This window comes from Salvelinus namaycush, chromosome 5, assembly GCF_016432855.1.
Source record: "Salvelinus namaycush isolate Seneca chromosome 5, SaNama_1.0, whole genome shotgun sequence".
Lineage (NCBI taxonomy): Eukaryota > Metazoa > Chordata > Actinopteri > Salmoniformes > Salmonidae > Salvelinus > Salvelinus namaycush.
Window position 1 is genome coordinate 44,555,352 of NC_052311.1, and position 72,089 is coordinate 44,627,440.

Genomic DNA, 72,089 nt, shown 5'->3' on the forward strand with positions numbered 1-72,089 from the left:
GTACCTGTGGATATATTTCAAGGCCTACCTTCAAACTCAGTGTCTCTTTGCTTGACATCATGGGAAAATCAAAAGAAATCAGCCAAGACCTCAGAAAGAAATTGTAGACCTCCACAAGTCTGGTTCATCCTTGGGAGCAATTTCCAAACGCCTGAAGGTACTACGTTCATCTGTACAAACAATAATCCGCAAGTATAAACACCATGGGACCACGCAGCCATCATACCGCTCAGGAAGGAGACGCGTTCTGTCTCCTAGAGATTAACTTACTTTGGAGGAAAAAGTGGGAGGCTTGCAAGCCAAAGAACACCATCCCAACCGGCCTTCTAGGCAGAGTTCCTCTGTCCAGTGTCAGTGTTCTTTTGCCAATCTTTTCTTTTTATTGGCCAGTCTGAGATATGGCTTTTTCTTTGCAACTCTGCCTAGAAGGCCAGCATTCTGGAGTCGCCTCTTTACTCTTGACTTTGAGACTGGTGTTTGGTGGGTACTATTTAATGAAGCTGCCAGTTGAAGACTTGTGAGACGTTTGTTTCCAGCTACAATAGTCATTTATAACATTAACATTGTCTACACTGTATTTCTGATCAAATATATATATATATATACACCATTTTTTTCCTGTATTATTTTCCTCTAACCCTACCACCGCTCCCCTAATTGGAGTAGACGAATGAAAAACAACACTTAGGTTTCTACTTCCAGCTTATAGATACTATATACATTTTACGGAAACAATCTGTTTTACAATAGTTATATTTTGTTTGTTTTTAGTCCTATTCTTCCTCTACCCTCAACCTCTCCCATCTATTTCTAATGTTTGACATTTGACATATATTTTTAACTATTCTGTTTCACAAATGTTCTGAACCTATATAGGAAGGAATGATTGACAAAGGCATTCAAAAATGGCCCATGTCTTTTGAATGAAATGACAGTCACCAGTGACAACTGTACTGTTTGTGACTTGTGTCTCCTTATCAACACAATGACACATAAAAAAAAAATGGCTTTGTTGTCATTTCCTGGAGGTTAACCAGCTTATCTATGTAGCTCGTGCCCTCTCCTCATCCCTCATTTCCTCTCCACAGAAGAGAAAAACTGTTCTCTTTCTGTCCGTATCAGACCCTTTTTTTATGAAGGCTAATTTTAGTTTAGATTTGACCCTCCTCCAAATCTTATTTCTGGCTCCATGCCTACTGCTGATACCATTTCTCTCCTCCCAAATCCCGCCTTTTTTACAGTAACTGTTTCCCTTTAAAAACCATTGCTCTGGACTAATGAAAAGGCTGTCTATTGTCTCTTTGGTTGATTATGGAGTTTCATGAAGTTGCAAAATTGATGTGTTTAATGGAAATGCCTGTGCTGTAACAGTTATGATTAATGGCCTATCGAATATATTTCATGAAGTACAGTTTTCAGTTGCCTTTGCAGGTACATAAGGATGAAGGATCACTTTCCATAGGCCTTATGTGAAAGAAATTATGAAAATACTTCTGTACCAACAAACCCTATTTATTTACTTTAGTTTATTTCATGTTATACTAGCAGTTTTAGCCCGAGAGGGAATTTGCACTCGATCACGTGTATTCAATGCCATTTTTAAAAATAGTTTTTTCCCATGGCAGTTTCAGAAGCCCACTCTAATGTGTTCCAGATGCTCTCCAGATGTGCTTTCCAGCTCACAGACTTCCCGGGCCATGCCAGAAGCATGTCGCTAGTGCCGAGATGGGGGAAACAGATCTATAGGACTCACTCAAGAGAAGACAAAGGCCTAAAATGGTAACAACAAATACTGATATCTCATCAAATATCCGACAGTAAATCTCTCCTTGTTTTTCTTCCTTCATCCTCTATTTTTGTTCATTGTGATGAGTCAACTTGTTTTCAGTTTCAGTATGCTATAAGTTAATGTTCTGGTGTGACTGACGCAACCACTTTTATCCAGCTGCAAAAGTATAATACCGACATGCTTCACTGGCGGATCACTTAATTTCAGTGTGTTTGTATTTTCATGTCTGTGGTTTCACTTTGTCCTTTATATGACTAATTTAACATTTAGATCACAAGTGTGACCCCCTGGCACCTATTCTAAAAGACACATCCAAAAATGAGAAAAGGGTTAATTTATACAGAATTAACTTATATAGTTTTGTTTTTGTGGACTGAAAGCCAAATACAATGCAGCACTGAATTCACAACAGTAGTACAAAAGTGCCTCCCAATGGATGCATGCAGCATTGCAGAATAGTTGCTGAGTCACTGGAGTATTTTGGACAGGTTCTATTTTATATTTTAAAAAAGAGACACAAAATAGTTGATCTTATATACAATGGCAGTTTACACAAAAGATACAAGTAGTTTGCTCAGTTGACTCATGTTCCGCGAACACTATGCTTCAAAATATTCCCAAACATGCTCATAAAAATAAGAAATATGCTTTTACAGGAAAATAATCACTGAGAAACATGGCCCACATTCAATGTATAAAACCAGTCCTCTGTAATTTCTGGTGGTGTTGTTCTTTCAATGAAATATACAATATCATCAATATAAAATAAAACATATTTTCTATCCAAAGGCCGGGATTCAATGCAAGGCATTGAGTGTGCCGTGTTAAAGCACGGCACACTATAACATACTTTTAAAAGTGATTTAGGCTTGGTCCAACGTGTGCAGTGTTTACCATGTAAATATTGGGGGAAAGTCCTTTTTAAAAGGCACATTGTCAGTTGTATTGTGCACTGCGCTATAACCCACCTTGAATTGAATCCCGGCTACAAAGTATTTTGGTCGATATATACAAAGCATTTTGGCCCCTTGCCAATTTTGGTCCCTTGCCAATCAAGTCCAGAATGCCCTCAAACAAAATGGAAGAGTACAATCTAGGGCTGTATTCAATCGTTATCGCGACAGTATCGCGGAAGGTCCGTGTTAAAATATAAAGGTATACTTCGGGATTTTGGCAATGAAGCCCTTTATCCATTTCCCCAGTCAGATGAACTCAATGTCAGATGAACTCAATGTTAGATGAACTCAATGTTAGAGGTAGTTTTGTGAGCCAATGCTAACTAGGGTTAGGGCAATGGCTGGAAGTCTATGGTATCTACTAGCATGATAGTAGATACTTCCAGTCATTGCACTAACGCTAGTTAGAAATTGAGCTAACGCTAGTTAGCAAACTCTTTCAAACTGCACACAGAGACATAAAAATGGTATCCACGGGTTCATCTGACGCCGGGGAAGTAGATAAAAGACTTCATTGCCAAAATCCCAAAGTATCCCTTTAAAGGTAATTTGCGATGCAGCGTTTACCTTAAATGCAAACGCGGGAACATTGCCTTTACATTTTTGATCGAGCTATAAAGCGGATCTTCCGTGATACTTCAGCGATACGGATTGATTCCAGCCCTTAATGTGGCCTCAGCTGGTTTGTCTGCAAAGGAAGCAGATATGCATCATTTCTATCTGCTCTTGCACTCCAATGCCAGGAACATTTTAATTTCACTTCAAGTTTGTGTTCAAGGGAATGACATTACAGAGCCTTACTTAGATGTACCGCCCGGTCATGGTGTCAGTTAGGATTAATGTTTAGTCCTAAGACCATGTACCTCCTCCTGCATAGGGGAAACATTGTGTTAATATTCAGTTAAATCGAAAGCTTGTGTTTATACTCCAAACACTGTATGTTCAAAACAAGTCATGCTAACCTCTCACTATTACAATAACAGGGGAGGTTAGCATGTCTTGGGGGTATGCTATTTGTGCAATATTTGTGTGATATTTAACAGTCTGCACTTTAACCTCATAGTTATGGTATCATTTCAAATTCAAAGTGCTGGAGTACAGAGCCAAAAGAACAAAAAAGTCACTGTCCCAATACTTTTGGAGCTCACTGTAAATATTCCACATACCTGCAGCGCCACACGTTTGTTTCTCTCGTCTCTCAGTTCCTCTTTCATTTCCTGTATGTCTCGTCTACAAGGAAAGAACAGGAAATATATCAATCGATGCACTAAGAGGTCAAAGAAGAGTTTGAAAATGAAGGAATGGTTTACATTTTTGGCAGGAGAGATGTAGCCTGGTTAACCCATACTGAATTGTTTCAACAATGGTGAGCCCAGCATTCAGTCTTGTTTAACCAGGATAGGTGAGGTCTGACTGGAAGTGTGCAGAGACTTTTTCCTGTCTTTCCAGTTTAGCATTTAGCCTTCAGCACCTTCACTAATTGTTTTTTGGGTGTGCTGTAGATTCTGCCTATTATCAAAATCGTTGAAAATATCTTGGTGGAACAATTGAACAAATGGGTTAATGTCCCAGATTCCTCAAGTTTTTTTCCCCCCTGGTTATCTAGAAGTCTGAAAAAATGGGTAATACTACTTACTCATGTCTGTTTTGCAGCAGCTCCAGAGCCATCTTCAGCTCCCTGACCTCAGCGTGTAAGCTGTCCAGACAAGGCTTCTCCTCCTGGGTTGCCCTGGCCTCCAATACAGCCTTGGGAAGTGCTAGCCTGGATGGTACTGGATTCTTGGTAGGATGCTCAGGCTTGGATGGTGGTGAATGACTTTCTGAAATCTGCAAGGTATCTCTGTTTGATTGTCAAGGATTGACAGGTCCAGAATTCAAGCCCTTTAAATTCTATTCAATCTCAGTAAGCTTATTTAAAGTCAGTTGTTACTTTGTGGCTAATTGATACTTTGAGAGAGATGCATTGCTGTTATGTTAATTTTGTGTTCTATGTACTTGCCAGCAAGGCCTAACATGATGATAGAGTATTCATGTATATGGAATCAAAGTCAATTTTGCAAACCTCCAGCAGTTTAGGCAATTTTTCTGCTTCTGTCTGGTCCCTGCCACTCAGAGCCTAGGGTTAGAACAACAACAATGACCTTAATGACGATTTCATTTTAAGAGTCATTCCTCACATCATGGCCTCACTAACCCTTCATGGCATGCAACTTGTCAAGCCACTTATGAACAGGCCATCTCTCTCTCTGGGCGGGTGAGTTAAGACTTAGTGGGCCAGATGGGCCACGTCATACGAACGAATAGTCTTCAGGGAAACTCTGGAGGAATGTAATCTAACAAGGGCCACTATTCTCCACTGATATGCCCCTATGACTGTGATGACAATGATTCCTCTAGGCAGATATGTACTTGTGGCGTGACATTAGAAAATGACATCAGACTAACCAGAGAATGTATCATCATCTCTATGTTAACCTGGGGTTGTGGGTTCATAATGTCACTACATGATGAGTGTTGGGCCACACTGCCCCCCTGTGGTTTCAGAGGGGATGTGGAGTATAGTGTGCACCTTTGGGCAGATATGGACTGGTAACGTCATGACAATAGACAAATCAGGGATTGTATCATCATCGCTATGATAACCTAAGGGTTGGGGGGGTCTACTGTCATGCGTCATGTGATTAAGCCACATTGTCTCCCTGTGGTTTCAGAGGAAACATAACTGTGTGGTGTCCATGTTAGAACACACATACGACAATGACACTAACTCAAAGTAACTCTGACAGCTTCCATGGATGTGTGACTCTGTTCTAACATGCGATCTGTAGTAAATCAAATCCAATACCATTCTTTTGGTTGCATACACATATTTAGTAAATGTCATTGTGGGTGTAGCGAAATGCTTCTGTTCCTAGTATGTCATATGTACACTGTACAGAGGTGCATTCTGTACCATAATAATATTAATAATAATACAATATGGAATATTGTCGCCATACCTGTGGACTGATGACGAGGGCTGATGGAGGTCGTCTCTGTGGGGGTTTGGCTCTGTTGGCTGTGGGGTGACTCAGTTTCTCAGGGGACACGTCCACTCCGTCAAACTGGTCCGAGTTGCTGTCCTCTGAACTTTTTGGTGAAAGGGGAGGGAGATCGCCATTGGCTCTAATGGGGGAAAATATGTAGGCATTTATTTCAGAGAAATTAAACCTTCATTATTTCAGGCCTACACTGGTTGATTCATAAGGTTAACTAGACCCAAAAATCTGTGATGTAGACAAAGGAAATTGAAAGATATGCTTCATTTTCTACAGTTGAGATTTTCTTTTGATTAAAATTGTTGTGGTTCAGTGTGGAAAAAGTGACATCCTGTTGCATGTTTTTAGAGGCAGGTGGTGATGTACTGCATATTGAAACCTCAGTGAGTTCATGTTTAGCCAAGCATTAAGACTTCCCCTTTCAACATCCACACCCTCACTAGAACAAAAAATACGCAACAGCTTTTAATAAAATATACAAACTTGTTTGACCTTTGCAAGTATAATGATTTAATCCCAAGTGAATTTTACAAATAAGCAAAATGCTTTTAGCCAAGGCCACACTATCATTGCATTGCCTCCAACATGTGACAGTTACTCGGAAAGAACAGTCCGAATGGCTTTTTCTTCGTCAGTTGCCCCTTGGTAAAGACTGCCTTTTTGTTTTCCCAGTCGTGTTTGTGTGCGTGTGTGTTTGTTCAGGAAACAGGAAATGGGCTGCTCTCGTCTGTTTAGGCCCACACTGACTCATCCCAGAGTTTCCAGTGCACCGCTCAAGGTTTGGGAATCTTGGCAATTCAGCATTAAGACATGAAGACTGTGCTATAGTAACCTAGGCACCAACCAAAACTCTCCTTCCTTGCCAGTTTAAAGAGAATCAACAGTTCCTGTCTTGATAGAGATCTTTTGCTTTTCTTATTAGTGGCTTTTGCAATTATATAACTACTAAGGCTTCCATATGAGTGCCCTATTTGTCCATTCCGATCAGTAACAAAATCTGAAAGCAATGCTTCATGAAGCAATCCTTCATTTACAAGTCTCACTATTTACTTTCATACTTGATACTATGGAGTGATATTAGTGTCAACATTGGATTAAGATTGCATTCATGTTGGCAATACTATAGTGTTGGCACTACTCCATACTCTACCTAAATAGTTGGTGTTGACTGAGAAAAAAATGTGGTTTGAGAAACAGACGCCTCACAAGTCCTCAACTGGCAGCTTCATTAAATAGTACCCGCAAAACACCAGTCTCGACGTCAACAGTGAACAGGCGACTCCGGGATGCTGGCCTTCTAGGCAGAGTTCCTCTGTCCAGTGTCTGTGTTCTTTTGTCCATCTTAATCTTTTATTTTTATTGGCCAGTCTGAGATATGGCTTTCTCTTTGCAACTCTGCCTAGAAGGCCAGCCTGTTCACTGATCAATTTGATGTTATTTTAATGGACAAAAAAAAGGTTTTCCTTTCAAAAACAATGACATTTATAAGTGACACAACTTAAAAACAGTAGTGGATATTCTAGAATCACTCACTTGCTACTACCAAACTTCAGAGGCTTGTCCTTCACTGGAGGTGGTTGTGCAGGTCTACTTGGAGCAGGGAGCTTGACTTTGGTTGGGGGGTTGCTTCTCAGGTCTTTACTCTCTGGTTTCTCATCTGTGCGCACATGTGCACACTTAAGCATTGCTAGTAAGCAAACTGTACTCGTACATACTTGTTAACAACACACACACACCTTGGTACAATTGTAAAGCATCATCTCCTCTGTATTTTAAAGTATCATTTAATACAACATCTGGTTAAATGAGACTACAGACACAGTAAAACTGTACTTTAATTGAACGGTATCAACATACTGTATCTTACCTTTTGCTTTTGCAGGGCTGCTCTTCTCCATCGCTGAACCCTCTGCCTTGACTAGAAGACCATAAGAGCACAAAATACACACCATATTATACACGGCCACAGCTATCTAACTTGCTACTGGTGTGTTCTCCTCGCTATGACAACGGTGAGTGTTCAACAGCATCAAGACACAGACCTCCAGGGTTAATAATTCTCAGCAAAAATGTACTTAGCATAATTTCATTAAAATGCAAATGAATATTCATGTAGCGCAGAAACATTGTTCATTTTCTTCCATTTGAGTTTGATTAAATTCCAACCAGTATAGTGGCATGCGAAGCCAAGATTCTGCATGTCATAGGAGCAGGCTAGTTCACAGCCGTGTCCAATAGAATCCTACAGAATCCACCATACTGTAGTTACTGTTCCCAATAATCTCCCTTGAGAAGGCCTTGGCTTGGGGGGTGGAACTAACTTATCACAAAGGAGATCCCTCAAGTGTGAACAGCTAGGTATAATAGACTTATGGGAGTGTCTTTTGACAAAGCACAATATTCTGCCTTTCAATTACCATTAAGAGTTGACCAAGTAATTATAGTGTTTAATAAAAAAAGAAATGATTAACTAGAGTGCAGTTAAGGGAACTGACCACAATACAGTCAAGTCAATAACCACATAAATCTACATTATAGCTTTTAGCACATCTCTCAAGATACAGAGGAAGAACATGATGAGTGTCATGCCAACATGTAAGACAATAAACCACCAAAAGAGACTGGTGATGATGAATTCCACAGACCAAGTACCAATACTAAATGAATGAGAATAGAGCCTACCTTCTCAGTTCAAAGCATATGTAAAACTCCCTGACCAAGCCCTTCCACCAATGTGAAGCACTAGAGTTGTTGCAGAGTTGGCTGCTTGGGCCGCTTGTGAAAAGCCACTGTGACAGACAGCGCTCTCTACGGTCCCCCACCCCCTGGCATCCTCCAAGGCATCTCACCCAGGTCATGTGACCAACTGTGTTACATTCCCCTCTCCATCATGGTGTATGACTTCCTGTGACATAACTGCAACCCCCCAGTGACACTAGACGCCAATGGAGTAGTAGGAGCGATGGGGTGGAGGGATTCAAGTGCAGTTTTGAGTTGGGATGATATTATCTCCAAATGACTGTTAGGCCCTTTAATGTTTGAACTCGAACTCAAAGCAAGATATGACCGTTTGTTATTGTTCAGCAAGAGCCAGTGCCTCTCAACTTCAATCAAAGGGGTCTTGTAGCAATAACAAACTTATTTTGAGTATTTGTGCACAGATTTATTATTAAAATACATTATAAGATTGAAATATTGCACCTTAATGTTGTGTACTCCTTGTATTCAATTAGAAAGGCTTTATTTATTTAAAGCTGGGAAGAAACGTCCAGCCTAACAGCTAACTAACAGTTAACGTCTTACACACAAGTTGTAACGTCAGCAGAAGTGTGTGTTTGGAACAAGATCTGGTGCACTTAGATAAAACCTGCCTGTGAACCACATCCTGCAATGTGTGCTACTGACAGTCTCAAGATTGGACTCCCACATCCTCTTTTACTGTTTAAGGCAAAACATGTGTTACATGCTGTCTATCCCTCCCCACTGGGAACAAACTGGTTGAATCAACTTTGTTTGAATGTAATTTGTCAGCGTATTGTTACATGGAAACGACACTGGATTTGAAAGAAGTAATCCACGTCAACTCTTGGTTTGAGGGTGAAATTACAACCACAGGATTATGTCATCACCAAATTTCAACATCAAATATGTCGCACTTGTTTCTTTAAAACAATGTCAGATCATTAGGCTAGGCAGCACCTCCTACTGGATAACTTATTTATAGCTCCCCTTTGGTCTCCCATCCAGGGTTTAAACCAAGCCCTGCTTACAGTACCAGACAAAAGTTTGAACACTCCTAATCATTCAAAGGTTTTTCTTTAGTTGAACTATTTTCCACATTGTAGAATAATAGTGAAGACATCAAAACTATGAAATAACACATATGGAGTCATGTTTTAGATTCTTCAAAGTAGCCACCCTTTGCCTTGATGACAGCTTTGCACACTCTTGGCATTCTTTCAACCAGCTTCATAAGGAATGATTTCCCAACAGTCTTAAAGGAGTTCCCACATATGTTGGCTGCTTTTCCTTCACTCTGCGGTCCAACTCATCCCAAACCATCTCAATTGGGTTGAGGTCGGATGATTGTGGAGGCCATGTCATCTGATACAGCACTCCATCACTCTCCTTCTTGGTCAAATAGCCCTTACACAGCCTGGAGGTGTGTTTTGGGTCATTGTTCTGTTGAAAAACAAATGATAGTCCCACTAAGCGCAAACCAGATGGGATGGCTTATCGCTGCAGAATGCTATGGTAGCCATGCTGGTTAAGTGTGCCTTGAATTCTAAATAAATCACAGACAGTGTCACCAGCAAAGCACCCCCACAACATCACACCTCCTCCTCCATGCTTCATGGTGGGAACCACACATGCGGAGATCATCCATTCACTTACTCTGCATCTCACAAAGACATGCAAATTTGGAATCAGACTAAAGGACAGTTTTCCACCTGTCTAATGTCCATTGCTCGTGTTTCTTGGCCTAAGCAAGTATCTTCTTCTTATTGGTGTCCTTTAGTAGTGGATTCTTTTCAGCAATTTGACCATGAAGGCCTGATTCACGCATTCTCCTCTGAACAGTTGATGTTGAGATGTGTCTGTTACTTGAACTCTGTGAAGCATTTATTTGGGCTGCAATCTTAGGCTGGTAACTGTAATGAACTTATCCTTTGTAGCAGAGGCAACTCTGGTTCTTCCTTTCCTGTGGCGGTCCTCATGAGAACCAGTTTCATCATTGCGCTTGATGGTAGAAACGTTCAAAGTTCTTGCCACTTTCCGTATTGACTGACCTTCATGTCTTAAAGTAATGAAGGACTGTCATTTATTTTTGCTTATTTGAGCTGTTCTTGCCATAATATGGACTTGGTCTTTTACCGAATAGGGATATCTTCTGTATTTCACCCCTACCTTGTCACAACAAAACTGACTGGCTGAAACGCATTAAGGAAAGAAATTCCACAAATTAACTTTTAACAAGGCACACCTGTTAATTTAAATGCATTCCATGTGACTACTTCATGAAGCTAGTTGAGCCAATGCCAAGAGTGTGCAAAGCTGTCATCATAGCAAAGTGTGGCTTCTTTGAAGAATCTCAAATATATAAAATATATTTTAATTTAACACTTTTTGGGTTACTACATGATTCCATATGTGTTCATAGTTTTGATGTCTTCATTATTATTCTACAATGCAGTGGTGGAAAAAGTACTAAATTGTAATACTTGAGTAGAAGTTAAGGTGAAAGTCACCCAGTAAAATACTAGAGTAAAAGTATTTGGTTTAAAATATACGTAAGTATCAAAAGTAAATTGAATTTCTAAAATATATTTAAGTATCAATAGTAAAAGTATAAATCATTTCAAATTCCTTATACTAAGCAAAGCAAACGGCACAGTTTTCTTTTTTTTTCTTTTTTTTTTTCTCCAACACTCAGACCTAATTTACAAATGAAGCATTTGTGTTTAGTGAGTCCGCCAGATCAGAGGCAGTAAGAATGACCAGGGATGTTCTCTTGATAAGTGTGTGAATTGGACCACTTTCCTGTCAAAATGTAACGAGTACTTTTCGGTGTCAGGGAAAATGTATGGAGTAAAAAGTACATTATTTCTTTAGGAATGTAGTGGTAAAAGTAGCCAACAAACCTCTTAAGTAGTACTTTAAAGTATTTTTACTTACGTACTTTACACTACTGTTACAATGTAGAAAATAGTCAAAATAAAGAAAAACCCTGGAATGAGTTGGTGTGTCCAAAGTTTTGACTGGTACTGTAGCTATGTAATTCATCACTATTACCAATGTGCTATCGTGAGAACGATGGTTGAGTGTGCTCCACTTTGAAAATAAATAGATTCGCTGTTGCTATCAAAGTCATTCCAAAGGGTAGGTTTAACAGAACAAATGAAATGTGACCATACTTTACCACTCATTTAACATCAATGATGCTATTTAGGTCTATAGCATTTGCAAAGTCATCACCAGCTATTGTTGTTTACAATAGGCCTAGGGTTTCAACCTCTGGTTGATTTCAAATGTAATGTAATATTGAATTGTGTTTCGTTGTCAACACAACCAAATATTAACATTTGAAGGAGAGTTTTTGCTTTGCTTCCATCTCTGCGACTGACTCAATATGACTTTAATTCCAGTTTGTCTGATATGTTGGATTCGCGACTCCATCTCAACCAAAAATCTAAGTTAAAGAATAGGATTAAATCAAATCAAACTTCATTTAGTGCATTTTAAAGTTTTATTTCATTTTATTTAGTCCTATTTTTAAATGTAGATGTTTGGTTGAGAAAGAGACGTGAAGATAACATATCAAAATATTAATTTGTAGACAAACTGCAATTAAAGTCAGAAGTCAGTTGCACAGATGGAACTATCCAGGAGTTGACAACCAAACACAATATCATTTTTGAACTATAATAAATGAACTTGTCGACACGTTAACAAATTCTATGTTGGATTCACATCTCCACTTAAAAAATAAAAGTTAAAGAATGCGATTTAAGCCAGTGGCTCAGATGGAACTATCCAAGAGGTAGATGCATCTCTTTTAAATGTTAATGTTTGGTTGCGTTGTCAACCAAGCACAATTCAATATAACTTTTTTAGTACAGTAAAAGTTAAGTCTATCTTACAAACGAATGTAACATTCATCCTGAAAATGATTAACACATCCATGGCCACTGTGAGGTTACTGTAACTATACATTTCTTCTTATGTAATCATATGTTCAAGATAGCATGCATAGGTTGTCGCAGGTCTGTGGAGAGCTTCACAATTGCTATAATCATCTGTTCAGAATCTTGAATGCCATTGATAACTTATTATCCACATTGAAATGATGTGGTGTGCCCAGTGGGTCTATTCCTTCATTGAACAACATACAGTCATCAAAACGTTGAGACTAAATATACCACCTATTAAAATGCTAGCACTTTAGACTTTATCAGGTCAAGAGAGGTCAAATTGAAACATTTGAACAGCTTTGAAACTTCCACAATGAACAATCATTTATGCATAGCTATAGATAATTGAGAGGCAAAAAAAACTAGTATCTGAAATAGGGATGATTGGGAGCTTCCATTTATATCATACAAACCACATTTTAGATTGTCAAAGTATCTAATATAGGTGTGGTTGTGTGAATTTGACGCCAAAATAGCTGAGTATTCTGGGGCTTTCCTGCGTTTATATTGGTCTGGACTGAAGAAATGTGAGTGTGTCTGTGGTCTGGTTTGCTAATAAAAACCTCAGTGTGGTTCGGTTACAGACAGCCGACAGACAAACAGGCAGAGTGGATGTTAGCACAAGGCCATTATGAATCATCATCCAAGATTCAAGTGTTGATGTCACAACTTTTTTGGAGAGAATAATATGATCGTCTCTGTGAAATAGCAAAGATCCTGATGTGGTTTCAGTCTTTGCAGGGTTTTCTGTAGGTCTTTATAGGTGTTAAGGTTCTGGATGTTTTGGTTGAGTAGAGAGGAGGTGAGGTGTCTCCCTGTGTCATTGTCACTCAATTTTAAAAGCTACTGTAATTTGACCGGTAGGGTCACCATACTCCCTCAACCTGAGTATAGTATTAAATGTTTTGTAACATGCCTATGTTAATGTCTGTTTTCCATCTACAAGAACAGTATCTGTAAAATACAAAGACCTTGATTTTGAAATATTCAGGAAGCCATTTGGACCACACAAAAGCATCTCATTTTCAGCTGCTAAAACAACAACCTCACACACCCTAAAAACATGAACACCGTGCCAGACTGAACACCACCGCAGACGAAAACAGTAGCAACCGTAGCCATTTCGTTGTGAGAATTCTCTAATTCAGCGCCCATTTGCATCTCTAAATCATATTGGTGTGTCACAGATTGGTGTCACCATAAAATTAGGAATTAAAATACTAATACTAATTATAATAGTAATTCATTGGGAACTCTATGGTATGTTTTGTTGCACCAGCTATTCTGTTTCACCTCATAAGCTCCATCGTCAGCATCTAAATCACAAGACATTCTGTACTGTCATATTGGTATCATGGACTAACTGATGTACAGTATATCCTGTTGCACTGGTCTCTCTGTTAATACAGGAAGTTGCTATCTTTACCTGAGCGTCTTTCCGTGCCACGGCGTGCAGGTGGTTGGCTGGTGCTCCCAGACTGGAGGAAAAGGGACGGAAATCACAACAGGTTGGCTCAGTCTCTCTCTACTGCCTATTTGCAGAAACACACACCCACTGATTAGAGCACCCAGTGATGCGAGCGGCCATTCGTATTGTCTTGTTTATTTTTATTTTTTAAATGATATAAAATGAATACAATTAAAATTAAACTAACACACTCTTTCCACAGACAGACATTTTTGTCAGTGACTCCTAAACTGCAAACGTTGAAGAGATCTTTGAGTCAGAAACCTTTTATAAGTTAGCTATATAAGAAAGACCTGACTGGAAATTTATTTTTATGTCAGCCAACTGTAGATGAAGGGCTTTGTTTTTATTGACCTGTTGCGGTCTAATAAATAGCTCATGTTCATTACTGATGGGTGTCATGGCTGCTTAGGTCAGTGTAATGTAATGGCTAAACCCCCATGGAATGTGTGGGGGGAAATTCCCATTCACAGGGCTACAGCAGGACTATTGCTGGGAACATTTCCCTCATTCCTTGCTACAACTCACTTGGAGACCGTCTGTCGTCGGTATCACCATGACGAAGTTGTCGGGGAAAAAACCTCTGCGTCCGTTCATCTCTCCCTCCCACCAGCCCTCGTCCTCTGTTTCCTTCAGAAGAAGAGATTGTGTAAAGAGCAACTCAAAAAACTACACATAGTTCAAAAAACGACAATGTCCATGCGGACCATGTTCATTGCCCACAGTGGACACTATTATTTGATCTTCAAAGTTATCATAAACCTCCCTTTTCCACTTATATTTTGGCAGTGTGGGAAAAAGTACTCAATTATCATACTTGAGTAAAAGTAAAGATTCCTTAATAGAAAATTTCTCAAGAAAAAGTCAAGGTCACCCAGGAAAATACTACTTCAGTAAAAGTATCTGGTTTTGAATATACTTAAGTACAGTGGTGGGAAAAGTATTCAATTGTCATATTTGAGTAAAAGTAAAAAGTAAAAGTTCATGCTAGACATCAAAGTCCTTATTTTATGCAAACCAGACGGCACGATTCTCTCTTTGATATATACAGTATAAGTCAAAAGTTTGGACACACCTACTCATTCAAGGGTTTTTCTTTATTTTTACAGTTTTCTATATTGTAGAATAATAGTGAAGACATCAAAACTATGAAATAACACATATGGAATCATTTTGGAACCAAAAAAGTGTAATGACGGACTGTCGTTTCTCTTTGCTTATTTGAGCTGTTCTTGCCATAACATGGAGGCGTTTTTCTGTATACCACCCCTACCTTGACACAACTGATTGGCTCAAACGTATTAAGAAGGAAAGATATTCCACAAATTAACTTTTAACAAGGCAGACCTGTGAATTGAAATTCATTCCAGGTGACTACCTCATGAAGCTGATTGAGAGCATGCCAAGAGTGTGCAGAGCTGTTATCAAGGCAGAGGGTGGCTACAAAATATATTTTAATTTGTTTAACACTTTTTTGGTTACTACATGATTCAATATGTGTTATTTCATAGTTTTGATGTCTTCACTATTATTCTACAATGTAGAACATTGTAAAAATAAAGAAAAACCCTTGAATGAGTAGGTGTGTATATATATTGGAGTAAAGTACAGAAACTACTTAAGTAATACTTTAAAGTATTTTTACTTAATGTAGTTACTTTACACCACTGTAATTTGGAATATAATTTATACCATCAGATTTCTGGATGTTTTCCCTACTTATGTAATTGTGCATGCTTTGTCGTCAAGTGGCACATATTTTCACGGAATTGCTCACAAGTCACTTAACAGGTTTGTCTGGTTGAAGAGGAGAAAAAATATTTATGAAATTGTATAACCAGGTAAATTCTAGTCCAAAACTGGAGCAAAATATTCTTGATTTTGGTCCCTAAAGTCATACAGGTATATTGTATTGGGGAACATGGATGACAGCATTCGTACAAACCTTGGTGATGATTGTAACAATGTCTCCCTTCTTTAGATTTAACTCATCCTCGGTCAAGGCTGGATAGTCGAACATGACTTGACAACATTCTTTCACTGAGTAGACATAAAAGAGAGAAGGGAGTGTTATAAAGAGAACCTAAGCAATGCATGGCTGGAATAGGTTGGTTGTGAGATCATGTTGAACAGACGCTGACAGTAATTTATCACAATACCTCATCATGACCAGTGGTGGAAAAGTACCCAATTGTCATACTTGAGTAAAAGTATCGATACCTTAATCGAAAGTTACTCAAGTTAGTCACCTAGTAAAATATTACTTGAGTAAAAGTCTAAAAGTATTTGGTTCTAAATATACTTAAGTATCAAAAGTACAATTATAAATCATTTCAAATTCCTTATATAAAGCAAACTAGATGGCACCGTTGTCTTGTTTTTAAAATGTAAAGATAGCCAGGGGTACACTCCAAAATACATCATTTACAAACAATGCATTTGTGTTTAGTGAGTGCCAGATCAGAGGCTGTAGGGATGACCACTTGTTCTCTTGATAAGTGCGTGAATTGGACCATTTTCCTGTCCTGCTAAGCACTCAACATGTAATGAGTACTTTTGGGTGTCAGGGAAAATGTATGGAGTAAAAAGTACATTATTTTCTTTAGGAATGTAGTAAAGTAAAAATAGTCAAAAATATAAATAGTAAAGATACCCCCAAAAAACGACTTAAGTAGTACTTTAAAGTATTTTTACTGAAGTGCTTTACACCACTGATCATGACTAGCCAATCGACAAGGAAGAATATCAGTCCATACTTCCATATCTTTTTCTGTGAAGGGTGTGAACTGTGAAGCTTTGAGATTAACCTGTTTGAACCATTGACTTCATTAAACTGTGACATCAAGCCAGGGTTAACGTCAACGTTTCTGTGGGCCCACACCCACATAGCCTATTGGGTAAACTGCGGGAATTACTGACTGTCACATGCCAATGATGTGGCTGTCTATTCTTTGTGGACACCTGCCTAAGTGGTAGTTTGGTCCAAAAATAGAACACTTGTCACAAGCAGAGGTCTCACTGTTGTTGTAGTACATCAGAACATATATTCAGCCGAGACATTGCTTTGCAGTTTCATTCAATGTATCAAAAAGTCTCTCCCACAAGGAGGATGAATTTGATGATGGGTACAAGGATGGACCTTTTATTTTGCAATTTAAAATGTATTTCACTCATTTATACGACATACATAAAGTAGGAATAAGAACTATAGAAACTTACAATTTTTTGTTTTGTTCCTAACACTCGTCCTCTGAGGTAGCTTTGTCTTAACAAAAAAACAAATGTATTAAAATTCATCAATGGCATCTCACACCTACGTGTTCAGGAGAAAAACATCCCATGTGTATTGTATTTTGATTTTATCTTGCGTTCCATACCTCTTTACTAAACATTGTATCTGAGAGTTTGCGTCTTGTTTTGCCCTCGTTATGCTTGACATCTGAAAAAGATTGAGGAGGAAGTTCTATAAGGATATATTGATTCAAGTCCACTCTCAGAACATGTACAGTAACTCTGCAGTCCAAAAGAAAAAAGGCCATTTGAAAATCCAACCTTTTGGAGAGACAAATATCTCTTTGGCGAAGTTTGATGGAAACGCTCCCACTTTACCACTTTTCATTCCCATCCACCACCCATCTTCAATCTGTCCGGTGTTAAAAGAGAGAAGTAAAAAGAAAGAGAAACAGAAATATAAGAAAAGCACCGTATAACAGAGTTTCACCAATCATCCACGTGCATAATTTGATCACCCTGTAGCAGGAGAACTTTCCTGCAATGCAGGAAATGTAAAACTCAGTGTATTTCAGGTTTAAAAAGGTTTCTAAAGTTTAATTTATTGTGAAATATCCATGAATCATAATCCACATCAGTGGAGGCTACATGAGGGGAGGACGGCTCATAATAATGTCTGGAACGGCGAAACCATTACCACGAGCCCGTGCTCCTCAATTAATAAGGTGCCACCAACGTCCTGTGATCCACGTAATAACTATAATTTCCTGTTACTGCTGCAGGATTATTTTCCTGCTGTAGCAAACTGGCTCAAATGAAGAGCCTACATCTGTACACACCTCAAAGTAAAGCTGTAATGTGTGCGAGAAACGTGATTTCTCAGGATAATCTTGGGGAAATATCACAATGAATATGCATTGCTGGAAATGTCTGTGTGACTATTTGTTTTTCTGAGCTTTTGGAGGGGTGACATTTTAGTATCATATCATTTTAGTATCATATATCTACTCAAACAAGATAAATGATTTGTGGTTGATCCCTCATGAATTTGCCATTAGAGATATGATGCAAAGAAAGTAAATATGATATGACACTCCAATAAGGAAGTAAAAACATAAACATATCCTTCTAAATAGAGCAGCCAATGTTCTCTCCAACAACCTACAACACATTTACACTGATACTCTATAGCAGGGGTCTCAAAATCATTTGGGTCTAGGGCCTCGTTAAATTGTCTCGTGGGATATTTGTTTGATTCCTTTTCTAGTATGTTGGCAAGTGTCTTCCCATCTATTGATAATCTAGTGTCAGTAATGATAAAAGCAGCGCTTTACCTCTCTGAGGATCTCAATGGTCTCCCCGACAACCAGCTCCAGCTCGTCCTCATTCAAGGGAGTGTAGGCAAAGGCCACCTCACACTTCCTTGTTTGTTTAATCATCATTGCTGCATGAACAAAGCATTGTACCAGCCACAAAATTTGTCAAAACCTTTCTTATTATTGTAAAAAATAATAGTTCAAACTAATGATGAATAGAAATTCAGTAGAGAAATGTAGAAGTAAACAAATACAGAAGTCTCAATGTGATAACTTATAGACTCCAGACTCAAAGCATGACTAGAAGAATTGAAGCTTCTTCGTGTTGTAACTAATTGAATCCCTCAAAGGGACTGTACCATAACAGTTGACCCTGTGTGGCTTTTATCTGTTCCTTCTTTGTACATTATAATTATGCTGTATATCTACACAGGGCCTTTAATGACTTGTTTCAGCCTGTCTTGCTGACAAAGTGTGTGTATCTCGATGGGCACAAACCAAAACACTTCCATATTTCAGTACAATACAGGGTTCATGTTTGATAGACTGGGGAAACAACATATCTGGATACAGTTTTTGTTACGGATCAAGTTATGGGAAACACAATAAGCAGAGTGTCACGGCGGTGGACGTTTAAAGACATTGGAGAGTGACTTACATTTCCGTAGGCTTCTTGGTTCCCTCTTGCTGTCACCTATCAAAAACACTGGCACCTCCTGTGTGGGAAATAAAAGATATAAACACATACAAGGAAAAAGCTAACGAGTCAAGTAATACAGTATACAATGGGTAGTTCATGAAAATGCACATACAGTAGGCTGATCAGAGTTGTGGTCAAATTGATTTCAAATCAGTCAAGGAAGGAAGTAAACTGAAACAATGGAATTTCAGTTCCTTGACAGAATATCATTTCATCTGACTTCCTTCGTCGACTGAATTGAGATGGTATTCATCCTAATCCTGGGACTGAAGGCGTGAAGGCAAACTCTTGATGGACATACCGTACCTTGACGAAGTTAGAGGGGAAGATGCCCCTCTTGCCCCTCAGTTCCCCCTCCAGCCAGCCCTCCTCGCTGGCATTGGTGACACTCGTCACTACGTCTCCCACCTGCACCGTCATCTCATCTCCCATTGTGCCCTCAAAGGCGATCAGCACCAGCACCTCTGAGACACACAAATAGGGGAGGAGGGGGAAGAGAATATGATGTTGCAAGTTTCATTCTCTTTTCAAACAGACCTAAAAATATTGCTTGAGGAACTGCAGTTATTTAGGGTCATTTAACAAATGTGGCCCAACGTCTAGAAGGTTAACACCATAGTCTGGTAACTCAAAGACATAGGGAGGGAAGAGAGATTACGGGGACCCTTTTCACACTATTGTGCTGATCCAAACCGTGTGCTGGCATAGATATTGCCTATCACATTGTTCTCTCTAGCATGGTTTTGGCAACTATAGTGGGTATATAACCAGCTTGTTTGACTCAGCTTGGCTGCATAGTGTGAGAAGGGTAATGGTATTGCACGTTTATTTGAACTCATTAGACAGGTAGTGCCCCAACGTCTAGAAAGGCAATGCTTGTTTCAACAGGATATGTGGTATGTTCCATGCAAGGCGGGGAGGAGAGGAGTAGAGTTGCAATGGACAACAATGTGACGTCAAGATTATTGTGTTTGGAACGTACAGTAAATCATAGGCGAGAAACACGTTTGTTTTTTCCTGACTAAACACCAAGGCCTTTGTAAACCAAATCAGTCTCCTGTAGCATATTTGTGCTTAAACAACACGTATGTAAAGCAAGGTTACAGTACAGTACCGGGGCAGCAAAATGGATACCAAAACATTACAGTTTGGAATTTGCCCTGGGATAGTGACAAGGTTTCTGTTCAAGTAGTTTTTTGGCGAGGAATATATATTTTTTTCTTCAGTACCACACACACCCATTGCCTACAACCAACCTGTAAGTAAGAAAATAATAAAAAATGTACCTTACCCACTGCTAGTACTAGTGCTAACCTGTTTACCTGTCTTTAGGCATTTATGTCAATGTTAGCTATGAAGCAACCCTGCAACACCAAATACAAAAGTATAGTGGACACCCAGATATCTACTACCACTTTGTTTTCTGGATAATAAAGCAGCAAGATCATTATCTCTGTTGTCTGTTTTCTGACAAAGAGGGTGTATAATCTAGAAACATGAACAGGCCTACATATCTGGTATACTAAAATCACCTCCACTCGCAACTATTATTTGGGAATACAAACTATAGTTCTTGTCAATTGCCCTGAATATAACTGATTGATTGACAGACATTGTAAACATTCCCCAAACCCTTCTAGACACTGCTGAATGGACAACAGTTACAATGCACTTACTTACCCATGACTTCTTACAAAGCTTTACTCTCTCTTCTAGACTGTTATGTAAATCCTCTTCAGAGGACAGACAGACACCTCATGCTACAGAAGGAGAACTGAAAGAAAGTATTGCCCAAGGAGCAAAGCTATATATGGCTAGCCAGGGCCCTCCTTCCCTCTAGTCAATCATTAACATCTACTTCGGCTAGTCATGACAAGCCACCAGCCAGGAGGAGGACACCAGCCAGGAGAGAGAGCAAGTGAGAGAGTAAGAGGAGAGAGAGATAGAACAGGTGGGACAGGTTTCTTTTTGGAGAGAGACGATAGGCAAGGGTGAAAAAAGAACATGACCACATTTTCAGCTGCACAAGTAACTGTCATACATTGTATGGGAAAGAAACAAGGCAGTCACAATACGTCAATGTGACGTAATTGTGTGTGGACTGTATGTGTGTGTGTACCCCTTACGGTAGAATAGGTGTCCATTCATAGAAAAGCTTACATTGGAGATTGCAGATAACGAGCATGCTTGACTAAACCTGAACAACTCCGCAATGGCGTGCATGAAAAGGACATTGCTGCAGCAAAGAATAAATTCATTGCATTACTCTCTCAAGTTATTGAACTTTTGTCTTGGAGGCTCCAGGCAGTAATATGTGAACATTTTCACCCTCTATTGCTAATACTGTTTTACTTCATTGAATGGTTTCCCGTTAAATATTATCTACCTCATGTTTACTCATGTTGACCTATATTGTCACAGAAAGAATACTACAGCGACAGGATTTAAATGTTTAGTCCATAACGTTGATTGAATGGTTAGGCTATTAGCTGGCCTAAAGTAGGCTACATGAACGTGCAATACTGTTAAAGACGTCCTACAGCGATTAGGAACTTTTACTGTTGAAGAGCGATATCCCAAGCATAAATACAGTAAAGTACACACACTAAAGGGTAACTGCAAACTTCAAGGGGTAGGGCATTCAAGGAGTTGGTTTGATGGGAATCTGTGATGTCAACAGATGCTTGAGGAACAATAGAGGAGCAATAGAGTAAAAGGCCCACCGCCCCACGTGTGCTATTGTAACAGTTTAACTTTAGTACGTCCCCTCGCCCCGACCCGGGCACCCTCTGCACACATCAACAACAGTCACCCACGAAGCATCGTTCCCCATCGCTCCACAAAGGCCGCGGCCCTTGCAGAGCAAGGGAAACCACTACTTCAAGGTCTCAGAGCAAGTGACGTCACCTATTGAAAGGCTATTAGCGCGCACCACCGCTAACTAGCTAGCCATTTCACATCCGTTACGCTATGTCATGTAAATCAGGTGTTAAATAGGGTGAAAAGGAAACTGGAGTGCCAACTGTGTTTCAGAGTGGGGTTTCAGTGAATTTATGTCAATTATGAAGCTTATCTGCAGCGCAGGAAAATTCTCAGCAGCAAAAGAGGGATCGAATTAAGATCCTACATCTGTAAATCAAAGCTTTCACCACTTCTCTTCCCTATGCACAGAATGCAGTAATGAAAGTCAGTATAACGACTTATACATCTCTGCACTTTGTGTCTAGTGCATGTACTGTGCTCTGCATGTACTGTGTGGCCTATGCTCTGGCTCTTACAACCTTCCCTTACCAGTACAGTATAGACAGGTGTCAATAATGTAAATGTTAGATTTTCAACTCCTTATTGAATAAAGATACATAAAATAAGCAACACGGAAGTACATTTAACAGATGTTAAATTAACCAAAGTTCTTTTTAATTTACATCTGAAAAACATTGGCTATAGGAACCATTTAAAAAAGTTATTGCCCCCAACCACATAAAAGTGAACATGAATGTGTCAACCACAACGTTTATCATGTATATTAAAGAGAAGTGCCTCCCACAGCAAGACATACAAATCCAAATAGTGCAACAGTCTACTTTTTCTATATTTTCTTGAACAGCAAAAATGATTACCTTAAATGACCAAATACCTTAAAACGTATTTTATATTTAACTAAAGTTGACTGTGTTGCACCCCACACAGTGTACTCTGCAATCCAAACTTAACATAGACGTTACACAAGGGGCAAAGTCCCCATTCAATGAAGAAAACCTATCACATCAAAGCATTGAGTGTGCCATGATCTAATCAATCACCAAATGTTCTTAATATACAAAGGAAGCATTGATTGCTACAAATAATTACAAATTGTCGCCTAATCAAAAGTTAAATGAATGACTTTGCAAAGGTATTTCTGAGGCACAGACTTCCAATGGTGAGACATTAATACGTAGTACACACCCAACCCAAGACTAAGTTAACAGTTCTGAAATGTACAAGATATAACAAACCAATACAGGATTCTCAACACACTAGACAAGATAACAAACGTCCAGGTAGCCCATTGTGACTTTGCAGACAGGGTATGTCAATTTATTTAATAACAGTCTCTGTTTGCCAGTGGTGTAAAGTACTTAAGTGAAAAATACTTTAAAGTACTACCTAAGTCGTTTTTTGGGGTATCTGTACTTTACTATTTATAAGTTGGACTTCACTACATTCCTAAAGAAAATAATGTACTTTTTACTCCACACATTTTCCCTGACACCCAAAAGTACTCTTTACATTTTGAATGCTTAGCAGGACAGGACAATGGTCCAATTCACGCACTTATCAAGAGAATGTCCCTGACCCTATTGCCTCTGATCTGGCGGACTCATAGAACACATGCTTTTGTTAATTATGTCTGAGTGTTGGAGTGTGCCCCTGGCTATCCATAAATTAAAAAACAAGAAAATGGTGCTGTCTGGTTTGATTAATATAAGGAATTTTAAATGATTTATACTTTAAAGTATATTTTTAAATTAACTTTTGATACTTAAGTATATTTAAAATCAAATGCTTTTAGACTTTTACTCAAGTAGAATTTTACTGGGTGACAACTTTTTGAGTCATTTTCTATTAAGGTATCTTTACTTTTACTCAAGTATGACGATTGGGTACTTTTTCCACCACTGCTGTTTGCTCTTCTGGGGGACTGTGAGCATCTGTTTCGCTCCACAATGCAGGTCTGTAGAATATAACCTTTGACCCGAATTGGTCCCATTGTCAAAGGGGTCATTTGCAAGATGCTGGACTAGCAAGACCACTATAAACCATACGGCCTAAACCATATAGACCATTAGAAACTGTCCCAGTTGTCATGTAAAAAGGGCTTTCGATTGCCTCTAGCTGTACTTTACCCTGGTAGAATCCAAAAACATGCTACAAAGTTGAATGTTAAGTAGTTGAATGCTACGTATTCGAATCCGTAGGTTACATTGTTGAATCCTAAAACAGTATACTGCATTTTCTGCGGTTGACGGATAATAGTGTACGATTTATCACTACTGTATAATAAATAAATAAAATGTGTATCTTCTAGTATAGTATTAATCTGTTTGGCCTCAAAAGTAATTTAATTAGATAAATATGTGTCTGACATATTTGAACAAGTCTAAGGCACAAAAATATCCTCGTCATGCTTTGCAAAAAGGTGTGACTTTCTCGCATCAAGATATAAAAAAAGTGTTATGCAATGTTGCATCAGCCCTGTACTAAGAGGCATAACACCCCACAATGCACTGTTCATAGTGCTAACCTATCAAGCGCAGAGGTTGGTTACGTATAGTTCCTTTTCCAACACAGCAGTTCACTGTCTAACAGTGTTTCTACTATAAGCAGATAAAACACAAGTTAACTATACCCTGACAAAAGTATAACATAATGTTGCATAAAGATATTGTGTCAAAGAGAGTCCTGATTGATTCCTAATGTGTGTATTTGTGCACGGGTAACTCTCTCCCAAGTCCAGCCATTGTGATGGATAAAGGCTGAGAGCAGGGTCTTTTCTTATTGGACAAGTCCAGGTAGTTTCTTATTGGACAATGTTTGTTACTGGACAAGTCCAGGTAGTTCTTTCCTCCCCTGTTTCAGTCTGTTTTCATCCATTTGAACACGACCCAGATGACTTGAGACAGTAGAACATTGCCACTGTGCTGGTACAATGTTTCTCTCTCCCTGTTCTCCCTCACTGCTCAGTGTTTTCAATGTCTTCAGACTTCTCCTGGTCTTTGTGGTCCTGCTCCATTACCTCCTCCTGGGGCTCGCCCTCCTCCTCCCCCCCGTTGACCTGGAACTTGTCATGTGTCCACTTGGGGCTGCTTTTGTTGTTGGGTGGGCCAACGCTGGCCTTCCGGATAATGAAACGGCCCCTGCTGCCACGCAGGAAGTTCCCCCGTCCTCGGTTGTCCACCCACTTCCTCTCGCCCTCCCTGACATCATGCTGAAGGAGAAATGGAAAGACAGGAAAGGAGAGAAAGAATTAATATCTTGAAGTGAGCTTGAAGGTAGTACCATTATTAGCAAGTTCAAATGAGTTGTGAATTTGGTGAATTCACCGATTTGAGTAATGAATTAATTTGAGTATGGAATTTTAGATATAGGCAAGAGGAAACAAATATATAATTTATAATGGCATGGGTACAAACCTACCAAGTAGTATTTTCGGCTCTTGGGGGTGTACTCTGGGTCCAAGTCCTCATTCTTGGGGTGAACTGGTATGGCCATGTTAGGGGGATTACCGTTAGCATTGTTTCCCTGGTCATTTTCCCTGTTCCAGCCCCTTCCTCTTATTCTAAATTGCTGCAATATGAGTCAGACACAGAGAACACAGATCACAAAAACAAGACAATTATTGCACAAATTAAAATAACTATCGATGAGTTTGATTTCTAGATAAATCTTTCCAAGTGCAAAGCCAAAGAAGAAAATAAACTGCTATCATGACATATTTTTCTATTTATAGTTATATAGTTTTTTTCAGGTTAGTTGTGGCGGTACTTTGTATTGTTCTTTTAATGATTCTATTCTTTATCAGATCCTTTACTTTCCAAAATTAATATGAGTGCACATCCATGAGCAGACTTACAAAGCCTCCGCGTCCTCGTCCCCTCTCCGTGGGGCCGCCATAGTCCCCCCGAGGCCCCAGCCTGGCCTTGTTAAAGCCCTCGTCTTTGAGCTCAGGCTCCTTGTGGGTATAGTCTCCTCCCCTGTGAGATTTGGCAGATGAAGAGGAGGAGCGAGAGCGAGATTGCTTCTTCTTGTTTTTCCTGGAGGAAGAGCTTAAGGTTGAGGGACCAAAATAACTTTAAAAGTCAGTTTATTGTTAGCTCCATTGCTTGTCTTGTAAGACCCTGGCTAGTTGTAGATATGTACATGACTTGTAAAGTAAATGTAGTAAATGGAATGTAGTAAAGTAAAGTGATTGTGATGCTTGTGATAGAGAAGTGGTTCTAAAACCTCTCAGGGACCATCAGACCTTTCACAATTTTGTTGTAGCTCTGAACTAACTCACCTGATTCACATTGTCAAAGGCGTGATAATTAGTTGACAAGTTGAATCAGGTGTGCTAGCTATGTAATAAATCAAATACATGGAACTGCGGGGGGCCCCGATGAGAGGGTTGAGAACCACTGCTATAGAGTCTGAGTTGGTTGAACATACTTGGACTTCTTGTGGTGCTTGGAGGATTTCTCAGCGGACCTATCCATGCTAGCGTCTGGGGAGTCTCCTGAATCTCTCCCCCCATCCTGTTTATAATCTCTCTCCCGGGTGGAATATTTTTTACGCCGCTCAATATCCAGACGAAGGTCCATTGAGTCACCCTTAATTTTTTTACCTTCGTCCTGTGCAGGTAAAAATAAAAAAAACACAAGGACATGGACATGCTATGGGTTAGCATTGAGAGGTGCTGTCAGTCTGCAATCAGTCTTGTTTGTACACTGCATGCGAGGGGCCGGGAGAACTGTTACAAGACCATAACTAACCAACAAACTCTGGGAACTGCCCGTTTAACGGCTGCTGTGTAACATTTGACCGTCATAAGTGAAAACAGACCATTCAGGAACTACACTGAACAAAAATCAAAACGCAACATGTAAAGTGTTGATCCCATGTTTCATGAGCTGAAATAAAATATCCCAGAAATCTTGCATACGCACAAAAAACATATTTCTCTCCAATGTTTTGCACACGTGTTTACATCCATGTTAGTGAGCATTTCTCCATTGCCAAGATAATCCATCCACCTGACAGGTGTGGCATGTCAAGAAATTGATTAAACATCATGATCATTACACATGTGCACCTTGTGCTGGGGACAATAAAAGGCCACTCTAAAATGTGCAGTTTTGTCACACAACACAATGCCACAGATGTCTCAAGTTGAGGGAGTGTGCAATTGGCATGCTGACTGCAGGAATGTCCACCATAGCTATTGCCAGAGAGTTGAATGTTAATTTCTCTACCATAAGCAGTCTCCAACGTCGTTTTAGAGAATCTGGCAGTACATCCAACCGGCCTCACAACCGCAGACCACGTGTAACCACGGCAGCCCAGAGGACTTCCACATTCGGCTTCTTCACCTGCGGGATCGTCTGAGACCAGCCACCCGGACAGCTGATGAAACTGTGGGTTTGCACAGCCAAAGAATGTCTGCACAAACTGTCAGAAACCGTCTCAGGGAAGCTCATCTGCGTGCTCGTCGTCCTCACCAGGGTCTTGACCTGACTGCAGTTCAGCGTCGTAACCGACTTCAGAGGGCATATGCTCATATGGCCACTGACAAGCTGGACAATTGTGCTCTTCACGGATGAATCCCGGTTTCAACTGTACCAGATGGCAGAAGGCATGTATGGCGTCATGTGGACGAGTGGTTTGTTGATGTCAACGTTGTGAACAGAGTGCTCCATGGTGATGGTGGGGTTATGGTATGGGCAGACATAAGCTACAGACAACGAACACAACTGCATTTTATTGATTGCAATTTGAATGCACAGAGATACCGTGACGAGATCCTGAGGCCCATTATTGTACAATTCATCCGCCACCATCACCTCATGTTTCAGCATAATAATGCACAGCCCCCTTTGGCAAGCATCCGTACACAATTCCTGGAAGCTGAAAATGTCCCAGTTCTTCCCTGGAAACCCATTTCATTAAGCTCCTGACGAACAGTTATTCTGTATATATAGTGTATCTGTGACCAACAGATGCATATCTGTATTCCCAGTCGTGAAATTCGTAGATTAGGGCCTAATTCATTTATTTCAATTGACCGATTTCCTTATATGAACTATAACTCAGTCAAATCTACAAAATTGGTGCGTTAAAATTTTTGTTCAGTGTACTTTCCCAGGTCTGCACAACACAATGTTGAACCTCTGCAACACAACCTAATGTTGAACCTCTGCAACACAACATAATGCGGTTTCAAACTCCTGAAGGCCGAGTTCATTGACTTTCACGCTGTTTTATTCTCCTAAAATGTTTCCGTTTTGAAGAGAGTTCAATGTAGCCATACCGCAAAATGGTCTCAGTCAATGTCATCAAATGACCGAAGTTATAAGTAGGCCTAGAGACTGTATAAGCACTCTATAAGTACAACAGGTTTTGCTTTTGACTATATTTCCCCTTATTTGTTGAAGAATAATACTTACTATGACATTTGTTTAGAGTCCTTTGAATGGCTTGGACACAGGAGAAATTGGCCGTTTCCATTTCTGACCCCTCATGTTTTTTCGACTCAATGGCCTCATGGGGGCTTGTACCCACAGTATAACCAAATCATCATACGTGGAGGGGGAGTATATAACACACAACAAATTCAATGTGCCTCGTTTTGCATTTGCTTTGCTTTTAGACGTTATGCATCTCCCTTCAAAGAAAAGCACAGGCTTAGACAGAGAACGCAGTCTAAAGGTGGATGGCTGGCTCACTCGCTCGCTCGCTTGCTGTTGTTTTGTCAGGTTTCCCAAAATACTTCATATTTCAAAATGTTCAGTCACCTTGTAACTGCCATCCCCGGAGTTTTTCATCCTCTCAAACAGGTGAGAGTGTTTCTTAAAAGCACTGAGAGAAACATCAATTATCCTGCAAGAGAGAAACACAAGGTCTAACTTTGCCACAGCTCAGGTGGCAAATATAACATAAGCAAGGGATTACTCTAAAACATTTTAGGTCAGTGCTGCTCAGATGAGGACTGAAATGACTGCCAAGAATTACTCTTAGTTTCAAGTCTGCTGCTCAGGTGAGGACTGTATTGAATTACTCTTAGTTTTACGTCTGTGCTGCTCAGGTGAGTACTGAAATGACTGCAAGGAATTATTCTTATTTTCAGTGACGATCAGATGAGGACTAAAATTAATTGTCCACGAGCAATGTATAGACCCGGATGACTCCAGGATATCACATAGCAAACAAGACCACCATTGAACGTGCACTGAATGACAAAAGGTAAGACGAATACCTTTGCAAGCTTTGATAAAACTAGAGGTGATGCCACAGCACACTGAAGGTGAGATGGTCACGCAGAAGGAGACTCTACCTGTGTATCTCGGGGCTCTTTCTTGGCTTCATCATTTCCTTTTGTGCAGCTCTTCTTTGGTACATGGCAAATCGCTCATTTAGAGTCATTCCGTTGGATGGAAAGTGCTGTGCTGTAATCAACAGGAACCAGAACTTGTGTTACACAACAGATATGACCATACATTCTGTGCCAATGCACTTTCCTATTACTTTAAATTCATAAGTTACGCACAGTGTTAGCTTGTGACCATAAAAACAATATTTTCAGCTGTATCAAAGGTTATATATATATTTTAATGTGAGTTCATTAGCCTCATAGGGTCATAAAATGTATTATACCCATGCAAATGTTTCATAGCAATGAAAAACATTTTTGGAAAACTTCTCGAAACCAAATTCAATTAGATAACATTTGTGCCTGAAAAACGACTCCATGTTTTTTTGGTGTACAGCAATATTTTTCCATAATCTTTCCCACACATGATTGCAATGTGTGGCAGGGCTAGATAGGCATACTGGCCAAGCTATTTCACAAGCATTTGGCAACCCTTTTCAGTTTGACCTATCAAATGATATACTCTATAGGCTATATAAACCTTTTGATATCGCAATTGCACCTGTGTTAAAGCACAGCTAGCAGAGAGACTGGTCAGTTGCAAAGGATCATGGGTGAGAGAGGTCAGTCACCTTTTATGTAGTGGACAATGGTGACAATGTGCTGTGCAAACAGCTCTGAGGGACTCCTTTGTAACTGTGTGGACTGAATGTGCTGGAAGACAGAGCGAAACTCCTGCTCCTTTTTAGTAGGATGCACAAGATCCCGTGATGACCTTCGCTCACCAACCATAAAGCCAGAGGAGCTGGGGAAGAGACAAAACAAAAACATTTCATTTGATGTTTCACCTCTTCCCTTTATGGCGAAAATAAACAGAGAACAAAGAGAATGGGATCTTTCTCATGAGACTTTAATAAACACCTGAAAGATTTAATCGGGAGGGGTAATGTCATTATCTCAATTGTCATAGCACACATCTTTATTCATTTTGACAAAGCTCATGGTTTCATAGAACTATGACTCAAAGAGGCTATAAAACATGGTCCAGGCCTGAGCCAAAGAGTGTGTCTCATGATTCATGGCTTCCTGCTAATGGAGATTGAAACCTATCCAAGGCGATAAGGCATCAGAGTCTCTATGTGAATCTATGTGATGATGGTGCATACTGCTTACCTTGCCATGTCATCTCTGAGAGAATCCATTCTGACACTGAACTCCGCTCCTCTTTTCTCAGAGGCCCTTGGGGGAGAGTCCTCCCCCCTGACCACGAACATCTCTCGGTCAGAGTTCCTCCATGGTGCGGGTGTGGGGGACAGGCTGGAGGCAGCTTTCTCCTTCCTCCTGTCTTTGCTGACGTTCTCCGGGGAGAAGCCTCTGAGCATGCCCGCAATGGCCTCTCTCTTGGCCAGGGCCGCAGCTATGGCCGCAGCCTTCTCCTGCTTCCGGCTGCGGTAAATCTCCTCCGCCATGGCATCAAGATCATCATATTTGGCAGCCACCTGCAAGTTGGCCAGGTCCTCCCACTTGCCGAAGCGCTCCTCAAATAGCTCGCGGGCCGAGAGGGTGACTTTGCTCTTGGGCTTGGGCGACTCGTCGTCCTCCCGGTCATGCTCTTTGCGGAGCACCTTGGGACGGGGCTTGGGTATCAACTCCTCTTCCTCGCCATCGCAGGAAAAGAAAGGGGAGGCTTTCAAGAAGTGGTTCAACGACACATTCCCATCATCGTCAAAGTCTTCCCTGTACTTCTCATTCTCCCCTTTGTCGGGCTCTCTGTCAAAGATGCCCCCAGAGGCCTTCATGCCATTCCCTTTCTCCCGCTCCACATCCCCACCATTGGTTTCCATCTCTCTGCCATTCTCCCAACCGGACTGCTTTTTCTTATGATTGTGCTCTTCCAAGAACCTAGACAATGGCAAAGAGAGAAAGAGAAACAACTGTGTTTAAATGCATCTTGAACAACAGTTCAGGTGAGTGCCCTGCAACTTTATTACAAAACAATGCGAAAGAAATAAGGATGCTTGTCAATGGTGTAGGTAAAAATCCCATTTATTGTGGAAGACTTAGGGTAATGGATGATAAAGTTGTAAACATAGAATATGACGGCCAGCAAAAGATCTCCCTTCTTCAAAGGCCCAAGCCATGAGGGATTTGTCATGGTTAGTGCAGCGTTGACTGGCCAAGAAAACACACACATCTCAAACCTCCCAAGGGTCTGGTATGCCTTCTCAACTTACAAACTCCTGTTTCAGCATGCTATGACGACCACCACTTCCCCAAGGGCTTAGGGCCATGAACAAATACCAGGGACAAATCATTCTACGTGGTGCATGACGCATTGGGAAAGAACCATGAATTCTAAATACAAATAAAAGACTCATACAATTGGCACATTACAACGATCTACTAACCTCACTAAATGAAAGGTTTCAATAACTATGACAGATATTTCCTAGCCATGAAAAGGGTCTTTGACCAAAATGTTGACAATAATCGTGTGCTACAACGTGAACTTGGGGGCAGTAAATTCTTGCACCAAAAATGAGAAAAACATGGTAGTGTGTGTGTTAACCTTTCACTTCTAAAGATATTTCATAAGTGGCAAAGAGAAAAGGAGACAAATATTTGTATTACCTTTTGAACACTGAAGAGATAGCTGCTTTATCCCCTGCCAGGTTGTCTTTAGAGAAGAAGCCAAAGCCAGAGAACACAGGTGTGGGGCTTTTCTGAGAAGGGCTTTTGGTGGAAGGTGAACTGCCCACCGTCTGTATCTGCCATGAGGGGGCACCATTGTAATTGGGGCCATTAGCATTAGTGCTTTTAGGAGAGGGACTAGACTGGGTCGAAGCTGGAGCGCCCTGACCAATGATAACAGCTGAGCGCACCTGAGGACTTGACCCCTTGGGGCTGTTGCTGTGATCCGTCACGCCCTGCCAGTTAGCCTTGGGCTTGTCCCCACTGTCGCCCCCATCAGGCCCTGCAGACCCCCCTGTGTTCTCCACGGGCTCACCATGTCCTCCTCCTCCTCCTCCTTTCTTCTGGACCTCCTTGGAGGCAGAACGCTCCTCCTTGACATCCTTAGAGTTCTGCGTAGCCGACCCAGAGCCCGACCTGCGTGTGGGAGAGGAGGAATGTGAGGAAGAGGAGTGGTGGGAACGCCGGGATCGGGGCGAGGAAGAGCGGTCCGAGTACTTGGAGTGGCTGTGGGAATGAGGGCTACCAGAGCGCTTTTTAGGGGTACGGGATCGTCCCCGTCTCGGGCTGTGGGGTTGTTGCTGCTGCTGCTGTTGTTGCTGCTGCTGCTGCTGTTGGGGGTGCTGCTGCTGTTGGGGGTGCTGCCTGTAGTTCTGCCAGTTATTGGGGCGGTAGTTGTTATAGCCGCCTCCCCCACCCCTCTGGAAGCGCCCCCGTGGGAAGTAGCCACTCCCTCGGCCTCTGAAGTAGTAGGGCCTCCGGAAGCCTCGGTGGTAGCCCCGGAACTCGCGGTTATTATTCTGGTACTCCCTTGGGTAGTTCCGTTCTCGGTTATTGTGGGATGGAGAATGAGATCTGGAGCGCGAGCGAGTGCGGGACCTAGAGCTTTGAAAGTGGGAGAAAGAGAGAAGGCAGAAGGGATAGAGAGATGAAAGGGAGGGAAGACGAAGAGAAGATGACTGATTACATCTTCCATTGTATAAATATCATTAGAAAAAAAGTACTTTGAGGAATAAGGTGTGCAATGCTGTTTTTCTCAAGACTATAAACAACCTTATAGCCTGAGCAATACATTTGTTTGTGTTGCTTAAGAAAGTGATGCTGTCCTCCTTCCAAGACCTTTGAAACAACTAGGCCAACACATTTTGTTTTAAGTTCACATTGGGTCTACAGCTTAAAAAATAATCAAGTGCCTGCTGGTTACAGGAAGAAAAGAAAAAAAAGGGACAGACACTCATGTACTTAGCAGTTTTGTTTCTGCAAAGTACATCATAATCCCATGTATATGGCACACTGACGCATCTGTGTGCATCTGACAAATATATTAACAGAGGTAGCAAACCACATCTTAAAATGTAACTGCTGGGAGGTGGGAATACATGGGTGCACAATGGAGCAATGGAGAAAAACAGACTTCTCGATTCATCTAGAGACATGGCTGTGAGGACTACCCAGTCCACATGGTGGCTCCATAGCACCATGGACACTAAAGCATAACCGAAGTAGCCTTCAGTACCACTAGACAAGTTTCTCCAGGTTCTAAACAATCTATCGCCTCTGTAAGTATTAAGATTTAGTTGACCATCTGTAGCTAAGATGGTCCATCTTAGCTACAGTAAAGACAACAACCTCATTTAAAGAGGATACATCTGAGACTACTCACATATCAGCACGATCCGACGATAAATAGCCTGGTAAATAGTCAGAATCCTTTGATAACATATGAGTTAAAAGTCATCAAAATCTCAAACTGCTCAGCAGCTTTGCACTGCAGTCGATATCCCTACGCAGGCAAAGATGGATAACTTGCACAAATAACAAGGAGAAATTCAAACTACAGTCAGCATTACAGAAAAATACCTAAAATTACATCACTTAGACTAAAAGCGCACAAAATCGAAAAAGAAAACCACTATTGACAGAACAATCTAGTACTCCTAAGTAAGACCCATCTGGAAACCTTTGAAGTAAATAACAGAGCCCTGCGGTACTACTCACCCAGTGTGTTTTTTCATTGGAATAAAGAGTAGGTAGAGAAGATAGTGCACCGAGCAGCATTGCACACTCACATTGAAAGCAAGACACTCTGCGTCTCTTATGCTAAGCACTAGAGGAAAGAGGCAGTCACATGGGCCATATGGGAAAAATGTCTACTCTAATCCTTCAAAGCAAAAGGAGGGGGGCTCGGCTTGCCAATTACCCTGGCTGGCCAGCCTGCCCAGAAACCTAGGCTAAAAGGAGAAATTCAGTCAGCCAGCTACTATATACAGGGATTTAGGACAGCTAAAAGCACAGTTTTATGATGGAAATGGCCTAATATTACATAATACAGCATGTACAGCATTTTAAAACCAAACAATGTAGGCTATCTTTGCATTGGATTTAAATTTCACTTGAAATGCTAAAGATTTGTGGGTAAATGCAGTACTTTTGATGAAGGAACATTTCATAGAATGCTTACATCTAAAATAAGTCATGTTTTTGGCGTGTGCCGTCTTGTACTGTGAGAGGGTTACATTCCATACACTAAACAGTGATAGGCCAATCCAGGTCCAGCATTGACTTGCAAGTTCAAGCCATCTCTTTTCTGAACTCACAGAACTCAAGACCATGGCTTAATAGTGCCATGCAGTGTCACTCCACGGAGAAGAGCTGCCATGCATTTTAGACTCCACAAAACAATTCTGCCAGCAGCAAGAGTGGCCGGTGGCGTCACACTCAAACCAGTTTCCCTTGCAAATGAACAACATTGCAGCCGACTGACAGATTCATTTCCATTTAGGGCTACACATCATAGTAAAAGCACTAGGTAGATGTTGAACATGTAGCCTATTAAGGAATGCCAATATCGTAGTAAGGGAAAAGGGGGTACCTAGTCAGTTGTACTGAATGCATTCAACTGAAATGTGTCTTCCGCATTTAACCCAACCCCTCCGAATCAGAGAGGTGCGGGTAATGCAAATAATTCTGAAATGTTTCTGGTGCAAGTCAAAGGCCTGTGTAGTAGTGGGAGAGCTCATTACAATAGCCAAGAACCAAGTCTCACTGAGGCAAGTGTGCCATCACAGCACCAGAGCTCTTTCCCACACACATCAATTCCCTTCGTATAAAGTGCACCCGACCCTGGGTAAGGCCAGTACAAAGCTGTTGTCGCTCTGCAGTTAATATGAGCGCCAACTCACCATAAAGCACAGGAAATGCATGGGTTGAGGCAGGAAATCAAAAAGTGTATGCTTCAGCACCACTGTAACCCCTTCCAAGCACACTCAAATATTACACCATGGACATCTGCAGAAAGACTGGGGCGTCAGCTATGACATGACACCTTGACTGTAACGAGTACACTGAGAGTCGGGAAACAAGTTCAGGGAGTGAGTGAGTGTTTTAATAAATAAACAAACCAACAAACACGAAACACAAACAACGCACCGACATGAAACAGAGTCAATAACACCTGAGGAAAGAACCAAGGGGAGTGACAGATATAGGGAAGATAATCAAGGAGGTGATGGATTCCAGGTGAGTGTCATGAGGCGCAGGTGCGTGAGACGATGGTGACAGGTGTGCGGGATAATCAGCAGCCTGGTGACCTAGAGGCCGGAGAGGGAGTATACGTGACACTGTCTTTGAAAAAATCTATTTTGTTTATTGAACTACACTAAGTGAAGTGGATTTACACCCATTAACATAATTGAGTTAAAGGAATTTCATCATGGGTCTCTGATCTGACCTACACATAAATGCATAACTATGGATATGAATGTCATTCTCTTCATGGTGATGTATCCTGAATAGGTACACAAAGGTAGAAATATGCAATATCCTCCTTTGCATATTTGGATATTATTTTTAATGAGCTCCGCCACCAAACAAGACCCTATTTGGTTGGTCCGGAACGGACCAAATCTGAACCAATCATTGACGTCTATGTTTCACAAGTTTGGACATCAAAGTACAGCACAGTAGAGCTCAGTAGAGTATAGTAGAGTACAGCACAGCACAGTAGAGTAGAATTCAGTGCAGTACAGTAGAGTTCAGTAGAGTAGAGTATATTAAAGTAGAGTAGAATTTAGTAAAGTATAATTCAGTTCAGAACAGTATTCGGAACTGTACAGTTCAGTACAATACATTATAGTGTACTCAACTCTAGTGTGGTCTACTGTGTACTGTACTGAACTCTACTCCACTCTATTCTCGAGTACTGAACTATACACTGCTTTTCTTTACTTTACTGTTGTAAGGGGTGCGTACTGGCGGCAGAGAAGTCAGACGCAGGAGAGCAAAAGCTGTGTTTCCAACGGCGCAGTTTAATAACAAAAGCTCACCGGAAAACAGAACAATCAATGGGTACATAACCCGACGCACACCAGACAATACGTGCACAAGCACTTACAATAAACAATTCCAGACGAGGACATGGAGGGAACAGAGGGTTAAATACACAACATGTCATTGCTGGAATTGAAACCAGGTGTGAGGGAAGACAAGACAAAACCAATGGAAAATGAAAGGTGGATCGGCGATGGCTAGAAGACCGGTGACGTCGACCGCCCGAACGCCGCCCGAACCTGGAGAGGGACCGACTTCGGCGGAAGTCGTGACAACTGTACTCTACTGTGCTCTACTGTACTGTAATGTACTGTGCGTTCCAATTTTGTGTAACATAGATATCTATGATTGGTTCAGATTTGGTCCGATCTGGGCCAAATGAAGGATGAGGATGCTGCTGGTTACAGTAAATGGAAAGAGAGGGGGCTCATGGGTAGGTGTCAGTAAGAGCTGTGAGAGGTGACATTAATTGGAGGTAGAGAAGGAGAGAGAGAGGGAGGGGTTGTCCGACTCTTCACACTCTTGTTTTGACCACCTGACGACAGAAATAGAAAGGAAACCGTTATCAGCTGAACATAACCATATTCCAGTGGAAGGACAGTAGCAGGTGACCCAACTGTGGTTTGTGACTACTATGATTTCCCATTTTAGCCTATTAAAATAGCAGAAATTCTGTTACCGATCTTTCTGAAATTCTGTTACCGATTTGGTCGCAGAATTACAAGTTTTATCCACTTAATAATTCATAAACAAAGTGTATATTAGTAAAAACACTATAACTAATTGATAGCTCTACCTTTACTTGTTATTTCTGTGAACTTTCATTATCCTCTCTCCTCTTATTAGAAATTAGAAAATATCTTAAAGATAGAGTATGTGGGATATTGGTAACAGAATTTCAAGGCACAAGGCAATGTTTCTTAAACTTACTGAAGGCAGAAAACATGTTAAGTGTTGATATTATTTGGCAGGGGTCTTTACTTCAACATTATTGTGTTTTAATGTATTTCTAATTTATGACTTTATGACTTTCTCTGGTAGATGTTTTATAAGACCCATTTTCCATGTTTGACAAGAAATCAAAGCCTTCGCTTATTCCAGCTTTAAATGACGTGCAGCTTATAAAGGCTTCATAAAGCCTTCAAAAAGCCTTCATAAACACTACATAAATGTGTTACAAATAATCTATAACTATATGTCATGCCTTATAAAGAAACTAAGAAACGTAGATTTTTTTGTGTAGTTGCCCTTTAATTCTGCGCTCATGCCCTGCACTGTTGTTTGGTTAGAGGGTTTTCCGTAGTGCAATAATCGCACATGTGATGATTATGTATTCCATATACAATGATTCGTATTGTGACCGCCAATGGAATGGGTGGAGTAAATGGCCAGCAACACTTCATATTATTCAGAGCCCCAAGAAATGACACCATATATACAGTACCAGTCACCTACTCATTCAAGGGTTTTTCTTTATATTTACTATTTTCTAAATTGTAGAATAATAGTGAAGACATCAAATCTATGAAATAACATCATGTGGTAACCAAAAAAGTGTTAAACAAATCAAAATATATTTTCTATTTGAGATTCTTCAATGTAGCCACTCTTTGCCTTGATGACAGCTTTGCACACTCTTGACATTCTCTCAACCAGCGTCATGAGGTAGTCACATGGAATGCATTTCAGTTAACAGGTGTGCCTTGTTAAAAGTTCATTTGTGGAATTTACTTCCTTCTTAATGCGTTTGAGCCAATCAGTTGTGTTGTGACAAGGTAAGGGTGGTATACAGAAGATAGCCCTATTTGGTAAAAGACCAAGTCCATATTATGTCGAGAACAGCTTAAATAAGCAAAGGAAAACGACAGTCATTCATTACTTTAAGACATGAATGGACATTAGACCGGTGGAAATCTGTCCTTTGGTCTGATGAGTACAAATTTGAGTTTTTTGGCTCCAACCACCGTTTCTTTGTGAGACAGAGTAGGTGAACGGATAATCCCTCCATGTGTGGTTCCCACCATAGAGCATAGAGGACGTGTGATGGTGTGGGGGTGCTTTGCTGATAACGCTATCAGTGATTTATTTAGAATTCAAGGCACACTTAATCAGCATGGCTCCCACAGCATCTTGCAGTGATATGCTATCCCATCTGGTTTGCGCTTAGTGGGAAGGCCCTAAAAATTGTAAAAGACTCCATACACCCTAGTCATACTCTTCTCTCTGCTACCGCACGGCAAGAGGTACCGGAGCGCCAAGTCTAGGTCCAAAAGGCTTCTCAACAGCTTCTACCCCCAAGCCATAAGATTCCTGAACAGCTAATCAAATGGCTACCCAGACTATGTGCATTGCCCCCCCCCCCCCCAATACGCTGCTGCTATTCTCTGTTTATTATCTATGCATAGTCACTTTAATTCTACGTACATGTACATATTACCTCAATTACCTCGACTAACAGGTGCCCCCGCACATTGATTCCGTACCAGTACTCCCTGTATATAGCCTCACTATTGTTATTTTACTGCTGCTCTTTAATTATTTGTTACTTTTATTTCTTATTTTTTTACTTATCTATTTTTTACTTAACACATATTTATCTTAAAACAGCATTGTTAGTTAACGGCTTGTAAGTAAGCATTTCACTGTTGTATTCAGTGCATGTGACAAATACAATTTGATTTTATTTGTATTTCAACAGGACAATGAACCAAAACACACCTCCAGGCTGTGTAAGGGCTATTTGACCAAGAAGGAGAGTGATGGAGTGCTGCATCAGATGACCTGGCCTCCAAAATCACCCGACCTCAACCCAATTGAGATGGTTTTGGATGAGTTGGACCACAGAGTGAAGGAAAAACAGCCAACAAGTGCTCAGCATATGTGGGAACTCCTTCAAGACTGTTGGAAAAGCATTCCTCATGAAACTGGTTGAGAGAACGCCAAGAGTGTGCAAAGCTGTTTAACACGCGCTATTTCATAGTTTTGATGTATTTACTACTATTCAACAATATAGAACATAGTAAAAATAAAGAAAAACCCTTGAATGAGTAGGTGTGTCCAAACTTTTGACTGGTACTGTACATTCTATAGACCCTACAGAGTACTCCCTACAATACTTTTACTGCAGCACCCAGAATAGTTATTGCTTTATAAGCCAATGTGAATGTGGGGTGTGGTTCTCTATCAGAGGCAGCTGTCTATCGTTGTCTCTGATTGAGAACCATACTTAGGTAGCCTTTTCCCACCTGTGTTTTGTGGGTAATTATTTGCCGTGTGTGTTTGTGTGCACCTCGGTTTGCGTCACGCTCTTTGCTGTTTACCTGTTTGTTTTTTGGTTGTATCGGTTTCACTTTCATTAAAAGATGTGGAACTACATGCACGCTGCGCCTTGGTCGATTTATGACAGGGAGTTTGAGGATAGCGAGCGTGACACAAGCAAATGAACCTTTATTTGCTGTAATTTAAAGTAGTTAAAGGGTTGAATTAGATTATATACTGTAGCTACCTCAGTCGTTATTTTAAATAATTTTGGTAATTTTACAGCAATTGCTAGCTAGATTAAATTTAGCAAGCTAGCTAGCAGGCTCAGCTAAATAAAAATCCCCTTAAATACATCCACGTCTCATAGTCACGTCATGAAATTTGTAAATGAAAGGGGAATATAATAATATGAATCGAATGGAATTTCCCATCTCCCCATTTAGTTTCTGGCGCTGCACAGAAATGCCCTTATCCAGATGGTGTGACAAAGGCATTTCCTAACAGACATGCTAACTTTCTTTGTTGTTATGTTTAAGGTTGGAACCAACATCCAGTACCTCCATGAGGCAGAGAGGCAAGAACCATTTGTCCGCCATCTCAGGGACAAGCTGCACTATTCACAGTTCTGTGCAATGTTCAATGTAATTGCATTGCTGGACTTGAAACTTTTAACTATTTGTATTGTTTAAAAATATGCATATGAAAGGACATGTATGGGTTAAACATGTCTTTGATGTTTATTTGTTAGAGATAATTAATTTGTGTTAACATCATTAAGCCTTGATGTATGTGTTAGGAATGACCAAAGGTGTCTGACTTTATAGTAAGTACAGCATCATATTACTTTATTTTTTATTTAACTAGGCAAGTCAGTTAAGAACAAATTATTATTTACAATGACGGCCTAGGAACAGTGGGTTAACTGCCTTGACAGATTTTTACCTTGTCAGCTCGGGGATTCGATCTAGCAACCTTTCGGTTACAAAATGTTTCTGACTTTAAATGAAGTAAAGCATCATGTAATATAGTCTGAATGGATGTGCTATGAATGACCGAAGATGTCTCACTTCAAAAAAAGTATTACAGGACACTACATAGTGTCAGTAAATAGGTTATTAACGTTCTGCTGATTTATGAAGGTTCTCTCATGATCCACAGGTTACTGTGAGGTATTTAAATGGGTTAATGGACCTGCAAAGCTTTTGCGTGTGTCAGAGCCAAGATGATTTGGAGTAGTCCAACCTGAGACCACCGCAACAGGTATTCCTCTTCTGTTCCCATGCTGGAGACCAGGGCTTGATTACAACCTGTTACAATGGTGCCAACATTTTGTGGCTGATCTTTCAGCGGGGGAGTGGGTGAATGTGTCAAAGACCTGATGGACCCAACACCGCTCGTTTTTGTTGTGTGCGTGTTTGTGCACCGAGGAACATGTAACTTGGTTCCAGAAGAAAGACACTTTCAATTTCTTTAGGTTGGGAGCTTTCATCAAGGTAAGTGTTTCTTGGTGTAAAATCGTCTCCAGGCTATTGCACACATATAAGCCTGGGATATCAACCATTCAAAGTTGTCCTTAGTGGGAGCAACCATATCATTCTAAAGGAGTGACCTTACTGAGTAACGTATTTGTCATTGTCACTAGCTAACACAGTAAAAAATAAATAATTATGGCAAAATCCTGCCTACTTCCACAATTTATCTTCTTAAAATGTGATTTTAAATCTAACCATAACTAATAAAAGCCAAGTTTGATGTGTTAGTCGTCCAGAACTTCCGCACATTTGAGTGGAAGGGTCTGCGAATGAGATTAGGGGTCTTGTGACTAACATGACTTTTATTTTAGATCGTAATCCAATCCTTCGACCCAACATCTCACCCTTTATAAAGCACATGGTTATATCACATTCGACATAGTGATTTATGTTACATTTGACATTGGTGATTATGTCACACGGTCATACCACATTTATGGACCCTTTATAAAGCATGATATAAGGTAATAGATACTTTGTAACACATTTATGACTCAGCTTTCATTTGACACCCAATTTGACATGCTCCTATGAACTTCACATGTTGGTGATGACAAATGAAACATGCCATGCACACAATTTGACATGCTCCAATGAACCTCACATGTTGGTGATGACAAATGAAACAGGTCATGCATTGAGGCCCAAAAATAGCATGTATAGTCCACACATAACTGTTGGAGGTCAGCAACCAATCAGGAGCATTTAAAACATTTAAAACCTTGACTAATCGACATAGCAACAACCTTTGTTGGGTCAAAAGCATTTCTTACAATCTATGTGTAGCATATCTGTCAAGACGCTGTCAGCAGCTCTTATCTCGTTTTCCATATAGACAGAAAGACGGAAACAATCTTTCTCAGAAAAAGTGTTGTTGTCTTGTTTCTGTTTCAAAATCTTCTTCAGGCTCCCTACGCATGTAATGACCTTTTGTGAAATTTATAGACAGAAAAAAAATACTTCATAAGTCCTTATAAGGTGGAATATGTTGCCTCATCCATCTTAACCTGTTTATAGACAAAATAATATGAATTCTTAACAATGCCCTAGTTTGAGGTGGTCCTAGTTTGAGGTGGTCCGTAATTTGTAGGTAAGCAAGTTAGATAAGTTACAGTAAGTTACGTTGTTAGCCACCTGTAGCGATGTTTCCGAGATCTGGATCGTGAGCTGCTTCTGGAGCGGGAGTGGGACCGAGACTTGGAGGCTGACTTCGTTGCCTTGGACATCACTGCAAGCTACCTCTTTGAGACAACAGCCTGTCAGACAAACAGAGGGGAGTCAGTGATCATGAGCATCTACTCAATTTCAACATTTCACCGACATTTTAATAGGCCCACATAGGCAACATTGAATAAGTAGAACAAGGAAAAATTTTATCAGCTAAAGTGCTGGTCATAGGATTAATAAACTTGATTGACTGTGATTTAATTTTTGCGTACAAAAACGGATATTCTTCAATGAGGCCTACTACATAGGAGATACCCACACTTTAATACAACTTAACAAGATAAAGGATTCTTTTTTTGAAGATTTAGAGCAAAATGGCTGTCAAAGGGTAAAAGTGGGCAAATCTGTAAATCACTGTGACCGAAGTGTCAGGTGGCAAACTACAACCAGACGGCTAGGCCGCTGAATGATTATCTACAGTCAATGCAGAAACAGAGGGATTAAGATAAAGAGCTATGACTCCAGAAAACCATGACAACAATACCTCCAAGAGACATAAAGCTTTTGTGCAAAAATGTGCAGTGAAGCAACTTTAAAAGAAGTGCAAAAAAAGCTACTAGCGTACACTAACTATTGCTGCCAAAATACTGTTGGAGAACAGTGTGGATACTGCAGCAAGTAACATAACCAGTTTCATGTAGTCAGTCAAACCAGTTTCATGTAGTCAGTCAAACCAGTTTCATGTAGTCAGTCAAACCAGTTTCATGTAGTTAGTCAAACCAGTTTCATGTAGTCAGTCAAACCAGTTTCATATAGTCAGTCAAACCAGTTTCATGTAGTCAGTCAAACCAGTTTCATGTAGTCAGTCAAACCAGTTACATGTAGTTAGTCAAACTAGTTTCATGTAGTCAGTCAAACCAGTTTCATGTAGTCAGTCAAACCAGTTTCATGTAGTCAGTCAAACCAGTTTCATGTAGTCAGTCAAACCAGTTACATGTAGTTAGTCAAACCAGTTTCATGTAGTCAGTCAAACCAGTTTCATGTAGTCAGTCAAACCAGTTACATGTAGTTAGTCAAACCAGTTTCATGTAGTCAGTCAAACCAGTTTCATGTAGTCAGTCAAACCAGTTACATGTAGTCAGTCAAACCAGTTTCATGTAGTCAGTCAAACCAGTTTCATGTAGTCAGTCAAACCAGTTTCATGTAGTCAGTCAAACCAGTTCCATGTAGTCAGTCAAACCAGTTTCATGTAGTCAGTCAAACCAGTTTCATGTAGTCAGTCATTTGCATTAAGGAATCTGTTTCATTCCAGTGATGAGACTGAACTTTTGACTTGTATTAGTCCCAAGAAAAGATGAGGAACCTTACACTAAGTCTGCTTACGTCTAGACGTCACTATAATGGGATAGATGCATTTTAGGCTCAAGCCTCTATACACACTTTATATATCCAGTAACAAATGGAACAATCACCTTACATTCCACTAGCCTGTCACATTGTCCCTAATTATTGTGCTAGTCTAAGAATGGTTGATGGGAATGTTTGTTCTCCCAAGAGAGGAATCCTTATAGCCAGCTGTTCAAAAATAGACTAATGGCAGCTTTCAACAAAGATAAAAGAGGAAAGAGTAGGGGTTGTTTCACTACTATCTTTCTTCTTACCAAACGGCCATCAGTCTCATTGTTATGACAGCATTCTATGGTATCTATCCGGCACAGAGTCATACTGAAAACTCATTCATCATTCCAATATTTAATAGTATTACAACCCTGTTTTTGTTCACTTGTAGAAGATTTTAGAACCACTTCACGTGCAAAGGTGGAAAATAAAAAGAGAGAAGGAGTATGAGGAGTGACAGCAAAGGCTTTATGGACACGATGCGAACAATGAAGAAATAACAAAATACATGACTGATGTTTATAACACGTTTATAGCATACAAATCAGTCTCAGCGCTAAATGGAATGTAATAGAAAATGACAGCCAACATTTACAGGTCAGGGGCGTTACTATGAAAATAAAGGAGAGCCGCACACTCTAGGAGCTCAGATGCAAAAAATATTTAATTTACCAACGTTTCGACAGGCAAGCTGTCTTCATCAGGGTACAATCACAGACACTGCGGGATGACTCGTTTATATAGTGTCAAGACACACAGGTGTCTATAATCATGGCCAAGAGTGGCCTAATATCATTGGTTAATTTCTCAAATATTAAAATGGCATAGAAAGAGCAGCATACAATAAATACAAATGGATAGCATACGATCATAGACTCACTTAAGACCACACAAGCCTACAAACAACCACAATGGCAAAGTCACAACAATCACAAGAATGGCTTCAGATCAAAGTCCACGTTGAGACCGAAGGGAGCAAGGGTCTTTAAGTTAAAGATCCAGGCAGCCTCTCGTTTTAACAATAAATTATCAAGGTCACCCCCTCTCCTAGGGAGGGTGACATGTTCGATGCCAATATAACGCAGAGACGAAATCGAGTGGCCTGCCTCCAAAAAGTGGGCCGCAACTGGGTAGGTCAAGTTTTGGCAACTAATGGTGCTACGATGCTCTGAGATACGTACTTTTAATTCACGCTTTGTTTTACCCACATAATTTTTACCACAAGGACAAGTTATAAGATAAATAACTGCCTTAGTGGAGCACGTAATAACACCTTTGATTGGGATCGATTTCCCTGTTTGTGGGTGTTTGAAGGATCTGCATTTATAAGTGCCATTGCATTGAGCACAGCCATTACACTTATAATTTCCATCCAGTAGGGGCGCAAATAGACGTTGTTCAGGAATATCGAAAATACGACCAATGGAAGGTCCGAAAACACATTACCGAGACTATCATCGGATTTTAAAATGTGCCAATGTTTGTGAACGATTCCCTTAATTTGTTCAGAGCGCTTTGAATAGCGGGTAGTTAGAATGCAAGAATGCGTCTTTTTGCGAGACTGCCCTTGAAAAAGGTCATGTCTTGTTTTGTTTTGAATTTTCAGGGGCGTTACTATATCATCATTATACACGACAGAACAAGATGGTGCCGACAGACACGGTCGCCCTGTTTCTAGCTCCTAGACAACTTTGCAGTTTTTTTGATGTTGTTGTGTTATTTCTTACATTATTTGCTCAGAGCGTTTGTTGGATTATTACCTACAGCTGAAAAAAAATACTTTTGGACATTAGATCAGCAGTTGCTCACCATAAATTTGAGCAGAAATTTGACTTCCCTGACCTGAATCCTTTGTTTTAACTTTCCGAGGGAACTCTATTCATCTGGGGGCTGCACCAAAATTCCGATGTCGGTGAAGAGGAAGAAGTCCAGAGAAGTGGAAGAAGAAGTGGGGCCCTAGTCAGACTCAAGCGGCGTGTATCCCTGGACAATAAAGTAAACAAGTTCTGGGCGAGGATCTCCTTCCAGAGAGACATCAGGGAGTGTAACATACTCTGTTTTACAGATTCATGGCTCTCTCCGGATATATTGTCCCCATCTATTCAGCAAGCGGGGTTCTCCATCCATCGTGCAGACAGGAAGAAAAAACTCTCAGGGAAAAAGAAAGGCGGAGGGGTTTGTTTCATCATTAACAACTCATGGTGTGATTGTGGTAACGTACATCAACTCAAGTCCTTTTGTTCTCCCGATCTGGAATACCTCCCCATCAAATGCCGACCACATTACCTCCCAAGATAATTTTATTTGGTCATCATCACTGCAGTGTATATTCGACAGTACAGGAACAAAGTGGAGGTGCAATTCAATGGTCAGGATTTGGCATAAGCAGCATGAGTCCATGGACCCATCATGGCTGGTACAGGCTGGTGGCAGTGGTGTACTGGTGTGGGGAATGTTTTCCTGGCACACTTTAGGTCCCTTGATATCATTTGAGCAACAAACGTTTCCAACACCTTGTAGGCTCCGAATAATTCAGTCTGTTCTGGAGGCAAAGAGAGATCCGACCCGGTACTAGATGGGCATACCCAATAACTCTGACATTGCTCGTTCTGATATTTTTTATATATTTTTTATTTTACTTTTTGGATTATGTGCGTATAGTTTCATATTGCTAGGTATTATTACTGCACTGTTGGAGCTGCACTGTTGGAGGATTTCGCTGCACCTGCAAATACGTGTACGCGACCAATAAACTTTGATTTGATTATACAAAGTTACAAGACATTACTGGAGAGCTTTATAAGTTTCACAGACTGAACAACTGGGCTGCCAATAAAGAGAAGAGAAGAGGTCCCTCTGGCTCACCTTGAATGTCAACAATGTGTGAAAAACACTCTCCGAAATAAAGTAATTGAAAGGATAATGGTCATATGGTGCCAGACCAGCAGGTGGATTGGCTCATGAGAGTTGAGAAGATGATCTGATTATTGGGCCTAATGCAACTGCCAATCAGTGGCCCGAGAATGTCCATTCCAGAATAGCACAATCAGTGCCTAACATCTTAACATGTTCCTTACCCCTGTGGAGGGTAAATACGATTCCTTAAGGGGATTCATATGATCCAGCAGATGAGGTTATTCAGTCTATGGACACTCTCCATGGCACATGATCTTCGGTCTAAGTGAGTAGGGATCAAAACATTTATTTTTCATTTTGAGAAGCATCTGAGGGGAAATGCCGTGAGGAGGAAATTGCAGACTAAACATTGGGAGGACTTCAAAAACGGTGCACCGGCATCAAGCAGCACATGGTGGTCGCAGAGTATATCCCTGCTACTGTTTTGGTGAGTACTGAAATGGATCCCTCCTCCTGCTACTCCTCTATGGTACTCCTTCCCTCGCTTTTCTTCATTGCAGACTGCACTTATTATTTTTGGCTTCCAGGGCTAATTTCCTGAAGGCACTGGAATATGCTTTTATTCTTACCGGGCACATTTCATGACCAGCATTCAGAGCGTGCTCCCGTATCCAGATTTGGAAAATAAAGGGAACCTAAACCCTGGTCAACAGATGGTATGGCATATTAGGAAATGAGACATTTTGTAAAGTACTCTCTGCAGAAGACCTTTATCTCCCAGTCATACACAGTTGACTTAATACCCGTAGCCTATAGCTGTATAAGTGCATATACTGTAATACCAAGAATTTGTTTAAAACTCATTAAACAAACAAGAAAAACATCTGTTTTAAGGGTTCTCTCGGGACAGGTTTCATATGGCTGAGAATAAACCTTTCTGAAAGCTCTCAAATGCCTGTCAAATGAAACTAAACAAGATGGGGGCCATAACTGTGCATTCATCCACTAGGTAACTAGAGTATAATCACTTCCTTCACTTAATTTTGTGTGACTGGTTTATCTTACTGGTAAAACCGTGTAGTGCATTGCAGGGGCCAAAACTGGGCAAACTGGGCATTCACTAGGTAACTATTGTATCATGTATCATCATCTTTAACTTAAATAGATGCTCCCCTGAATTGTGTGTGACTGGTTTATCTTACTGGTAAAATGGCAAGGATATGTGTAGCCCATTCCAGGTGTAGTTAACTGTAACTTAATAAGTAATAAGTGTCAGTAAAGTGTGATGAATCATGGGTTCATTTCAGTCAGAGCACAGTGACCCACTTCCAATTGATAACCAGAGGCAGCTGCCTGTCTCCTCCTAACAGAGTGTGCTCCCCAGCCTAATCACTAGGATTTAAACATCCAAAAGGCTGTAACAAGCATCTACACTAATTATGTACCCTCTACTGACAGACTCACAAAAACACCCACCCTGGTGCAAAGAGTGACAGCTGCTCAAGCCCGGTCACCTGTTCATTTTATTTAAGGGCAGAAGTTGTTGCGAACAATGGTTGGGCAACTCGATACAGCAGCAAGAATATAAGCAGACACACCCCGCTCAGTCAACTACTCTATCATTAAGACCTGGATGCATCAGAAGCAGCTGGAATCACATTTGGCAACTATATGGACCACTGAGACAACACTCCCAACAGCAACTGTCACTGAAATGTGGGCATCATTGTCAGAGTGTCAGAGTTTTCCCTCAAGACGTGGCTTTGTAGAGGCGGTTCATGGATTGCCAAGCGGACTTCATGGATGGATTGCTGCTGGAGTCAAGATACACTGTGTCGCTTCCTTTCATACAGTTCCATGGACATCATAGGATAATTATTATGTTTCTTAAAGTTCCCTTATTACCAAATAGGCCCATTGTAACTTGATTTAGGCCTATTAATAATGGAACTCTCAGATAAGAATTAACTCCACCATGACTGCGTCATTGTGATTTTCTGAGGCAAACTCAACACTGTCCGAAGCTGACAAACCAACATTGAATTGGACAATGCAACAATAATCATTAATACCCCCCCCCCCCCCAAAAAAAAAATCACTTAATAACTGAAAGGCTGAGAAAGTTATGTGGTTTATTTTCTCAGAGTGAGAAAATACAGGGCCCCATAGCAGTGTCCTCACTAAAAGTTCAGTGTCTGTCTACGTGAGACAGTCCCTCTATTGGGTGGAACCGCCACAGCGAATTCCCATCCACTCCCACCAATGGAGTAGGATCCATGTGCAGTACATATAATCACTCTTTGTTCCTACTTGAGATTTCTTAAAAACCTCCTCAGTCAGCTCTATAATCAGTATGTTTATTTCTTCCTGTAAATAGGAGGAAAGTTCATATCTATGTGAGCTTTTGATTTACACAACTGTTGTCCTGAAAATACATAGCAGAACAGTACTGAGGCATCCTCAAATTGTGAGGACATGCTACTCAACTTGCTGCTATCAAGATGGCACTCAACAGCTAAAGGTCTTCTCTATTTTGGTCCGTTGCGAACAGCATGGCAAATGGCAAGCTATCGTTCCTTATATCAGCAATGTGATGAGATGATGTAAACGTTAGGTGTTGCCCATTGACAGACATCTTCATTCAAATGTAGTCTAAAGCTGTAGATATCTGATGTATTTGGTCAACTTTCAGTGTCAGCCATTCTACCAGGGCCAGGGTCGTTACATTCACACACACGTGATGTTACCCCAGAGTTGACAGAGTCAAAAACGCCATATCAAATTGTCGACTTCTCCTGTGAACTCCACCTTTTCTCATCCCGTTTTGCGACTGTCTGAAAAGAAATGTCACGTAAAGTTGTGAATCCTGTGAAAAGACAAGTGTTGATACAGCACCCTGTAGATACAACACCTTGACACTGGAGAGTGACAAAAAGAATTGAAGGCATCACCCATGCATTCACAGCATCAACTGTAGACTAGTCAACAACAGAGCATACATACTGTAAAAGACCACAAGGCCAATTACTGTAAATCATATTGCTTTACAATGATCCCCATTAACAGCAAATAGAAAAGTTATTCTTAATAAATAAACAAGTGACAGTACAGTACACCCTCTTTGTTATAAGGACCTGTGCCAGGATACAGGTGGGAATGTGGTTACACCTTTCTTATCTGTGTACATTTGAACAGATATTATTTGCATTAAGAGAACAATAAACCAGGATCTTAGAGCAAACTGCAACAGGATATGCTATGATGTAGTGATTATTTATGAATAGGGCGGCACAATCAACCATGTCCCATTTTTTACTCCGAAATAATTAGAAATTATAATTGGGGGGTGAACTATGAACTATGAATGTGTTTTGCTCTATGCAACTGATGCATTTATGAAGAAAGCTGGATACCTCACTGGCTGACTGAACTCTAGCATTGCTGATCAATCAATTGACAACATGAAATGCATTTAAAGTGAAAGTGACATCGAGCTGTTGACTTTCTGTAGCTTGTAGTGATGGGCATTCCGGCTCTTTTCAGTGAGCAGGCTCGTTCGGCTCAGCTCACCAAAAAGAGCCGTCTCTTTTGGTTCCCAAACGGCTCTTTAAAAAAAATATGTTTTGTATCGTTTCAAGTCAAAACAGTTTGCGATAGTTTGACTATGACTGGTGTTAAAACAATTCTAATTAAATGTTTTAATGAAACCATCTCTACCTTAACCACAATGTATTTAAAAATGCATTGGTTTGTTATGAAAAATAATGCTATTAAACATTTACAGTTAAAGTATAACTTGTTAATGTATATAAACAAAGTGCATATAAATCTAACCATTCAAAACGAATACAATCTGAACAGCATAATATAATATTGCACCATATCAAAGAAAAATAAATAACAATGTGCAAAACGGTAGCATCCCAGTTAAAACATTAAACTGGTCCCTCTTTTCTCTATCTTCTTTATTGCCATGTTATAACCAGCAGCACACAGCAATGCTGATCATATTTTGCTTTTATGAGAGATTTGCATTCAGAAATGCAAGCTCCCTCACTTTCGAGGGGCTGATGCGGTTTCTTCTCTCAGTAATTATTTGTTTCAAGAAGACCCTCTGAGGGAACGGATGTGGCAACTATGCAGAGTCTCTCTGTCATGACTTTAGTAAACCGTGGGTAGACAGAGGCCTTGTTCTACCACCAGCTCAGAAGATCTGCAGATCTTTCAGAACGAATGTGTGGTGCACTTGAGTATTTAGGCCTAAATTAATTTATTTATTTTTACGTTCTTTGAATTAGTTAATTCTATTCATTTAAATCTTTTGATCATTCATATCTTATTTTTTAAATATTTTTATAAATAGATTCGGTTCTTCTGATATGCGAGCCGGCTCCCAACGTTCACCTACAAGAGCCGGCTCTTAGAGCTGACTCGTTCGCGAACGACCCATCGCTAGTAGCTTGACAAATGGTGTCGAAGAAATCCCAGAGAAATACAAACATAACATTACACTGTATCGTGCCACGAGAACAACTTCACATGTAATACATTATAGCATATATAGTAGCTGGTTGGGATAAAAGGACATACTACAGCAGGGATAGACAGGCTATAACTTACCTCCGATAGTTCTGTTTTTTTCACGCTCCTCTGGCGGGTCCGGGTCGTATAGCTTCTTGGGTGACAGTCGGCGGAGGATCCGTTTTGTCACACTGTCAGCCAAGTAATTTTCGATGATAGGTTGCAGTCCGAATAAACAGGCCAGTTGAGCTAACTTTGGCTACTGTGTGTCAAGCATCTTATTGACCGAAAAATGTGCGGGAATGACGTTTATCAGCTCGTTCAACAAGCCTTTTATCAGGTCCGTTTTATATTCATGTCACATTAAATAACTAGAGCAGTTGTATTGCGACACTGCGCTGTGCGCTCACGAGGAATGAATTCAAAGTGGAGAAATTATCCGAGAACGCATACGAAGCTATAGTACTGACTACAGTAGAACCTTCCTTCGCAGCGCAGCAGGGGGTGTGAGTGCTGCTCAGTGCTCAGCGCACGCAGGTCAAATTTCCTTCCTGTTATTCCCTCGTCAAACATACACTGAACAAAAATATATACGCAACATGCAAAGTGTTGGACCCATGTTGCATGAGCTGAAATAAAAGATTCCCGAAATTTTCCATTCGCAAAAAAAGCTTATTTTCTCTCAAATATTGTGCACAAATGTGTTTACATCCCTGTTAGTCAGCATTTCTCCTTTGCCAAAATAATCCATCCACTTGACAATGGTGGCATATCAAGAAGCCGATGAAACAGCATGATCATTACACATTACCTCTTGCTGGGGACCATAAAAGGCCACTAAAATGTGCAGTTTTGGCACACAACGCATTGCCACAGATGTCTCAAGTTTTGAGGGAGTGTGCAATTGGTATGCTGACTGCAGGAATGTCCACCAGAGCTGTTACCAGATAATTGAATGTTAATTTCACTACCATAAGACACCTCCAACGTTGTTTTAGAGAATTTGGCAGTACGTCCAACCGGCCTCACAACCGCAGACTACGTGTATGGCGTTGTGTGGGCAGGCGGTTTGCCGATGTCCACTTTGTGAACAGAATGCCCCATGGTGGCTGGTAGTGTTATGGTATGGGCAGGAATAAGCTATGTACAATGAACACAAGTGCATTTTATCGAGGGCAATTTGAATGCACAGAGACACCGTCACGAGATCCTGAGGCCCATTGTCGTGCCATTCATCCGCCGCCAACACCTCATGTTTCAGCATGATAATACACAGCCCCATGTCGTAAGGATCTGTACACAATTCATGGAAGCTGAAAATGTCCCAGTTCTTCCATGACCTGCATACTCACCAGACATGTCACCCATTGAGCACGTTTGGGAAGCTCTGGATCGAAGTGTACGACAGCATGTTCCAGTTCCCGCCAATATCCATCAACTTCGCACATCCATTGAAAAGGAATGGGACAATATTCCACAGGCCACAATTAACAGTCTGATCAACTATGCAAAGGAGATGTGTTGTGCTGCATGAGGCAAATGGTGGTCACACCAGATACTGACTGGTTTAATGATCCATGCCCCTACCTTTAAAAAAAAAAAGATATCTGTGACCAACAGATGCATATCTGTATTCCCAGTCATTTGAAATCCACAGATTAGAGCCTAATGAATTTATTTCAATGAACTGATTTCCTTACATGAACTGTAAAACTCCGTAAAACCTTTGATATTGCTACATGTTGCGTTTACATTTTTGTTCAGAATAGTTACACTTTAGCAAAATGTTTTCTATTTCATCAGCAGCTGCGAGTTACATTGTAACCAAGTCCACCACAATTGTTACAATTTGCAGTCACTACAGCGCTTCTGCAGAAATGGCATTGGTCATGTACGCTGCATACACAGTATAAGAAAGAATCCAAGGCAGGCGGGTCTTATAGACATGTTCCATAATTTGTTGCTATACTACAGCAAGTTATTTCTGTCCTGGCAGAAATTGGACAGGAGGAAACATCATTAGTCTAGATTAAGATATACCAGAGTCATAAAGACTGAAATGATGCAGGTGGCATGAACCTTGCACTAATTGTTCAATATCTACCATAGGTGCTTGACATATTCATTTATCAACAGACCTGAGTGCTTGGACCAACAGGATGCACTGACAGTTCAGATGCTGGGGTTACAATGACATTGCCTTCAGCTGTGTATTTGCAAGGCAAATATTGATATACATTAGGATGAATCAAGCTAACACAGTCTGGAAAAACAGGGAACAAAACAACCCCTTAGGCAAAGTTCTGTTGAGTGGTACTGAGCCCATTCAAATGACAAGAACCACAACCCCAACTACGGACTTCTATTACCCGGGGATGAGACAACACAATGAATCCATCATACAATGATACATAATTCGTAGGTCATGGTTAAGGCAACAATATTTTTTTCTGACCATGTGATCTAACCCTGGGAAAGGAAAAACACCTGGCCCTAGCAATGCCAAAGACAGAAGGCAGATGAATTGAAGCCAAATGAAATGAATTGTCTTCCAAAAAAAAACAGGAGGTAGAGTTATAACATCAGCATAATGCATGTGGAACTATATTTTACAGTAGACTATTTAATGGTAAACATCCACTGCTGTGAGACCTTTTCATCAACTGTTGGCTGTCACACTTCCTTTGAATCTTTGCTTTTTATCTTGACATCGACCAGATAGAATGCACAGTTCATAGTGATAATGTTCCCATGCCAAGTAGGCCTACAGCTTTCCAGTGGTAAGCCTATAAGTAACCCACAAGTAACCTACGAGTAACCCCTTGCATAGACCCAGCTAGAAGACAATACCCAAATAGTAACTAGCCGGTGGTGGAATAAGTACCCAATTGTCATACCTGAGCAAAAGTAAAGATACCTTTAATTTAAAAAATGACTCAAGTAAAAGTGAAAATCACCCAGTAAAATACTACTTGAGAAAAAGTAAAACAATATTTGGTTGAAATGTAAGTATAAAAAGTAAATATAATTGCTCAAATATACTTAAGTATCAAAAGTAAAGTATATTAAGCAGACCAGATGGCACAATGTTCTTGTTTTTGTTTTTTTACAGATAGCCACGGGCACACTCCAACACTCAGACATCATTGAGTCCGCCAGATCAGATGCGGTAGGGATGACCACATGTACTCTTGCTAAGTGCGTGAATTGTGCCATTTTCATATTCCTGCTAAATATTTGAAATGTAATGTATGGGAGTAAAAATTATATATTTTCTTCAGGAATGTAGTGGAGTAAAAGTAAAAGTTGTCAAAAATACAAAGAGTAAAGTAAAGTACAGATACCCCCAAAATCTACTTAAGTAGTGCTTCAAAGTCTTTTTACTTAGTTACCCTACACCACTGTAACTAGCAAAGGGAAGTTAGACTTTTCCACTCATAGCAAAAGCTTTTTGCTCAAGATGCAACACAGCCTATAACAGTGCCAGCTAGCAAATCACCTAAAGACACTTTTGCGTCCTGTTTTCTACTGTGTAACACTTGTTCTGCCAGGTGGAAAACTCATTGTGGGAAAACCACATTAAGGGAAAGAGAAAACCATACCTGAGTACAAACTTAACCTCCTTGTGAAGCTTAGTGTAGCATTACTGGCATTTGTGGCATGTCAATGTCAATATTTGAAGAGCAGGGCCTGTATTCATAAAGCCTCTCAGAGAAGTAGTGCAGATCTAGGTTCAGGCAAAACTCATCCTACATCAGCACTCCTACTCTGAGATATTTTGTGAATATTATCAAATTATTCTCATGTGTGATAAAAGAAGAGGCCTTGGAGGGTTCACACCTTGAAACAGACTGCCACTTCTGCCAGAACCTTGGACAGCGATGATGAACCAATTTTGCATTGCAAAGACAAATTCCTCTAACCAAATGTGTGGCATGTATAGCACAAGTCAATCTCAAAACAAAGAGTGGTATCTGAGAGCTTATTTGATTAATTTAAAACAGGAAGCCAAAAGCAAATGCCTACAGTACATTGTTCACCTCATGAGTAGATGTGAGAGCAGGCAAAGTAGAGGTCAGTGGTTGTAAAGTGGTTTTAAAGTGTCAAAGAGAGATGTCTCTCCATCAAGCAGGGGTTGTTATGCAGTGTTTACGGTTTTAAGGGATCACCAAAAGGCCTCACTATCCTACTCTTTATCCACCAAAATAATTTAGCTGCAATACTTTATTTAATACACTGTATCTCTGTCAGAATATTTTTGGGGGTTGGGAGTGAAATGTAGTGTAAAGGTGTTAAACTGTCTTCAGGAACACCTTCCAAAAACGTTTAACACTTGAGTTTTACCGACATAAGATTTGTGCACTCAAATCTAAACAAATATTATATATGATTTACTATCCAATTGACAGAATTCATTTGCATGTGTTCAGAGCCCAGTCTATGGTTCAGAGCAGCTATGACACAAGTATTTTACTAGTTCAACACATTTGAATACATAAATAGAGACACATTTGTCTTTATTGTAAATTAATGAATAGTTATCCAGATATATATCGATTCCAAGAATACTTGGGTTCTCTTTGACTGAACAGCGCACACTTTACAAACCTTTTTGGACAATCCCAAACACAGGCCACATTCCCTCCTCAACTGTTTTGTGTGTGTATGTGTGTGTGTGTGTGTGTGTGTGTGTGTGTGTGTACCAAAGAGTGGTTTTGCATTAACCCTTACAGTTGAATAGTTGCCCCCTGAGTCACACCCATCAGGACTTGCCCACGTACCCTATTAGCCCTGGACTGTGACCCACAAGTGTACAGACATCAGGGAGGTTTATTTTGGGGCGACCCCTCTGACACCACTTTCTTAATCTGTGCCTGGATAAAAGAGGTCTCACTCCCCCACATACAGCCCACCTGTTGGAGCCGTTTGCTCCCTAACTGACAGGTCAGGACACACAATATCCAAACTCAGTTCTATTAAACTGCCCTCATCTGCAGGGGGCCACAGACAGTGCAGCTTTCATGGTAAAGAATAATATAAGATACTGAAGCAGGAGATGCTTAAGGACGACAAGCACAGATTCAACCAACCCCTATTCTGAACCTCAAGAAGAAAATCATCTCAACTCTACTGTGCAACTATACTGTGCAGAGTGTAGTGTATAATGTCAGAACATCTGCTGTCTCAGCCACTACCTGTCACCAAGGGTGTACCCCAAGGCTCGATCTTTGGCCCCACGCTCTTCTCAATTTACATCAGCAACATAGCTCAGGCAGTAGGAAGCTCTCTCATCCATTTATATGCAGATGATACAATCTTATATTCAGCTGGCGTCTCTCCGGATTTTGTGTTAAATGCTCTACAACAAAACTTTCTTTGTGTAAAACAAGCTTTCTCTGCCCTTAACCTTGTTCTGACCACAGGTCATGTGGTTTGGTAAGAAGAATGCCCCTCTCCCCACAGGTGAAATTACTACCTCTGAGGGTTTAGAGCTTGAGGTCGTCACCTCAAACAAGTACTTGGGAGTATGGCTAGACAGTACACTGTCCTTCTCTCAGCACATATCAAAGCTGCAGGATAAAGTTAAATCTAGACTTGGTTTCCTCTATCGTAATTGCTCCTCTTTTACCCCAGCTGCCAAACTAACCCTGATTCAGATGACCGTCTTACCCACGCTAGATTACGGAGACGTAATTTATGGATCATCAGGTAAGGGTGCTCTCAAGCAGCTAGATGTTCTTTACCATTTGGCCATCAGATTTGCCAGCAATGCTCCTTATAGGACACATCACTGCACTCTATATTCCTCTGTAAACTGGTCGTCTCCGTATACCTGTCACAAGACCCACTGGTAGATGCTTATTTATAAAACCCTCACTCCCCCCTATCTGAGATATTTAATGCAGCCCTCATCCTCCACATACAACACCCGTTCTGCCAGTCACATTCTGTTAAAGGTCCCCAAAGCACACACATCCCTGGGTCGCTCCTCTTTTCAGTTTGCTGCAGCTAGCGACTGGAACGAGCTGCAACAAACACTCAAACTGGACAGTTTAATCTCAATTTCTTCATTCAAAGACTCAATCATGTACACTCTTAATGACAGTTGTGGCTGCTTTGCGTTATGTATTGTTGTCTCTACCTTCTTGCCCATTGTGCTGTTGTCTGGCCTAATAATGTTTGTACCATGTTTTGTGCTACTACCATGTTGTGCTGCTGCCATGTTGTGTTGCTACCATGCTGTGTTGTCATGTGTTGCAGCCATGCTATGTTGTTGTCTTAGGTCTCTCTTGTCGTGATGTGTCTTTTGTCCTATATTTTAATTTAATTTATTTGTATTTTTAATCCCAGCCCCCGTCCCAGTAGGAGGCCTTTTTGCATTTTGGTAGGCCATCATTGTAAATAAGAATTTATTCTTAACTGACTTGCCTAGATAAATAAAGGTTAAATAAATTAAATAATAAAATACTGATTGAGACCAATGATTAACCAGTACCTTACTAGGGATCAAGGACACACTTTGAATAGAAAGTGACGCGTTTGGCAGGCTGTGTAATTTCCCAACATTGCTGTGTGGACACAAGTATCATAAATGGGCATACAGTCTGAACCAAACATGTTTTCTCAGAAGCACTTCTGAACTTGACTATTTTCCCAGTGTCTCCGTGCCAATGACTTTGCATGATATTGATTTTAAAGCCTTTTGACCATCTGTTAATGGTTACCACAGCGTGGCGGGATCTACAGTTTAGCAATACAGTTGGCCATGTTTCGATTATTAAACTACGAAGCATTGTGATGACATGAAGGCATTATAGATTTAGATCTCATTGTATGCAAATAAACAACGTTCTCAACATTCAGATCAATTTCTCTGTAAAGCCCAAACTATGTAAGTGATGCATAGAGCAGTCATACATAGAGCACATAGCGCTACACACTTTAACCGTTTCCTGCCCGGTAATGGCGGCGTGGGGAGACGGGGTTGGTTGGAGCCAAGAGGCCATGCTATCGTCAAATCCCACGTCAACTCCCAAATCCAGCCTCTACTCACTTTCCTACTCCATGCTGACACAACCATGGCACCTGTTCCACCCTCTACAAAACACTGCTATTCAATTAAAGGCCTTTTTATGTGAGCCTCTTGTAACTATCCAGCTACCCAGGAGCCCAGAAAGGTCAGCTTCAAAGGAGAGGACAATGAATTTAAATTGGAATTAAAGGATTCGAGGTGAGGACCCATAAAGGTAAATCTTTTCACCTAAGTACAGAGGCCTTTAACCTTTCTAACCAAGATTAGAACAACTACAAGGTGAAATCCACAGATTTCACAATGTCCCATACAAATGAATAAGAGAAAACAAACACATGAAACACTAGTTCAATGTCCATTACCCTCCATTGACTGTCACTACTATTCAGCCCCCAAACGACATTTGATTATGGCTGTCTGATCTGTTGCAGTGAATTGAAGGATGGGTTCTTTTTGTGCCACAAGGCTAGAATTAGTGACTGCAATAATATAAATGTCAGTGTGGAGGAAAGTACATTTCATAATTTCAGTTGTAAATTCCTAAAGCCACAGACCTCCATCAAATTTGTTAAAAATCTTTATATTTCAGGATGGTAGAGTTAGTTAGATGTCATATTTGTTCATAATGAGTCCAGTAAATTGATATGCGATGTCTCTACCATCTGGCCAGTCCTATCATAGTCCACAATCAGTCTGGACATCTCACACTTTACCAAGTCGGGCTCTATGTCTCTCTCAGTCTCTTCATCCTCTTCTTTGAAAGACAGGCCGGGGCTGACCTGAGGTTGGGTTAAGAGGATGATACCGTTTGTGGTGGGCAGCTGCCCATGACTCCAGACTGACTCCAGAGGTGGTGTCATCCCTCTGTTCAGAACCTCTTGTCACCCTCTAGATGTTTCCACAGACCTGTGGGCTTGGACCTCCTCAGACCACATGGATCTGTGTCAGCGCTCAAGTGAGACGAGGGTCGGAAACCCAAGAAGGTGCCATCTGATCTAAGATTTTATCGGCCGTGTCATTATAATCAACCGTTCAAATTTGATGAGCAGACAGATGACACGGAACGTTGACACGCAGATTTACGATCATCTTAATTGACGCAGTTCTTTGCCATTCCATATCAAGAAATGTGGAACAAATATTAAACCTACACACTGGTATATGCTCCCAAAGAGATAGTTTAATCAGAAAATACTTAGACCCTAACTGGGTCTGCACCAGCATAAACTGGTCACCAGCACACCATCATAAACCAGCATCGAAGTGCTTCATTATTTAAGGCAGTACATTACATATAGTGCATCACAAAAATATTCAGACCCTTTCACTTTTTCCACATTTTGTTACATTACAGCCTTATTCTGAAATTCCCCATCAATCTACACACAATATCCCATAATGACAAAGCAAAAACAGGTTTTTAGAAGTGTTTGCAAATTTATTAAAAACAAAAAACAGAAATACCTTACTTACATAAGTATTCAAACCCTTTCCTATGAGACTCGAAATTGAGCTCAGGTGCATCCTGATTCCATTGATCATCCTTCAGATGTTTCTACAACTTACAACTCCGTGACAGGATTGTGCCAAGGCACAATCCAGATCTGGGGGAGGGTACTAAAAAATGTCTGCAGCATTGAAGATCCCCAAGAACACAGTGGCCTCCATCATTCATGAATGGAAGAAGTTTGGAACCACCAAGACTCTTCCCAGAGCTGGCCGCCCGGCCAAACTGAGCAATCAGGGGAGAAGGGCCTTGGTCATGGAGGTGACCAAGAACCCGATAGTCAGCCTAACCAGCTAGACAATGCTAGTCAGACCAGCTTGACAAGCATAGACCATTATGAATCAGCATAGACCAGCTTGAGATTTTGGCTAGTCTATGCACTTTTTTTCAGCCTGGAAGTCTGTCTAAGGTAGTAGTGAGTTGGTTATTGTTCCGTCGCTGGCTTTGCAATGGTTCAGATTCCCAAAACTGCCCAAATTTCATGCTGCTGTAAATCTGGATTACATTTGCATAGCGCCAGATTAAATATGAGTCTCCATTAACATGGCTACTCGTTTCCTGAAAGCTAATTCAGGAGTCCACTGGTGAAGGTAATTAAGGCTGCCAAATCGCTTACATTTTTACTGTGCTACACTTGTCAAACCACTCTGAATCTAAAGACTTATGACAGACATAATTGCTGTTACAATAGTTTCGGAATTGTTCTACTTTGATACATTCAAGGCATACAGTAAGATGAGTACAGCTCAGCTGTAATGGCATTTGAATGTCAACAAGTCTGCTATTGTGTAAATGTTTACATGCAGCAGAAACAAAAAATAAATGTATAGTACCGTCTGTATGTACAGCTGTGAGGCCGTTTTGGCCAGTCATTAGATGGATGGACTTCCTGAGGATGCTTTCACCCAGGGACGTGATGTTAAAAAAATTAAACTCAAGTGGTTTGACAAATGTGATAGAAGCTGCCAGCAGGAAACAAAACAAAGGACGCTACTGTATTTAACTGGGCCAAGGACAGTGTATACAGGTGAACACAGTATCAGTAGGTTTGTGGATTAGCACTGGTTTCACTATTTATTCCCTCATGAGAATAACCATCTTACCAAGCATTTCTGGGTTTTAGAACTCTGATGGAACAAACAGAACTTGTTAAATTTTTTGGGGAAGAAACTGTGAACTTGGCTTAAAATGAATGATGTTTCTGGTTTGAATTGTGACAGGAACGAAAAGGGCTAATAGATTCAAAGTAAACAGCGTCATTAGAAAAATAAGAAGAAGTCCATACAAGGAAGCTTATGTGTTTTCCAAAATATGCCCTTTGCATTGGAAACACGTGGGAGAAAAGGAAAAAATAATAATGTTTTGAAGAGAACCGGCCAACCGGCCCATAAGACAGGCATTTTATGCACATTTCCAGTATTTCATTTCCTCTGTAGACTAGACTAGACCCACAGTTTGTATTTCAGACTTAAAAAATAGACTTTGTCACGTTGAACCTGAGCTACAGTGCCTTCAGAAAGTATTCATACCCCTTGACTTATTCCACATTTTGTTGTGTTACAGCCTGAATTCAACATGTATTACATTTGGGTTTTTTCTCACCCATCTACACACAACACCCCATAATGACAAAGTGAAAACATGTTTTTAGAAACTTGTGCAAATGTATTCGAAAATGTAATATGTCATTTACAAAAGTGTTCACATCCCTTAGTCAATACTTTGTAGAAGCACCTTTGGCAGCGATTACAGCTGTGAGTCTTTCTTGGTACATTTTTAAGAGCTTTCCACACCTGGATTGTACAACATTTGCCCATTATTCTTTAAAAACGTATTCAAGCTCTGTCAAATTCGTTGTTGATCATTTCTAGACAACCATTTTCAAGTAGATTTGAGTCGAAACTGTAACTCGGCCACTCTGGAACATTCAGTCCTTAACGATTACAAGAATACCCATAACATGATGCATCCACCACTAAGCTTGAAAAGATGGAGAGTAGTACTCAGTAACGTGTTGTATTGGATTTGCCCCAAACATAACAGTTTGTATTCAGGACAAAAATGGAATTGCTTTGCAGTATTACTTTAGTGCCTTGTTCCAAACAGGATGTTTTTTTTTGTGGAATATTTGGATTATGTAGAGGCTTCCTGCTTTTCCTTCTGTCAATTTGGTTAATATGTGGAGTAACTACAATGTTGTTGATCCATCCTCAGTTTTCTATTATCACAGCCATTAAACTCTGTAACTGTTTTAAAGCCATCATTGGCCTCGTGGTGAAATCCTCGTGGTGAAATCTCTGATCAATTTCCTTTGGTGTCCACATCACCAACAAACTAACATGGTCCAAGCATACCAAGACAGTTGTGAAGCGGGCATGACAAAACCTATTCCCCCTTAGGAGACTGAAAAGATTTGGCATGGTGAAATCTCTGATCAATTTCCTTTGGTGTCCACATCACCAACAAACTAACATGGTCCAAGCATACCAAGACAGTTGTGAAGCGGGCATGACAAAACCTATTCCCCCTTAGGAGACTGAAAAGATTTGGCATGGGTCCTCAAAAGGTTCTACAGCTGCACCACCGAGAGCATCTTGACTGGTTGCATCACTGCCTGGTATGGCAACTGCTCGGCCTCAGACCGCAAGGCACTACAGAGGGTAGTGCGAACGGCCCAGTACATCACTGGGGCCAAGCTTCCTGCCATCCAGGACCTCTATACCAGGCGGTGTCAGAGGAAGGCCCTAAAAATTGTTAAAGACTCCAGCCACCCTAGTCATAGACTGTTCTCTCTGCTACCGCACGGCAAGCGGTACCGGAGCGCCAAGTCTAGGTCCAAGAGGCTTCTAAACAGCTTCTACCCCCAAGCCATAAGACTCCTGAACATCTAGTCAAATGGCTACTCAGACTATTTGCATTGTCATCGTCCCCTCCCCCCTCCCTTCTGTTGTCATCTACAGTGGGGCAAAAAAGTATTTAGTCAGCCACCAATTGTGCAAGTTCTCCCACTTAAAAAGATGAGAGAGGCCCGTAATTTTCATCATAGGTACACCTCAACTATGACAGACAAAATGAGAAAAAAAAATCCAGAAAATCACATTGTAGGATTTTTTATGAATTTATTTGCAAATTATGGTGGAAAATAAGTATTTGGTCAATAACAAAAGTTTATCTCAATACTTTGTTATATACCCTTTGTTGGCAATGACAGAGGTCAAACGTTTTCTGTAAGTTTCACAAGGTTTTCACACACTGTTGCTGGTATTTTGGCCCATTCCTCCATGTAGATCTCCTCTAGAGCAGTGATGTTTTGGGGCTGTTGCTGGGAAACACAGACTTTCAACTTCCTCCAAAGATTTTCTATGGGGTTGAGATCTGGAGACTGGCTAGGCCACTCCAGGACCTTGAAAATCTTCTTACGAAGCCACTCCTTCGTTGCCCGGGCGGTGTGTTTGGGATCATTGTCATGCTGAAAGACCCAGCCACGTTTCATCTTCAATGCCCTTGCTGATGGAAGGAGGTTTTCACTCAAAATCTCACGATACATGGCCCCATTCATTCTGTCCTTTACATGGATCAGTCGTCCTGGTCCCTTTGCAGAAAAACAGCCCCAAAGCATGATGTTTCCACCCCCATGCTTCACAGTAGGTATGGTGTTCTTTGGATGCAACTCAGCATTCTTTGTCCTCCAAACACGACGAGTTGAGTTTTTACCAAAAAGTTCTATTTTGGTTTCATCTGACCATATGACATTCTCCCAATCTTCTTCTGGATCATCCAAATGCTCTCTAGCAAACTTCAGACGGGCCTGGACATGTACTGGCTTAAGCAGGGGGACACGTCTGGCACTGCAGGATTTGAGTCCCTGGTGGCGTAGTGTGTTACTGATGGTAGGCTTTGTTACTTTGGTCCCAGCTCTCTGCAGGTCATTCACTAGGTCCCCCCGTGTGGTTCTGGGATTTTTGCTCACCGTTCTTGTGATCATTTTGACCTCAAGGGGTGAGATCTTGCGTGGAGCCCCAGATCGAGAGAGATTATCAGTGGTCTTGTATGTCTTCCATTTCCTAATAATTGCTCCCACAGTTGATTTCTTCAAACCAAGCTGCTTACCTATTGCAGCTTCAGTCTTCCCAGCCTGTTGCAGGTCTACAATTTTGTTTCTGGTGTCCTTTGACAGCTCTTTGGTCTTGGCCATAGTGGAGTTTGGAGTGTGACTGTTTGAGGTTGTGGACAGGTGTCTTTTATACTGATAACAAGTTCAAACAGGTGCCATTAATACAGGTAACAAGTGGAGGACAGAGGAGCCCCTTAAAGAAGAATTTACAGTTCTGTGAGAGCCAGAAATCTTGCTTGTTTGTAGGTGACCAAATACTTATTTTCCACCATAATTTGCAAATAAATTCATTAAAAATCCTACAATGTGATTTTCTGGATTTCTTTTCTCATTTTGTCTGTCATAGTTGAAGTGTACCTATGACGAAAATTACAGGCCTCTCTCATATTTTTAAGTGGGAGAACTTGCACAATTGGTGGCTGACTAAATACTTTTTTGCCCCACTGTATGCATAGTCACTTTAATAACTCTACCTACATTTACATACTACCTCAACTTACCGGTGTCCCCGCACATTGAATCTGTACCGGCACCCCGCTGTATATATTTATATTTTTTACTGCTGCTCTTTAATTACTTGTTACTTTTATTTCTTATTTTTATCCATATTTTTTGAAACTGCACTGTTGGTTAGGGGTTCGCAAGTAAGCATTGCGAACCCCTACCTGTTGTATTTGGCGCATGTGACTAATACAATTTTATTTTATTTTATTTTATTCCTCACCAGCAACTGAGTTAGGAAAGAAGCCTGTATCTTTGTAGTGACTGGTGTAAATGTGTAAATGTAATTTAGTGTAATTAAGAACTTCACCATGCTGAAAGGGATATTCAATGTCAGCTTTTTTTATTTTTACCCACATCTATTTATACCAATAGATGTGTAAAATTACGTGATATAATTTATAGATCGGTAGGTAAGGGTGCTCTCGAGCGCCAAGCTGTCCTTTACCATTCGGCCATCAGATTTGCCACCAATGCTCCTTATAGGACACCTCACTGCACTCTATACTCCTCTGTAAACTAGTCATCTCTGTATACCCGTCGCAAGACCCACTGGTTGATGCTTATTTATAAAAACCTCTTAGGCCTCACTCCCCCCTATCTGAGATATCTAATGCAGCCCTCATCCTCCACATACAACACCCGTTCTGCCAGTCACATTCTGTTAAAGGTCCCCAAAGCACACACATCCCTGGGTGGCTCGTCTTTTCAGTTAGCTGCAGCTAGCGACTGGAACGAGCTGCTGCATTAACCACTGCAACAAGCACTCAAACTGGACAGTTTTATCTCAATCTCTTTATACAAAGACTCAATCATGGACAATCTTACTGACAGTTGTGGCTGCTTTGCGTTATGTATTGTTGTCTCTACCTTCTTGCCCTTTGTGCTGTTGTCTGTGCCCAATAATGTTTGTGCCATGTTTTGTGCCGCTACCATGTTGTGTTGCAGCCATGCTGTGTTGTCATGTGTTGCTGCGTTGCTATGTTGTTGTCTTATGTCTCTTTTTACGTAGTGTTGTATCTCTTGTCGCGATGTGTGTTTTGTCCTATATTAATATATTTTTTAAATATATATTTTTAATCCCAGCCCCGGTCCCCACAGGAGGCCTTTTGCCTTTTGGTAGGCCGTCATTGTAAATAAGAATTTGTTCTTATCTGTCTTGCCTAGTTAAAATAAAGGTAAAACAAAAAAATATATATATATAATAATAAATACATCCCTTTTTTGGCGAGGAATTGAAAAGCATCCCCGGTCTTTGTAGCTGAATCTGTGTTTGAAATTCACTGATTGACTGAGGGACCTTACAGATATATGTAAGATATATGTCGGGTACAGAGATGAGATGAGGAAGTCATTCAAAAATCATGTTAAACACTATTGTCTATGCAACTTATTGCGTGACTTGTTAACAAACTTATTTAGGTTTGCCATAACAAAGGAGTTGAATACTTATTGACAACACAGTTCCGATTTTTATTTTTAATTAATTTGGAAAAAATTGGAAAAACATATTTCGATTTTGACATTATGGGGTATTGTGTGTAGGCCAGTGACAAAAAACGATCAATTCAATACATTGTAAAATCAGGCTATAACACAACAAAATGTGAAAAAAGTCAAGGGATGTGAATACTTTCTGAAGGCCCTGCATATAACATGTATCCAAACAAAATGTTCACATGCTAGAGACCAATTTCCGTTGTTAACTCCTCCCATTGCTCTAATTGCTCTGGGGCCTCACATGGGCTCTATTGTGGCTCGTTATTGCAGAATGTAGAACAACTCATGGCAGAGTCAGAGAGCTCTGTAACATGGCACAGCCATGGCACAGCTTATCCACATTCCAGGAGCTAGCTTTGGCAGAGCTGAAATAGGCCTTTCACACTACTTAAAGACTGCTGGTATAATGCTTCATTACTTGCATGAGCTTTAATAACCGCTTCAGAATGCCTTATACTTGAACGTTTCAGTAAAGCGTTAGCAGGCCTTTTTGTGCACAGAGTCAACGTCTTGAGAAGGCTTAGCAACAGAGGAGATTCTCTCTCTCCTGGCCCAGGCCTCTTTCCTCATCTACGTTTGGTTCTTAAGCCCCTACTTAGAGGTCTCTGCCAAGAGCCCAGACCTAAATAGACATCCCTCGTTATAATGCACTACGGTGCACTCATAAAATAAGAACTCTCCCCGCGTGTGGCACACACACACAGCAGCTGGGTCAGTTGGAGTTACTGCTAAAGAGCAGTCTTTACGTCAAGCAGGGGATGAGGGGAATGGTGGTATTGAGGGGTACAACGATTTTCCACCTGGGGGACTTAAGAGGGAAAGCGTTGAGCTAAAATTGAATGGCAAAATATTTGAACTATATGAACCCCCCCAAGGTGGAAGGCCTGTCATCGGGTAGGGGGGGAAATGGGGGAGGCGGATTCTGCCCTAACATGATTCGATTTATGTTGTTTACGGCTTTGTGCTGTAGCTGTAGTCTTAACTCATCTCAACGGAAAGGGACCGGCAGCTAACAAAGCCATTCAACCCTCTCCACCGAAGACCAATAAATGATCTGAACCTGAACTCAGAGGTGTCCAAGGCCACATGACACCTCTTGTGATGGATTCTCCCCAAATTAATTAATGAGATGTGAAATAAAAACATGCTGTCAGGTTGCCCAACTTGCCTTCCACTGCCTTTGCATTGGAGTTCCTCCAATTTGATAGATCCTCGACCATGGAATACCAGACAGAGTAGCGTCACCCCATGATCAACTGGAATGCTCATCTTCAGACCCAAAATTCAAGGAAGCACTTTGGCATGTTCCGGGCCTTCTTCCATGTAAGGAACAGATAATATGGCACAGATGTGAAGCATGATATCGCACAAGTAGCAGCTGACACATGACATTTCCATCCACTATGTACTGACAAAATACAGTTTCTTCTTCATTGCGTTCACTGGGGTTTATATAAAAGCCAGCTGATCCATATCAAACTCAGATCAGACCAAATGGAATGGGAAGAGACATACTTCTGTAATTGACGGAATGCTTCTGCAACAGCCTCCTTCCACAGCTAACGAGGCTTCAGCTTCTTCATAGTCAATATCTACGTTTCTGTTGAACATTTTAGAGCTAGTCTCTGGAGAGTTTGTGTGTGTAGAGAGAAAAGAGAACAACGCACACATCCAGCGTAGAGCTGACATTATGCAAATAGTTATGGTTTTGTTTGAAGCTCATTCCTCTGAGGACGGTGAGTGTTGTAAACAATACAGGTGGGGCCACACAAAGGACACAGTTCTCCAGTTGTGCAGGTTGTGAGTACCCGGGTGCATATATGCATGTGAGTGTGTGTTTGTAATGAAGCATGTGGAAAACATGGTACAGTACAAACCAAACTCCTAGGAGGAGCCAGTGACCCTATGGGAGAGAGATGCCCGGGGAGAGCAGCTGAGACCTTGATTCTACGAGGGTTAACAAACTGAACCGTTTGCTCCATAGCGATAGGCTCAATCCCATGGTGGGAAGGTTGTGATCTGTTATTTCAATGAAGAAGAACACAAGCAGGCTCTATGGTCTGATGCTATAAACAGGTCTCTCTTCGCTTGATGTGAAACATCACAAACACATCCCTGATGGAACCCCATGTGCCTGCACATTCCACATGCACACACACGCGCACACACACGCAAACAATCCACACAGACCCTCATCACAGGTGCACCCGAATTCCCCATCCCACCACCACCCATGTACGATTGGGTAAAATGAGTGCCCGCGCAAATCCTACCCTACCTCAGACACCCTATCTCCCAGGCCTGTCTGTCAACATTTCAGGCTATTAACGGTCTCGCTTACCGTTAGTGTTCCAGAGTATCACTGGTAACCGGAGATCGCGGGAGAGGGATGGGGCGACAGTGAACGATCCTATGGTTTCCATCATAAAACGTTCATATGGCCTTTGCTGACACCCGAGAGTCCAGTTTGCTTTTTTGTCTGGGAGGTTTGAGAATCATATAGCACATCGCTAATGCACCTCTAACACACACAGAAAGAGGTTCAAGGGGAGTTCATTTAAACTTAGTTCGAGGATCATTTGGTCTGTGAATCTACTATCACACCACAAGTCGTTTGTTTTTTCTTCGGATCCCCTCTGCCCTCTAGAAGTGGCCCCAGAAGTCAATCAATCTCACTCTCTCTCTTTCTCTTTCTCTCTCTTTCAACAGAAAACATTCTGCTCTTTTCTTGTAACGGTGAAACTGATTCGGCGAAGTGGGCATGCAATAAATCATGTTTATTTGTTTCCCTCTCTCATTTATTAGATGGCATATTTTCAAAAGGCCATCTCCTTAGCCGTAACTTAATCGCAGCAATCAATGACTGACATACAGTACTTTATTTATGCCAGTCTCTAGGAGCTGAGGGCCTAGGCCCCAAGGTCCTAAGTCATGGCCTGACAAGCTCCACACCAGCACATAGACAGAGCCTCACACTCTCAAGGAAAGCTACATTAATAACTTAACAGTTCAACCCGCCATGAAACGCATTCAAACACGACAAATATTAAGCACCACTATTACTGAAAGTTACAAAGGCATTGAAAAGGACCTAAAAACTCAGTCGCTATAAGAAAGATGTTCTGCTGTGTGTGAAGACATTAGCTGCTCTGCTACTCTAGCAGACCCGCTTTGGAGAAGTGATCAGTCTAAAGCAGCAAACAAATATATGTCAACCACATTTTGACATATGCACCCTTTGAAAAAAAAGGTGCTAAGTAGAACCATATAGGGTTCTTTGGTTTGTCTTCATAGGGGAACCTTTAAAAAAAAACTAGAACCCTGTATGAACCGTCTGTAAATTGTTCTACCTAGAACCCTATTAATGGTTTGCACCTGACGTCATAAACAGTGGTGCCTGCTGTGGTGTCGTTAGCATCGTTCCATTAAAATCAGTTGCGGCGCATTAGCATTCACACTATTTTCCTCAGTAGTTTTATCTAAATCGCTGAATTAGCAAACATGCCTGTAATATGTCGTGCTGTCGAGTGTAACAATTGCACCTTAATGGAAAGGGTTAAATTCCATCGTATGTCAACCGATTTAGACTGTCAGCAAAGGTGGCTTGCTGCCTTACGGAGGAATGAATGGACACCCACAAAGCACTCTCAGCTGTGCAGTGTACATTTCATGTCTGGCACGTCTCGTCACAGATTGCTGCCTAGCTTTGGTTTCTGTTGTAAATCATCAACTTCATTCAATTCAACTTGTTCAGCATTGATACTGTCATCAGTTAGCCACAATTGCTTTCTGATTACCTGCCTAATATTAGCTAGCTACATGACAGTATCAATGCTGTTGTATCAAGTTGAATTTAATGAAGTTGATGATGTCATCTTTACATGACAACCGACACCTGAGGAAAGCCTGAGGGAATGGCGACAAAAGCTTCATACTGGCTGCAGCCAAAACGAGAGGCCATCCATATGTGTTTATCTACTATCTATTTGCATTTTAATGAAATAACCTGCTAATCTATCTCTATTTTAAGAGTGGAAATTGGAGTTGATCTTTTGATTTCACTGTTAGCCTGCTAGCTACAGCAGTGTTGCAACTATTAAACATACTCTGAACTATTTACTATAAGAATAACAGGAAGCAGATTACGTTTGCTGATGCCAACTTCTGAATCTTTTCACAAGGAAAAGTTATAATCCACTGAGCCCAGACTACGTGCCATCTGTCTTCGCCCACCTTACATCCCATTAGAAAGACACCTGTCACTACATCCTGAACAAATTTGAAGCTAGACAGGAGGTGAAGAGGAAAACAAAAAGGGGTAAAGGCCCCACTAGAGGCAGAGGAAGATGTCACAGGAGATCGACCTGGAGGTGGGTGTCACAACAAAAACTCATCAAAAATTGTGAATAACCCACCACAGGTTAATGAGAAGGGTGTGCTTGAAAGGATGCACATAACTCTGCAATGTTGGGTTGTACTGGAGAGAGTCCCAGTCTTAAATCATTTTCCACACGCAGTATGTGCCTGGATGTGCAGTATGTGCAGTATGTGCAGTATGTGAAATTGTTAGGTTATATTACTTGTTAGATATTACTGCATGGTCGGAACTAGAAACACAAGCATTTCGCTACACTCGCATTAACATCTGCTAACAATGTGTATGTGACAAATAAATTTGATTTGATTTGATTTTTATTTGATTTCGTTTTCATGCTAGTGAGGGCCAAGAATCCACTCTCACGTAGGTACGTGGTTGCAAAGGGCTTAATGTGTCTTAATGCAGACAGAGAAGAGCTCCAACTTCTTAATCATAGCCTCAATTTTGTCCCGCACATTGAATATAGTTGCGGAGAGTTCCTGTAATCCAAGATTCAGATCATTCAGGCGAGAAAAAACATCACCCAGATAGGCCAGTCGTGTGAGAAACTCGTCATCATGCAAGCGCGTTACCACTCCACTATGTCTCCCTGTCATGGCTTTTGCGCCATCAGTACAGATACCAACACATCTTGACCACCAAAGTCCATTTGATGTCACAAAGCTGTCCAGTACTTAACAAATATCCTCTCCTGTTTTCCTGTTTTCCCGTGGTTTGCAGAAGAGAATGTCTTCCTTAATTGACCCCTCATAAACGTAACGGACATATACTAGGAGCTGTGCCCGCCACATCTGTTGATTCATCCAGGTGTAACGCATAGAATTCACTGGCTTGTATGCGAAGCAGTAATTGTTTCAAAACATCTCCTGCCATGTAACTGATGAGTCGTGAAACTGTGTTGTTTGATGAAGGGATTGTCTGTATAGTTTTTGGGGCCTTTTCCCCCAGCATTGTCCCAGCCATATCTGCAACTTCAGGAAGAAGTCCTCCACAATACTATGGGGCTTGCCTGTCCTAGCCACTCGGTACCTCACCATATAAGACGCTTCTAGCCCCTTCTTATTAATGGTTTCTGATGCTTTTATACGTCTTACTACTCGAAAGTCGTCTTAGTTCTCGCTCAAAAAACTCCCGTGGCTTATTTTTCTAATTGCCATGTTTCCCGCGAGAGAGTAATGGTTAATGTGATTGGATGTTAATTATTTGACTAGGCTACCTGTATTTGACATTGTGTTGTTATTTCGCTGAACACTAGATGGCTTAATTAGATTTTTGGCAGTGAAACGAGGCTAATCAGGCGAGAGGAAAACATCACCCAAATGTATAGCCCTGTTGGAAAATCAAAATTGACTGTTTAAAAATGTGTTGTACCCCCGACGGCATTACGCGTTCCACTCGGGGTACGTGTACCTCAGTTTGGGAATAGCCGGTCTAGGGATTCAGGTAAGGTGGAGTTGGTATGGTCCTTAACTAGCCTCTGAAAGCACTTTATGATTAGTTATTTAGTTCAGTTACCTTGCTTTGCTTCTGGGCCGGCAGCCTTGCGAGGGTTAACACGCTTAAATGTCTGACTCACGCCAGCCATGGAGATCGGGAGCACGTGGTCCTCGTAAGCGGAGGGGGTCCACATCGGTGGCCCACATCGGTGGCCCACATCGGTGGCCCACATCGGTGGCCCACATCGGTGGCTTGGTGTCCTTTTCCTCAAAAACAGATTCTGTGCGGAGGAATTATTTACAGTAAAGGGTTGTTTTTTTGTAACAAAATGACAAAAAAATTATAAATGTATGCCTTGTTCACATTTTAGGCAACAGTCTTATCCAGAGTGACTAGGATTAAATGCCTTGCTCAAGGGAACATTGGCAGATGGTGTCACCTAGTGGGCTTGAACCAGCAACCTTTCAGTTTCTAGCCCAATGCTCTTAACCACTAGCCTACTTGCCACCCTTGTCTTGTGCTAATGTAATTCATTCTGTAGGCCAACTCATTCCCAATAGGCCATA

The 72,089-nt window shown here is 40.9% G+C and overlaps 2 protein-coding genes across 8 annotated transcripts; both read right to left on the bottom strand.

Annotated features, from left to right (window-relative positions):
- Positions 1–1,496: 1,496 nt before the first annotated feature.
- LOC120048321 (SH3 domain-containing kinase-binding protein 1-like) lies at positions 1,497–20,975 on the bottom strand. Of its 3 annotated transcripts, XM_038994201.1 has the most exons (18): positions 20,871–20,975; positions 19,497–19,654; positions 19,149–19,206; positions 18,509–18,618; positions 17,496–17,586; positions 17,321–17,382; positions 17,163–17,208; positions 15,889–15,983; positions 14,472–14,573; positions 13,902–13,953; positions 7,651–7,701; positions 7,317–7,440; positions 5,745–5,910; positions 4,808–4,861; positions 4,382–4,572; positions 3,912–3,975; positions 3,547–3,614; positions 1,497–3,433 (listed from the first exon to the last, which is right to left on the bottom strand). In XM_038994201.1, exons 1-17 carry the CDS (start codon positions 20,872–20,874, stop codon positions 3,582–3,584), a joined length of 1,461 nt encoding a protein of 486 aa, XP_038850129.1. In that variant the 5' UTR covers positions 20,875–20,975; the 3' UTR covers positions 1,497–3,433; positions 3,547–3,581. The 3 variants fall into 3 exon arrangements, with proteins under 3 accessions (XP_038850129.1, XP_038850128.1, XP_038850130.1); XM_038994200.1 differs by having other exon boundaries at positions 1,497–3,614; XM_038994202.1 differs by lacking the exon at positions 4,808–4,861 and having other exon boundaries at positions 1,497–3,614.
- A 2,785-nt stretch (positions 20,976–23,760) lies between these two features.
- On the bottom strand, positions 23,761–51,564 carry LOC120048322 (thyroid hormone receptor-associated protein 3-like). 5 transcript variants are annotated; one of them, XM_038994204.1, is made up of 11 exons: positions 51,153–51,561; positions 42,246–42,367; positions 31,930–32,874; positions 30,472–31,200; positions 29,931–30,103; positions 29,263–29,374; positions 28,724–28,808; positions 26,382–26,563; positions 25,807–25,987; positions 25,371–25,520; positions 23,761–25,161 (listed from the first exon to the last, which is right to left on the bottom strand). In XM_038994204.1, exons 2-11 carry the CDS (start codon positions 42,335–42,337, stop codon positions 24,907–24,909), a joined length of 2,904 nt encoding a protein of 967 aa, XP_038850132.1. In that variant the 5' UTR covers positions 42,338–42,367; positions 51,153–51,561; the 3' UTR covers positions 23,761–24,906. The 5 variants fall into 5 exon arrangements, with proteins under 5 accessions (XP_038850132.1, XP_038850131.1, XP_038850133.1 ...); XM_038994203.1 differs by having other exon boundaries at positions 25,807–25,999; XM_038994205.1 differs by lacking the exons at positions 42,246–42,367; positions 51,153–51,561 and adding an exon at positions 33,988–34,044 and having other exon boundaries at positions 25,807–25,999.
- Between the last annotated feature and the right edge of the window lie 20,525 nt (positions 51,565–72,089).

What these genes read in the sequence shown, in the direction of transcription:
- LOC120048321 (XM_038994201.1), bottom strand. An exon ending in CCCTCGTCATCAGTCCACAG is followed by an intron (nt 4,862 to 5,744) that starts GTATGGCGACAA and finishes TTCTAACCCTAG; the next exon opens with GCTCTGAGTGGCAGGGACCA. An exon ending in AATTGCCTAAACTGCTGGAG is followed by an intron (nt 4,573 to 4,807) that starts GTTTGCAAAATT and finishes GATACCTTGCAG; the next exon opens with ATTTCAGAAAGTCATTCACC.
- LOC120048322 (XM_038994203.1), bottom strand. Translation starts at nt 42,337, where the DNA reads ATGTCCAAGGCAACGAAGTCAGCCTCCAAGTCTCGGTCCCACTCCCGC. An exon ending in ATCTCTTCAGTGTTCAAAAG is followed by an intron (nt 31,201 to 31,929) that starts GTAATACAAATA and finishes GCCATTGTCTAG; the next exon opens with GTTCTTGGAAGAGCACAATC. An exon ending in CATTGTCCACTACATAAAAG is followed by an intron (nt 29,375 to 29,930) that starts GTGACTGACCTC and finishes TGTTGATTACAG; the next exon opens with CACAGCACTTTCCATCCAAC.